Below are 72,089 nucleotides of genomic sequence, written 5' to 3'. Positions count from 1 at the left end.
AACCTGTCTATTGTGGAATGAGTCATCATTCCACATGGTAACTCCTAATGCTCTATACTCAATCATCAAAAAAGAGATAATTTTAAAAAACATCCTTATTTACTAAGCCACAAGAACAGCATAATCTAATTTTTTAAGTTTGGCTTGTTTTTTTAAATTGGTTTTTTAACAAAGAGATATTCTCAAATTCAAAGGCTAAGTCTTACTGTACTGTCTCCAGTGCTTAGGCAAGTACATGGCAGAGTCAGTACTCATAAATTCTTGACGAATCAAAGGAATTTTATTTTAACACCAATTATAGGAGCTGTATAATTGGCCCTGAAGAAGAAACAAAAAGCCATCTCAGCATTGATTGCATCTGGAAAAGAACCATAACTTCTAGCACTCCTGTCTGTTTCCATCAATGATCCGAAAATTCAATTATCTAAAAATTCAGTTTCCTCCATTTTTCAGAAATACACTGCCAGTGTGGTTGAATTAGCTTTTGCTTGGAGAGACAAACTGGTTTTCAAGTCTGAAGTTGCAACTCTGAAACTGCCTGTACTCATAGTTCAAATGATGATTACTAGCCATGAAACCTTGGGCAAGCCACTTAACTTCTAAATACCTGCTTCCTGGTAAGAATAGTGCATATCTACTTGGCTTTTTGTGAGCATCTAGTTCATACATGTAAAGCACTTGTAAAAGTGAATGTTCCCCAGCACTTCATAAGTCTTAGCTATTTTATTTTGGTGGATTATTAAAAGGAAACATTCTATTTCAAATTTTGTGTCACATAATTCCTAAGAATTTCTATGGTAATCAGAGCATAACTGATTTTCTTTTTAGTATTTTACTGGATGTCAAGAAAAAATAAGAAAGTTTACTTGGCCTATGAAGTACTGATTTAATTATCAACTCACCATTTTCTCTTGAAATCATTTTATGGCAGCCTTAAAGTGATATGATTTCTTCAGAAGTTAGTAAAGAGATTTTCTATCCAAGAGGAGTTTAGAAATCATGAGACAGAGGATGCAAGAAGCAATATAGACGCACTGGTGGCTCAGATGGTAAAGAGTCCACCTGCAGTGCAGGAGACCTGGGTTCAGGGTTCAGTCCCTGGTTGGGAAGATCTCCTGGAGGAGGGCATGGAAACCCGCTCTAGTATTCTTGCCTGAAGAATCCTCATGGACAGAGGAGCCTGGCAGTCTATAGTCTATGGGGTTGCAAAGAGTTGGACATGACTGAGCAACTTAGCACACACATAGTCTGATTAAATGTCTGGATGTCTGTTTTATTCCTCTGGAAAAACATTTTATAATTTTTGGTGTGATAATTTATTTTACTCTAATACAACAGCTTATACTTTTTAAGACAATGAAAAAAAAATTGTTGTATGATTCTAAGACCCATGTGGAAAAAAAAATTTTTTTGAGATAAAAAGACAATAAATCAGTTCATATCCAGGTCACTAGACACCAAGCAATCCTTTGCCACTATGGAAGCATATCTGAGTGGTTCTATCCTGGATTTACTGACTTGCTTATAAAATGGGAAAAACAGGACCAAGTCAGGAGCTTCCTGCCTATGTTGGTCAGGTAGCTGTGATCTTTCCATCACTCTTACAGTGATTCAGTTAAGCAAATTAATTTTTCATATATCTAAACTATTCTGAGTCCCACTACCAACAAGAAAGGTTAAAGTATCAATAAATAGTTGGGCTAAAGATGAAACAGAGCAAGAGTGAGAGCTAATTGCTTTTTCAAAATGAATAAATCTTACTTCCATCCTTTTTCCAAAGCTTAAGTGTTTGAGTGAAATACCCATGTCCTTTACAGCTGTAGACTGAAACCCATTTTCAAGTTGGAGGGATAAGGGCTGCAAGATTTTTAAATTTTTTTCATTTACTTATGGATGATAAGAGTCTGTAATGAAATCTAAAGCTTAATTAATTATTAAAAATGAAGTAGAAATAAAAGCATAATTCAGTTCAGCTCAATTGCTCAGTTGTGTCCGACTCTGCAACTCCACTGACTGCAGCATGCCAGGCCTCCCTGTCCATCACCAGCTCCCGGAGTTTACCCGAACTCATGTCCATTGAGATGGTGATGCCATCCAACCCTGTCATCCTCTGTCGTCCCCTTCTCCTCCTGCCCTCAATCTTTCCCAGCATCAGGGTCTTTCCAATGAGTTAGTTCTTCACATCACGTGGCCAAAGTATTGGAGTTTCAGTTTCAACATCAGTCCTTCCAATGAACACCCAGGACTGATCTCCTTTAGGATGGACTGGTTGGATCTCCTTGAAGTCCAAGAGACACTCAAAAGTCTTCTCCAACACCACAGTTCAAAAGCATCAATTCTTCAGTACTCAGGTTTCTTTATAGTCCAACTCTCACATCCATAGCACAAATTATAAGTAATGTAACTCATTCATTGCTCTTTCCAGATTACTGTTTTAAGTGGTACTTGGATTACTGAAACATTTTTCCTTTTTAGTGATGTAGTGAGAAAAGTACCTAGATAGCAAATCAGATCTGAATTCAAATCCTTGTTATGTCCCACCACCCATCTGGCTGAAAGCAAGCCTCTTGACCTTCCTGAGCCTTTGTTACTCCACTTATAAAATCAGATTTTTAAGAGGAAGATAGAGATCATGAGCCTAATGAAACTGTTGTCCATGTTTTACAACATCAATTAAAGAATCCAACTCAGAAAGTCTGGGCCTTGATCACAAGCAAAAGTGCCTGGCACACAGATGATGGAGTGAAATAAATGTGCATTTGAAGATTCATCAATGCTTGAATAAATAGATGAATGTACAGTAGACAATACATTCAATGGACATGAATTTGAGAAAACTCTAAGAGATAGTGGAGGACAGGGAGCCCTGGCATGCTGAAGTCCTTGGGGTCACAGAGTCAGACTCGACTGAGGGACTGACATCATAGTAGATAAAACAGTGACATTTATTCTCTAGCCTGACCAGAAAAAAAAAAGATAATAATAGTAGAAGCAGCAAAATAACCCTCCTTTTAGACCATGACTACATTATATAAGTTGTCAGTTTCTCTAATGTATAACGTGTACATTGCTCAATATATGGAAGCAATATGGCAAACTGTAAAGGTACAGGCTCTGAATCCAGTGGCAGAGCAGGAAATGCTCTGGCTCAGCCCAAGTACAGCTTTTAGATCCTGTACTTGAATCCCATCTCTGCACCTCAATGGCTAAGTGATATTAAGCAAGTCACTTAAATACTCTGTGCCTCAGTTTTGTCACATGTCAAATGGGAAAGATAACAGTATTATTTTAGTGTTCTAAGCATCAAAAGAGATAACAAAAGTATTCAGTACTCCCCAAAATAAAGACCTTTCTGGGGTAACTTTGTCATTCTTTGAAGAGCTGATGGGAAATATACCAGGATGGCAACGTTGCTATAATTATTTCCATCTACATTATCGAAACAATTGAAGTTTCTCATTCTTAGCCAAAGTTCATTTGGCTTGGTTTAAGCCAACATATTCCTAGCAACATTCCACAGTTTTAGCTTAGACCTAGCAAAATGCATGCATTTTTTAAATAGGAAGTCAGAGTCAGACAAATTATGGAAATAGTAGCAACAGGTCTGTGCATATACTGATCTCTCATAGAGGTCATATTAATGTCACTTAGTTATAATTCTGGGCATCCCCAGTGGCTCAGGGGTAAACAAATCTGCCTGCAAGGCAGGAGACACAAGAGATGCAGGTTCAATCTCTGAGTCAGGAAGGTACCCTGGAGAAAGAAATGGTAACCAACTGCACTATTTTAGCCTGGGAAATCCCATGGACAGAGGAGCCTGGCAGGCTACAGTCCATGGGGCTGCAATGAGTCAGGCACGACTAAGAACACATGCAACTAGGTGTAATCCTGAGAGCTCCTTACAAGTCTTCTCTGCCAGGTGAGTATTTTAGGTTAAAAAAAAAAAACCAAGTCTTTCCATTATTCAAGGCATTATAGCATTAAATTTCTAAAGCTCCAAGGCTATCATTTGGACCTTAATTTCTAAGATCTGAACTCGAGTTCTGGTTGAGGTACTTATTGGTTAAACAAATTTATTATGTCTCCTAAAGTCTCTCTGAGTCTTGTTTACTCACAGAGTTAATAAGATTCTCAGTTTAATATAATATCTGTGGAACAAATTACAAATAGCAAATCAAGCCAGTGCTCTCTTCCAAGGTCAGTTGATGTTATTTTTGTGTCTATTTCATTTTCAGAGGAGAGAAAAATAAATATGGCAATATTGTCATCCTGGTGTATTTTCTATCAATTTTAATTTAATTGAAAAAAATGCTGGTGGTGGTATGTATCTTTAAAAAGGATATTTTATTTTAGATTATTGGGAAAATTTAGTGGAAGGCACACAGTGAGAAAGCAAAAAATATCTGCAAAATGCAACAAAAAAATGGTTTTGGAGAAACTTTGGCAGCCCAAGAAGGAGGGAGAGTGAGGATACATAGAACCAAGAAGAGAAGATCAGAGGCAAATTTCTTTTTAATTAATTTATTTTTATTTATCTGGCTGCACGAGGTCTTAGTTGCAGCTTATGGGAACTCAGGCCCCCTCTGTTGGGAGCACAGAGTCTTAACTACTGGACCAACACAGGGCAGTCCCTCAAAAGTAAATTTCTAGAGGAAAATGTAGAGAGGGAAATTCCCTAGTATGTTATTGGCTAGAGAATTTTGAAGAAGATGAGTCCCTTATACTCAAGTTTAAGTTGTTTGATGTGCTCAAAAATATTCACCTTCTTTTATCCTCAGGACTTGGGTATTCTTGCCTGGAGAATCCCATGGAAAGAGGACCCTAGCAGGCTGCAGTCCACAGGCTGCAGAAGAGTCAGACATGACATAGGGACTAAAGAACAACAAAAGCAGTTGTTCTCAGCAGGTGTTTTGCAGTCAACAGTCAGAACCCTGCCTCTACCACTTTCCCCTGAAACCTTAGGTAAGTTTCTCAACCCTTCTAAAGTCAGTTCCCTACTTGCAAAGTGCAGTAATTGCCAACCACACAGGACAGCAGGTCGGAGAAGGCAATGGCAACCTACTCCAGTCCTCTTGCCTGGAAAATCCCATGGATGGAGGAGCCTGGTAGGCTGCAGTCCATGGGGTCGCTGGGAGTTGCCATGACTGAGCGACTTCACTTTCACTTTTCACTTTCATGCATTGGAGAAGGAAATGGCAACCCACTCTAGTATTCTTGCCTGGAGAATCCCAGGGACAGAGGAGCCTGGTGGGCCGCCGTCTATGGGGTCGCACAGAGTCAGACACGACTGAAGCAACTTAGCAGCAGCAGCAGCAGCAGCAGCAGGACTGCAGGTAGTATAACATGAGATTAAAGTCCCTCATGTGATGGATTGCACACACTTGAACTTACACAATGGTGTATAGTCTTTCCTTCAGTCTCAGTTGATTGACTTGAAATAATTTAAGAATGCAACTTGTGAATGTGATTTTTTTTTGTCAAGGAAACTCTTCCCTAGCAATAGATTGCCAACAAGTCATATGACAATGCTTGTATTTTAAACTAAATGTACTAAACATATTCATAGAAGCAGCATGCAACAGACAAGGAGCCATTTAACAGAAACACCATAGACCTGGGGTTGAAGTATTGAAATAAAACCAAAATTGAGTTGAGTTTAATGGTGTGGCCCAGATATCATAACACATTAACCTATGTACATATTCCCATGGTGGCAGGAAGCACACACAGCATTATTTCTGGGAGTCCCTAAATTCTGGCTGCTGTTTTCTCTGATATAGTCTGCCTGAAATTAACTTGTTTAAAAATATTATAGCAACAATGCAGGATACAGGATGCTTGGGGCTGGTGCACTGGGATGACCCAGAGGGATGGTATGGAGAGGGAGGTAGGAGGGGGGGCTTCAGGATTGGGAACACGTGTACACCCGTGGTGGATTCATGCAGATGTATGGCAAAACCAATACAATATTGTAAAGTAATTAGCCTCTAATTAAAATAAATAAATTTAAATTAAAAAATACTATAGCAACAAAATGCTCACTTTCAAGCAACATCTTTCCCTGGTGTGGTATATATGGTGACATGTCCTTGTGAGATTTTTCGATCCTGTGGAATACAAAGTAAGAGGAATAAAAGACTTCTGTATCTATGTCTGTTATGAGGCAGACATTTTGGAGTTCATTTATGGGAACTTAGAAAAGGAAAGATATTTGCTTGACCACTAAATTTAGACCTTCTCAGAAGTATTTCATGAAAATGTGTGCTGAAAATTGTATATGATGTAAGTGACCAAATTTCATAATGTAAAATCTCTGAAATATAAACAGACCATTAAAAAAGGAACATACCATTTATTAGGCACATGTTTCCCAGCAGAGCTGAAGTAAATATTTATCTCTAAATGCAGGAAATATTTTTCCCAGGAATGGGTGATATTCTGGATTTCATCAGTTCAACAAATGCCTGATGGTCTCTCTTGACTTCTCCGTATTGAATGTCAAGCAAATAGAGCAGGTCAACCAGATGCTCTTCAGTCCGTATGGAGAGCTTGTTGCTGTGGCTTCTCAGAAGCAAAGGGCAAAAGAAGTGGTCAACAGCAATTACCCTGAAGACCGTTCATCCCTGACCTCTATACACAGTGATGAGAGAGGCAAAGATGTCCTTTAGTAATTCAGTCTGTATCTGTTTAGTGCCTGTCTCCGGGGAACTCAGGTACAATGAACCTTTGTGTGACCCATCTCCATAAGCAGGGCATGGATCTTGGTCTCCACATTTGAGAAATATGATGTGGCACAAGAGATCATCTTTCCAGAGACAAAATCTGTAATAAAATTGAAAGTTGGGTCCAGGCTTTTTAAATGTCAAGTCACCATTCTTGTTTAACACAGTTTCTGTTAGAAATATTCAGTCTAATCATCTATTTTTCCTAGAGAGCATAAAGCAATTTAAAAGAGATCATGTATTTGAGCTAACTACAAAGAAAAAAAATGCCTTGTCAAAAAGGAAAAAGAAGTGCATAAAGTATTAATTTCCCTTTCATACTGCCAAAAGAATGAAAGAATCTCTTAGTTATAAAATCTGAACTTTCTTCTTTTATATGGATTTGACAAGCTACCAAATTCTATTGATTCTTCCTTTATTCTACATTGACTATCTTCACATATCACTTCCTATTCTTTCAAGACCTCATCCACTCTGATGACTTTAATTACAACCTATATGTGGATGACGTTCAAATCTGTACCTCTGGCTGAGATTTCTTTTGGGCCATCCAATACCTCACCTTGAATATTCCACAAGGATGTTGAACTAACATACTCAAAATTTAATGTCATCTTTTCTTGAAATTTGCATTTCTTGTCTCAGTAAATGACATCACTTCCAATTGTTCAAACCAGTAACCTGGGAATTTACCTGACTCCTTCCTCTCCTTTGCCCTCCATTTCCAAGCAGTATGTCTTGTTACTTTCACTTTCTTTTTAAAATCCATTTGCTTCACTTTATATCCATTCTTGCTTCCAAAGCCCTGATCTACCTAATCAAACTATTTGATCTCTTAGCCTCCCTTGCTGATAGCATGGGGACATAATCCTGGCCAATGAGCTGTAAGAGGATTTCATCACAGAAATTCTCTGGGATAATTCTTTGAAAAGATGACTATCGAGCTGTCTAATTATCTCAGCCCCTGGTCTACAATCTTTCCCTTCATCCTGCCTAGAATGTAGGTGCAATGTTTGAAATTATGGCAGCTTTTTTGTGACTATAAGGAGAAAAGCCACATGAAAATATAGTGAAGCCAGAAAGTAGAAGTCTTGGTCCCTGATGATAGCATGGTACTACTATGTGATTAGTAAGATTAGGATTCTCTGCTTTCAGATTTCTTAGTATTTGGGGGGGTGAAAAAAACAAACAATAACAACAACAAGCAAATGGAAAAACCCATCTCCTATCTTGTTAAGCAAATAAACCATTGTTTCTTGGTTTCTATTAATGAAGGTCTACCTCTGACATAACTCTCATATTCTGATTTTCAGATCCAGCAGCAACATCCCCTTTCTTAAAGTCTTTCTTGCAAGTCCACTGCCTTTAGTATCTTTTCCAAACTCCTAAGCAACACCTACAATGTCCTTCGGATCTAGTCCTTACCTTCAGCTTGAGCCTCATCTATCCAATCAAGTTCCAAACTCTAGCCTCAGTCAGCTACTTTCAGTTCCCCACACATATCTTTCTATCTCTCAACCAAGTCTTGGCATATACTACTCTGTCTATGCAAGCTGTTTTCATTTTATCCCATCGCAGCTTTATTTGTCTAATTCCAATAAGGTTTCCAAAACCTGCTTCAGTTCAGTTCAGTCGCTCAGTTGTGTCCTACTCTTTGCGAGCCCATGAATAGCAGCACGCCAGGCCTCCCTGTCCATCACCAACTCCCGGAGTTCACTCAGACTCATGTGCTTTGAGTCAGTGATGCCACCCAGCCATCTCATCCTCTGTTGTCCTCTTCTCCTCCTGTCCCTAATTCCTCCCAGCATCAGGGTCTTTTCCAATGAGTCAACTCTTCGCATGAGGTGGCCAAAGTACTGGAGTTTCAGCTTCAGCATCAGGCCTTCCAGTGAACACCCAAGACTGATCTCCTTTAGGATGGACTGGTTGGATCTCCGTGCAGTTCAAGGGACTCTCAAGAGTCTTCTCCAACACCACAGTTCAAAAGCATCAATTCTTCGGCGCTCAACTTTCTTCACAGTCCAACTCTCACATCCATACATGACCACTGGAAAAACCATAGCCTTGAGTAGACGGACCTTAGTCGGCAAAGTAATGTCTCTGCTTTTGAATATACTATCTAAGTTGGTCATAACTTTTCTTCCAAGGAGTAAGCGTCTTTTAATTTCATGCCTGCAATCACCATCTGCAGTGATTTTGGAGCCCCAAAAAATAAAGTCTGACATTGTTTCCACTGTTTCCCTGTCTATTTCCCATGAAGTGATGGGACTGGATATCATGATCTTCGTTTTCTGAATGTTGAGCTTTAAGCCAACTTTTTCACTCTCCTCTTTCACTTTCATCAAGAGGCTTTTTAGTTCCTCTTCACTTTCTGCCATAAGGGTGGTGTCATCTGCATATCTGAGGTTATTGATATTTCTCCCAGCAATCTTGATTCCAGCTTGTGTTTCTTCCAGTCCAGCGTTTCTCATGATGTACTCTGCATAGAAGTTAAATAAGCAGGGTGACAATATACAGCCTTGACATACTCCTTTTCCTATTTGGAACCAGTCTGTGGTTCCATGTCCAGTTCTAACTGTAGCTTCCTGACCTGCATACAGATTTCTCAAGAGGTAGGTCAGATGGTCTGGTATTCCCATCTCTTTAAGAATTTTCCACATTTTATTGTGATCCACACAGTCAAAGGCTTTGGTATAGTCAATAAAGCAGAAATAGACGTTTTTCTGGAACTCTATTGCTTTTTCCATGATCCAGCAGATGTTGGCAATTTGATCTCTGGTTCCTTTGCCTTTTCTAAAACCAGCTTGAACATCAGGAAATTCATGGTTAGGAAACATCAACTAAAGGAAACTTTTCTAATCTACCAAACTTAAGTCAAGTCCCTCTCATCTAAGTCTCCATGACAACTGGATATCTGGTGTTTGTCCCTATTAGAATGGGAAAAAAATTAAGAAATAACTTAAACTGGCAAGTATTTTTAAACTTCTCTGCCTTCCTCAAACGATAATGAATTCCCTAAGGAAAACTCTGTGCCTTATGGGCACAGATATTAAACTATAATATCTGATAAATAATTCCAGATATTATACTACAGTATCTGATAAATAATACACATTTGTTGAATCAGTAGGTGAATAAATGCATTTGTGTCACACATATCTATCATTAAAACTCAAACCCCTATCATTATGTGCCCATATAATTATCCATTCTAATTCATTCAATATTATTCAAGAAACTGCTGTGTATAATTAATCACAGAACAAAATAATGAAAATCAGAAACTTGCCTTGAGACACATTAGAACCAGAAGAAGGTATTGATCTCTAAGTAAATGGCTGGGGATACTCAGGCTCTTTAGTGTAATTAATTTTTGTAATTAAGTTTATACTCAGATTTATTTAAATAATAGAATTTAATAATTTGTAATATATTAAGTTTTTTCTTTTCTCTGGTTACTGTTTTTTCTTGACTGCTTTGACTGAAAAAGCCTCACAGAAAGACACTCTTTAGGTGCTAACATGGCAGCAGTTTTAAGATTGATGACTTACTAAATCTACCAGAACTGATTTCCAAAGTGGAAGCAGAGGCAAATTTTTCTAATTGATGTATTCTAGGCTTATAAACACTTCTTGAGAATTAAAACATTTCAAGAGTTTGGAAGGTAATTTTAACATTAGTTGTTTTTCATTTCTGTGTGATTTTTTTTTAAGTTTTAGGGAGGTATAAATTATATACCATACTATTAGCCAATTGTAAGTGAAGAATTGGAATTTTTAGTGTATTTATGTAGTTGTGCAACTGTAACTGTAATACAATTTTATAACAGAGCCATTACTTCCCAGAGTTCCATTGTGCCCATGTGAAATCAATTCCTGCTTCCACCCCCAGCCTCAGGCAACTACTCATCTGCTTTCTATCTTGAAAATCTTGCCAATCCTAGAAATTTCATGTAAAAGGAATAAAATGTAGGAATTTTTGTCTGGTTTCCTCTGCTTGCATGCTCAGTCACTAAGTCATGTCCAACCCTTTGCGACATCATCACTGTAACCCACCAGGCTCCTCTGTGGAATTTCTCAAGCATGAATACTGGAATGGGTTGCCATTCCCTTTACCAGGGATCTTCCAGACCCAAGGATAAAACCCATGTCTCCTGCATTGGCAGGCGGGCTCTTTACCACTGAGCCACCAGGGAAGCCCCTGGCTTCCTCTCCTTAAGGATCATTTGGAGAGGCACCAACATCTACGTTGTTACATGTATCAGTAGTTTGTTCCTGACATTATTGATCCATTATATGCGTGCACTACTTGATGAACAAAATCTATCCACTGCTTGATGGACATTTGTCTTGTTTCCAATTTTTGATTATTATGAATAACACTGTTATGAACATTCATGTACAAGTATTCGTGTGGACATATATTTTAATTTTTGTTGGAAATCTATCCAAGAGTTGAATTGCTGGCTTATTTTTTTTTAATATATATAATTTATTTTTTTTACTTTACATTTCTGTATTGGTTTTGGCATACATTGACATGAATCCACCACGGGTGTACATGCGTTCCCAAACATGAACCCCCCTCCCACCCCCCTCCCCACAACATCTCTCTGGGTCATCCCCGCGTACCAGCCCCAAGCGTGCCATATCCTGCATCGGACATAGACTGGCAATTCGATTCTTACATGATATTATACATGTTTCAATGTCATTCTCCCAAATCATCTCACCCTCTCCCTCTCCCACTGAGTCCAAAAGTCTGCTATATCCATCTGTGTCTTTTTTGCTGTCCTGCATACAGGGTCATCGTTGCCATCTTTCTAAATTCCATATATATGTGTTAGTATGCTGTATTGGTGTTTTTCTTTCTGGCTTACTTCACTCTGTATAATCGGCTCCAGTTTCATCCATCTCATCAGAACTGATTCGAATGTAATCTTTTTAACGGCCGAGTAATACTCCATTGTGTATATGTACCACAGCTTTCTTATCCATTCATCTGCTGATGGACATCTAGGTTGTTTCCATGTCCTGGCTATTATAAACAGTGCTGCAATGAACATTGGGGTACATGTGTCTCTTTCAATTCTGGTTTCCACGGTGTGTATGCCCAGCAGTTTATATTTAACTTTTAAAGAAACTGCCAAACTGTTTTCCAAAGTGACTGTACCATTTTACATCCCTACCAATAAAGGAGGGTTCCAGTTTATTACATCCTAGCCAACACTTAACTATCACTTGGTTTATTATTATGACTAGTCTAATCCGTGGCTAATGGTATCTTATTGGAACTTAAGGAGTAATGACATTGGGCATCTTTCCATACCTATATTAGCTATTTACTCTCTTTGTAGAAATGTCAGTTCAGTTCAGTCACTCAGTTGTGTCTGACCCTTTGCGACCCCATGGTCTGCAGCACACCAGGCTTCCCTCTCCATCACCATCTCCTAGCGTTTGCTCAAACTCATGTCCATCGAGTTGGTGATGATGTTTGTTCAGTTATTTAGCTCATGCTTTTTCATTTAGTCAGTTGCATTTTATTATTCAGGTTTTTACAAGTCTTTTATTGAATATATGGTTTGCAAATACTTTCTTCCAATCTGTGACTTGTCTATTGATTCTTAATGATGTATATGTGTGCTTAAGTCCAAATGTTTTAAATTTGAAAGTAATATAATTTATCAATTTTTTGTGGGCCATGGCTTTGGTGTAATATCTAAGAAATTTTTGCCTAACTCAAGGTCACAAGGATCTTCTTTTATGTTTTCTTCTAGAAGTTTTATAGTTTTGTCCCTTATATTGCAGTTTCTGATCCATTTTGAGTTAATTTTTGAATACAATGTGAGATATGTTCTAAGTTCTTTCTGTGTAGCAATTCAATTTTCCCTGCAGCATCATTTGTTAAAAGCTTTCCTCGCTGAATTGTCTTGGTACTTTTGCTAACAATCAGTGTGAAGATTTATTTCTGTACTCATTCATGTATGTTTTCACATACATTGCTCCATATTAAGTCTGTCTGTGGCAGCAAAGTTGCTGGATTTGGGGGACTTCCTTTTACTGATAAAACTACTGTGCTCACAATCTTATATAGAGGAAAGATGGAATTGGCATCACACATGAAGGACTCGTACATTTATTGTTCTTATACAAAACTATGACAGCTTTTCAAGAATAAATGTTTCTACATTTATTATCTGCTTTGGTCAATTTTCAGAACTATGACATAGTTTATTTTTAATAATTTTGTTTAGTTTCATGCATGTCATGTGAAAAGAATGCTCTACTCTCTTCCTGTAGCCATATCCTCCCCAAGACTAATTTTTAGGGGAAAGAATATGCTCATTGAGTCTCACCTTAGGACATCAGCCTGAAGGAGTTGCTTGAAACTATATGATAAGGTAATCTTTGGAGTATCTGAGTCCATATGGCAGCTTGAATCTACATATTTATGCTCTATTTCCTCCAGAATGTCACCAAAATAGCACTAATGGAATACAAATAATAATAATAATCTATTATGATAGATACTACAGAAGAGAAGAAGCAATAGAAAAGCGACTACAGATAACACAGAGCAGTGAATGCAAAAAGGCTCAAATTAAGGACATACTACTGAAATTTCAGTGGATAAAGTCTAAAGAAATGCTTCTAAAATGAAAACAATATTCTGTACAAAGAGTAGACAATTTGAGTGACATCAAGCTTCTTAATAGTGATACTGGAAGCTAGAAGAAAGTAGAATGATGTTTTTATATGTCATGGTGAAATTACTTCCAACCCAGAATTCTATACCCAGCCAAAATACAACATAATTTGGAGATAGAATTATTACATTTTCAGACATGCAGCATCTGAAAAGTGTATCTACAGCTTCATTCTTTTTGAGGAAAATACAACACAAGGTGAAGGATAACACCAAGGAAAAAAAATGTGGATACAGGAAAAGACGTGGTAATACAGGTTCTTAGACAGTGAAGAGAAGTCCAAAATGAAATCTCTACCTCAAGCCTAAATAACATTCAGTCCAGATGGTACAAGTAACTTGAGGCATTTCTAAGAAAAGCAGAGGAAGAAGTATTTCTAAGAAAAGTAGTGGAAACTAGTTGAACATTTTACACTTTACACAGAACTGACAAATCTCAAAGAATGAGTCGTTATTATAGGGTTGGTACATAGAAAGCCATGTGAAAGAAAACAACACCGTTATTATATATTGTGAAAACAAAATTAGTTCAGGAAACAAAATGTCATCATACTGCACTATGTGATTCAGCTATGAATAATTGTTACAATCATGATAATACATTGAATATTGAATTAAATGATAATATTAAATTATAAAGAGAAATAAATGAAACATGTGGAAGAAGATGTAGGACTAGGGATGAAAGAGAAAGAAATCTCCACTTTCCAATTAAGTCAATTTAATTAAAACTCAAAAATATCAGTATAAATTTTTTGCCTAAAAATATAGAAGAGATAAAAGAAAAAGAAATGACTATAATAATGTCCTCACAGGAGCAAGAATAAAGAATAGGGCAGGAATAGCAGGAGGCTTGTGTTTTATCTCATAAACCTATTAAAACAATTTGACTTTTTTAAAAATATGCTTTTATAAATATGAGACAAAATATTTTTAAAAAATTTATGAATGTCTGTTAGCATTTTGCTTTCTAAATATGTCATTTTGAAAGCCGTTCTATTAACTTCTATTTTTTACAAACTTCAAACAATTAAATTAACTTACAAGAGACAGTTTTAAGCAAATAAGATGCTTATATGGGAAGGGACAAAGACCAAACCAAGTCCAGAGTTGAGTTATGTCAGCTGGTCAGGAAATTCCTTCAGGAGATGAGGTTGTCATTTTGTTGTTCTCCTGTTTTAACTAGTAAAACGCTTTGGCCTTGGGATATGCTTGTTTCATATTCTTCTTTTCATTTCCCTCCAGACAGCATCTAAGCTGGATGCACAATAATTAAAATGCACAAGAACAGATGTTACACATTCTCTGTCAGGCACCAAGTAAATGTATAGTATGTCATTCCTTCCCAGTAACTGGGAATGAATATCACAAGAATGGTATCTTAGTTTCCTAGGGCTGCTGTAACAAGCTAACACAGAGTTGGTGTCTTAAAATAACACAAATTTATTATCTCACAAATATGAAGGTCAGAAGTATGAAATTGAGGCTCGCCAGGCCTGAGCTTCTTCTGAAGGCTCTAGGCGAACAGTGGTTCCTAGATTCTTTTAGTTTTTGGTAGCTCCAGCCTCTGTCCTCATGTGACCCTCTCCTTTTGTCCCTGTGTCTCCTCTGAGTGTCTCTTATAAAGACACTTATTGGATTTAAGGACCACCCAGACAATCCAGATAATTTGCTTTCCTGGTGGCTCAGACAGTAAAGAATCTGTCTGCAATGCAGGAGACCTGGGTTCCCTCCCTGGGTTGGGAAGATCCCCTGGAGAAGGAAATGGCAACCCACTCCTGGAGAATTCCATGGGCAGAGGAGCCTGGTGGGCTACAGTCTATGAGGTCGCAAAGAGTTGGACATGACTAACACAACACATGGATAATCCAGATAATTCATCTGGAGGTCCTTAGCTTAATTACATCTGCAAAGCCCCTTTTGCCAACTAAGATCACATTCACAGGTTGGGACATTGAAATGTGCACATATTTTTTATGGGATCACCATTCACCATGAAAAATGGGTAGAAGAAAGGAAAAGGAGTGAAATACCACTTGTTATTAACTTCAGTGGTATGTCATTTTGGACAAGAATAAATCTTAAGCCTACAATTTCAAATGCCTTGGGAAATGGAAGATGAAAAATTAAGGAAAATGTGGAATCACAGGACACTTTCATAAATTAGTCATTAATTCCTGTCTTTTTAGATTTATTATTGTGTGTGTGTGTGTGTGTGTGTGCGCGCGCGAGCTTGCACACACACACACGCTTGGTCTTGTTCAACTCTTTGCAGCCCTGTGGACTATAGCTTGCCAGGCTCCTCTGTCCATGGAGTTTTCCAGACAAGAATATTGGAGTAACTTGTCATGTCATCTTCCAGGAGATCTTTCTGACTCAAGGATCGAACTGCATCCCTTGTTTCTCCTGCAGTGGCAGGTGGATTCTTTACCACTAGCTCCACCTAACCTCTTCTAATTTTATACAAACTGAAAACTTGATTGATTTATTGTTTATTTCAGAATTATGTTTTAAAGAAAAGGCATAGTTGACTTGTACTTCAACTTCTGACTTAATTTTCTAAATAATGGAGAATTATTTCTTATATCTCAATATTTTTCAAGCAAGCAACAGATATTTTTCACAAGAAATACATTTAACATCATCTGATGACTTCCTTTCATTTATTCAATCCTTTCTCCCCTTTTAAAATTTCTGTCACTCATGCATTCCATATTTACTGGGCTATCAGGGAACCTGTACAAAATTTTTAAACAATAGTGACAGGCTCACAACTTTCAATGTGGTTGAAATGGGTTCACAAATGTGGTTTCATTAGTACCTTCTTTACATTATTTTTTTTCTTCATTGACAGATTTCATAGTAAATTATTCTAGATTCCATTTCTCACCCATCACACCATTTAATTTTTAACAGCACTCTGGTTTAAGCACTGTTTAGAACTCTTAAGGAGAACTAATACAGCATGTTTTTAGATGCTGAAGGTAAGTAAGCAGGAGAAATATATGGCAATAAAGTTGTGTTATTATAGTTTTCTTATGATTGTGACTTTTCAATAATGACTTTCCCAGTGGTCATAGGACTCCTTGTCACTCCTTTTCTCTCATCTTGATGAAATCTCTCTACCAAGTGATCTCTTTCATTCATAAGGTGCTATTTATAAATTATTGACTTCTAAATCCCATGGGTTATCTCAGCCTTCATCTTATGCTTTCATGCATTCATTGGGACCAATTATACACCTAGACTTTCTTGTCCTTTGGCTTCCTTGACATTTTGCTCCCTCTGTGATCTATTTGCTAACCCTCCTTTCACCTTCTGATCCCCTGAACTAAGAATCTCTTGGCATTCATACTCTTGAACTTCTTTTCTCACTCAAAATTCCACTTTTATCTATAATCTCCATTCTTTTCACTCTCCAATTGAAATCTCAAATTCTAGACTCTCTCCTGGAATCATAACCTGCATTCCAAAATGCCTGCCTTGTGATCTCCATCCTGTTATTTCCCTGACCTTTAAACTTACCCAGCCTTATTATTTTCCTTTCAGAATTATTTTTTCCATAACCAGGCTTTCTTAGTGGCAATAGTGTTTTTCTTGTCATCCAGATTAAAACTGAAAAGTGTTTTTTAAGATCACATTTCTTGGTAAATCATAGCTAAAAGTAGAGCAGTCCTCTCTAGTCTATGAAAGTCCTCTTCTTTGAATATCCATCTATTTATAATCTCCCATATTTATCAGTGAGGGGAAAAGGAAACTATAATTTCCAAGCCAGATTAGAAAGAAATCAATCTGGAGACCATAGTCTCCATGAGAAAGGACAGAACAATGTGATGACAATATATGCATTATTTTTTAAAAATTTCTCTTTGCCTCTTATTCTCACCATTCAGTGTGTTACCAAGTCAAGTGCATTCATCTTCTATAAGATCAAAAAGAATAAGAACACAGTTTGAGCTCTAAAGATGTTTATCACAATATTATAATGTCAGAAAGTTTCAATTCCCAACAATAGGGCATTGATTGACTAAATCACATTTTATATATAGGATGTGTGATGAATAATTGGAAATAATTCAAATTTTGATATGATAGTCTATTCATAAATATGGAAAGATATGCACTGGTGAGTTTTAAAAAAAAAATGTTGGAAAGAAGCAGGAATAGGGCATTTAAGGAAAAATACTAAGGACTATTGCTTTAAACGGTTACCAGTGGATCTCTGTATATAGATGTAATGAATGCATTTTCATTGTGTGCCAGGCAGTGCTTAAAAAAGAAATGAAAGAAGTGAAATAGATTTAGAATAGTCTAAATAGCTTAAAGAACACCTATTTTCAAAGAATCATAGAATTCAGAAAGTACATTAAATATCAAGTCCACACTCACTTTATATGTCTTGAGGCAATTGCAGTTGAGTGATTTTCTCTGTGTCATACATCTGGTTATGACAGATGTGAAATTTGAGGTTTCTCACGTCATTCTATTAATTCCATTTTCCTATCACAGTTAACTTGACAAATGCATCCACTTTGGACATTTTAAGCCATGTAGGAAAATGAATGCGCTTTCAAAGCTTGAGAATATTCAGCTTTATGGAATGAAAATAGCATTTTAAAGCAAGAATTTTTAGACATAATTTGTATTTGAATTTCTTTTGTACCCTTTTCAATGGGGACTATTAGGGTTCTCCAGAGAAATAGAAGCAACAGGATATATCTTTATCTATCTATGTCTTATCTGTATCTTTGTGTTTATATCTATATCTGTCTGTATATATCTGTATTGTTGTTTTAGTTGCTAAGTCCAACTCTTTGTGACCCCGTGGACTGTAGCCTGCCAAGCTCCTCTGTACGTGGAATTTCTCCAGACCATCTCCTCCTTCAGGGGATCTTCCCAACACAGGGACTGAACCCATGTCTCCTGCTTGGCAGATGGATTCTTTACCATTGAGCCACCTGGGAAGCCCGTATACATCAGTTCAGTTCGGTCACTCATCATGTCCGACTCTTTGCAACCCCATGGACTGCAGCATGCCAGGCCTCCCTGTCCATCACCAACTCCTGGAGTTTACACAAACTCATGTCCATTGAGTCAGTGATGCCATCCAACCATCTCATCCTCTGTCATCCCCTTCTCCAGCCTTCAATTTTTCCGAGCATCAAGGTCTTTTCAAATGAGTCAGTTCTTCTCATCAGGTGGCCAAAGTATTGGAGTTTTGGCTTCAGCATCAGTCCTTCCAATGAATAGTAAGGGCTGATTTCCTTTAGGATGGACTGGTTGGATCTTCTTGCCGTCCAAAGGACTCCCAAGAGTCTTCTCCAACACCACAATTCAAAAGCATCAATTCTTCAGCGCTCAGCTTTCTTTATAGTCCAACTCTCACATTCATAAATGACTACTGGAAAAACCATAGCCTTGACTAGATGGACCTTTGTTGGCAAAGTAATGTCTCTGCTTTTTAATATGCTGTCTAGGTTGGCCATAACTTTTCTTCCAAGGAGCAAGCATCTTTTCATTTCATGAATGCAGTCACCATCTGCAATGGAGCCCCACCCCAAAAAGGCTCTCACTGTTTCCCCATCTATTTGCCATGAAGTGATGGGACCAGATGCCATGATCTTTGTTTTCTGAATGTTGAGTTTTAAGCCAACTTTTTCAGTCTCCTTTTTCACTTTCATCAAGAGGCTCTTTAGTTCTTTTCTGCTTTCTGCCATAAGGGTGGTGTCATCTGCATATCTGAGGTTATTGATATTTCTCCTGACATTCTTGATTCCAGCTTGTGCTTCATCCAGTCCAGCATTTTTCATGATGTATTCTGCATATAAGTTAAATAAGCAGGGTGACAATATACAGCCTTGACATTCTCCTTTCTCTATTTGGAATCAGTCTGTTGTTACATGTCCAGTTCTAACTGTTGCTTCCTGACCTGCATACAGATTTCTCAGGAGGCAGGTCAGGTGGTCTGGTATGCCCATCTCTTTCAGAATTTTCCACAGTTTCTTGTGATCCACATAGTTAAAGGATTTGTCATAGTCAATAAAGCAGAAGTAGATGGTTTTCTGGAACTCTCTTGCTTTTTTGATGTTCCAGCGGATGTTGGCAATTTAATCTCTGGTTCCTTTGCTTTTTCTGAAACCTGCTTGAAAATCTGGAAGTTCACAGTTCACATACCATTGAAGCCTGTCTTGGAGAATTTTGAGCATTATTTTACTAGTGTGTGAGATGAGTGCAATTGTGTGGTAGTCTGAGTGTTCATTGGCATTGCTTTCCTTTGGGATTGGAATGAAAACTGACCTTTTCTAGATCTGTGGACACTGCTGAGTTTTCCAGATTTGCTGGCATATTGAGTGCAGCACTTTCACAGCATCATCTTTCAGGATTTGAAATAGCTCCACTGGAATTCCATCACCTCCACTAGCTTTGTTCATAGTGATGCTTCCTAAGGCCCACTTGACTTCACATTCCAGGATGTCTGGCTCTAGGTGAGTGATCACACCATCGTAATTATCCGGGTTGTAAAGATCTTTTTTGTACAGTTCTTCTGTGTATTCTTGCCACCTCTTCTTAGTATCTTCTGCTTCTGTTAGGTACATACCATTTCTGTCCTTTATCGAGACCATTTTTGCATGGAATGTTCCCTTGGTATCTCTAATTTTCTTGAAGAAATCTCTAGTCTTTCCCATTCTATTGTTTTCCTCTATTTCTTTGCATTGATCACTAAGGAAGGCTTTCTTGTCTCTCCTTGCTATTCTTTGGAACTCTGCATTCAAATGGGTATATCTTTCCTTTTCTCCTTTGCCTTTAGCTTCTCTTCTTTTCACAGCTATTTGTAAGGCCTCCTCAGACAAGCATTTTGCTGTTTTGCATTTCTTTTCCTTGGGGATGGTCTTGATCCCTGTCTCCTGTACAATGTCATGAACCTCCATCCATAGTTCTTCAGGCACTCTGTCTATCAGATCTAATCCCTTGAATCTATTTCTCACCTCCACTTTATAATCATAAGGGATTGATTTAGGTCATACCTGAATGGTCTAGTGGTTTTCCCTACTTTCTTCAATTTAAGTCTGAATTTGGCAATGAGGAGTTCATGATATGAGCCACAGTCTGCTCCCAGTCTTGTTTTTGCTGACTGTATAGAGCTTCTCCATCTTTGGCTGCAAAGAATATAATCAATCTGATTTCGGTATTGACCATCTGGTGATGTCCGTGTGTAGAGTCTTCTATTGTGTTGTTGGAAGAGGGCGTTTGCTATGACCAATACGTTTTCTTGGCAAAACTCTATTAGCCTTTGCCCTGCTTCATTCTGTACATTCTTCAGCGTATACCTCTGTATATGCCTATATCTATAGATATGCATATGTATACCTCAAGAAAGAGATCTATTAGATGAAACTGGCTTACATGATTGTGAAGGATGTGAAGTCTCATGATCTGCCTTTTGCAAGCTGCAGATCCGGGAAAGCTAGTGGCATCGCTTCAGGCTAAGCCCAAAGATCTCAAGAATTGAGGAAGACAGTCATATAAATACCTGTCCCAGTCCAAAGGCCCTAGAATCAGCATAATTGATGCTGTAAGTTCTAGTCCAAGTGTAGGCCAACACCCATCCCAGTTCTGGCACTCAGGCAAAGAGCAAATTCTTCCTTTCTCTGTCTTTTTGTTGTACTCAGGCACTCAAAGAATTGGATGAGAGCCCCTCTTTTGGGGAGGCCAAACTGCTTTACTCAGTCTACCAGTTCAAATGCTAAGCTCACCTGGAAACATTCTCACAGACATGCCCAGAAAATGTATAGCCAAGGGTCTGGCCCCCATGATCCAGTCGACTCCTAAAAGCAAACATCACAGAGGCCTTGGGAAAACTGCTTAACTTTTCTGAGCTGCAAAACAAGGGAATTACTATCTATTCCACAGGGCTATCTTCAGGTTTAAAGAAAATAAGCAAGTTAAGAGACCAAGGCTATCTTTGCACATAATGACTATTCAAACAATGCCAGTTCCTTTCCCTCCATTTCCTTGTATGACTTATGAAAAGATAAGTCTAGTCATACTACTAGTCTGTTGTTTTACGTTGAATTGAGTCTCCTCAGGCCCAAAAAAAAAAAAAAAAAATCCTACCCCCAAGACCTCATACTGTAGTGCCTTGAGGCACTACCAGAGGCTCTGAGAGAGCCTGGATCTGATCCTCTCTTGGTGTCTTCAGAAGATACATGCTTTGACAATGCCTTGAACTCAGATTTCTAGCCTCCAGAATTTTTGTTTAGTTGCTCAGTTGTATCTGATTCTTTGTGACCGCATGGACTGCAACCCATCAGGCTCCTATGTCCATCAGATTTCCCAGGCAAGAATACTGGAGTGGGTTGCCATTTCCTTCTTTTAATAAAATTGTCATGTTGCACACTCATGCAGTTTTATGTACTATGATTTGGCAACATCATATCATAACATATCATTGCTTAGAAGGCTATGGCATCCCACTTTAGTACTCTTGCCTGGAAAATCCTATGGACAGAGGTGCCTGGTAGGCTGCAGTCCATGGGGTCGCTAGGAGTTGGACACCTGAGCGACTTCACTTTAACTTTTCACTTTCATGCATTGGAGAAGGAATTGGCAACCCACTCCAGTGTTCTTGCCTGGAGAATCCCAGGGACAGGGGAGCCTGGTGAGCTGCCGGCTATGGGGTCGCAGAGTTGGACACAACTGAAGCGACTTAGCAGCAGCAGCAACATATCATTGACTCAGTGGTAAAGAATCTGCCTGCCAATGCAGGAGACACATGTTTGATCCCTGAGTCAGGAAGATCCCCTGGAGAAGGAAATGGCAACTCACTCCAGTATTCTTTCCTGGGAAATCCCATGGACAGAGGATCCTGGAGGGCTACAGTCCATGGGGTTACAAAAGAGTCAAACATGACTTAGCTACTAAGCAACAACAATATATCATTAGGCAATTGATGTCCCTTCCCCCTTTGGCCACATCTTTTAAACAAAGCTTTGTCCACATTTCACAGTATTTCTTTAAGACAGTGTACCAGAAGGCCAGTTACTAGGGCAAAGGCTATATATATATTTAAGATTCTTGATACTTCTTGCCTAATTGCTTTGCAGTAAGTGGTGTTCTTTCCTTTGCGGTTTAACCCCAAGACAATTCCTTGTAGCAAGAGAAGGAAATAAGCTTATGGAGAGCAGTAAGAGTATTAGTGTTCAACTGCCACCAAAAGCAGGTAATGAATATTTCCTTGTTAAAAATCTCAAAGCCATGCACAATAATTATATAATATGTAGGTAATTCACAAAATCTCTGGCTCAGTCTTTCTGGAACCCCAACATTTAAGTGCAATGTGGGCATTAAATTATCCACTCATGTACTAAGCCAAAGGTGTATCTGTTCTATTCTCTGGAGTGTTTCTACTGAACTGCACACTTGAGTGTTTAGTTCAGAGATAATTTTCAATAAACTCTTGTCACTTGAAAGTAAACAGTCTGGAAAATGTACGGCTCATTTGGAACACTGAGAAAATAAACAACCTAAGATAGGCTTCCTTCCTGTCTTTACAGCCCTTTTTGGAATGTGTGTTCCAGATATTTCCCTTTCTTCCCCAAAGAAGAAGTTTTCATTAAAAATCGAACTGTTTATTTGGCACTTTGAGGCAGCTCTTTTTTTGAGGAAACCGCCGCAATGGGTGGCTTTGGGGCCCGAGTTCGAAGAAACCAGTGCATTCTCCTGGTGCTCTTTCTTTTGCAGATTCAGAGTCTGGGTCTGGACCTCGACAGTCGTCCTACGACTGAAGTCTGTGCCACACACACCATTTCACCAGGACCCAAAGGTGAGGAAAGAAAAAAAGTGAAATTTTCCCATCTAATACGTAAGCTCTCTTACTTCCTCGCTCAGTGCCACTCTAGCTCCCACTTTCTCTACTCTCCCCGCTAGAGCTCTACTTTTCTTCTATTTTAGGAAAATCAATGTCCTGGTACTTCCCTGATGTTAAGTAAGAGAACCTGGGGAGGGAGTGGAAGCCTGGGACAGGGATGTGATAGAATTCACCTGGGACAGGGGCATATTCTACCTTCCATGAAGCTCCAGGGGAGATACACAGAGGCAACATTGACTGTCAGGATTCCTTTTGTTAATAACATCTCTATTCTTGGACTGTTTTTACTCCAACTGTTTTCTCATACTGATTCTGGTAAAGCTACTAGACAAAAGCTCAGTAAACTTTAATTCTTTCATACATTTCATAAATTAATGGATTTCTGGGTTCCAATGAAGAGGGGTCCATCAAGAATTGGAGGTGGCAGTAAGAAAAAAAAAGCCAAAAAAAGGAAAATGGCACTGTCATCTCAGCATATTGTTTTTATTTCTTCCATGTCTTTTAAACTTGTGTCCCCTATTAATCATATTTTTCTACAGTCATAAAGTGTATGGTCCATTTTGAGCGGTGTTGGATAACAGAAAAAATTACTTTAGTGAGACATGGACCAGGCTAAAAATTTCTGTTTCATTTCTTTCTAGCTACATGCTCTTTAACAAAAGGTTTAACTCTCTGAACCTAAGCTCTTTCATATTAGGGGTGGGGGAAAGTGTTATCATCCTCTCCACTCACCACTGGGGTAATGATTAAATAAAGTAATATTTGCAAAAAATATTTAATGTCTGGAACATAGTAGTTGCATAACAAACATCAGACATGTTTCCCCTTTTTCTTGTAGGCTGCCTTTTCCAAATAGCATTTATTGTAAATGTTGAAAGATCAGTAAGTTTATAATTATACTTCTATGTTCTTCAAAACCAAATAACCCCCTCCAAAAATAAATAAATAAATAAATAAAAATAAAACAAATAAAGGATTGGAGGTGGTATAAAAATAAGCATTTCTTTATTTGCAAGTGGAGACTTTAGGGCCAAGAGCCTTCAGCAGAAGGATGATAGCATATTGGAATTTTTTTTTTCAAGTAGGGCCAAGGTCCAAATGCGCTTCAAGCAACTGGTTGATTAAAAAAATGCTCCTGTTTTCTTGGTTTCAGCTCTGACCCTTTTGTTCTGGAAGTGGTCACTGCAATACAGATCAGTGCTCCTTCGTTAGTAATTCATGCTGTTTCTCCGGCTAGAGGGTGGAAGAATTGCAGCTGCTTAAAATTTTAAGTTGGAAAAAAGGTCTTAAAAAAACACACACACACACAACAGAAAAACATTGCCCTGCGCTTGTCAGTGATTTAAATGTGTATTGCTTAAAATGCATTTTTCTTAATCAGTGAATTAATTTCCTCCTAAGATTGCAATCTAAGTTTTAACCTTTGATACCATAAAATAAATGCAAGGAAGAACAATGAGACCTTGGGGCTTCCAAATAATTTCTTGGGTGAATAAATGAATAATGCGAGGGTCAATGTTTAGAAAAGAAAGTTTCAGTCAGAAACAAAGTATTTACTTAAAACCTTTACTGGACTTTTCACAGAATAGAGGAAACTTTGTATGATTCCAGGGTGTTCATGGAAAATGCTAAAAAATTAAAATTTTGCTGTCCCTTCAAAGGAAGAATCCATTTGAGAATAGAACTGTTAAGCAGTTTTCCTTACAGAGAAACTGCAACTTTCAAACTGGAGGAAGAATGGACAAAGTATTGTTAAAATAATGTCCAAAAAACAGTGTACTCCAATTCAATGACTCTAGTCATTTCAACTCAGCCAACATATATTGAATGTGCTAAGCACTATTTTATGTACAAGAGATGCACGTGTATATATATATGCTTTCCTGATGCCTCAGATTGTCAAGAATCTGCCTGCAATGCAGGAGACTTGGGTTCGATTCCTGGGTTGGGAGGATCCCTTGGAGAAGGGCATGGCAACTCACTCCAGTTGAATTCCATGGACAGAGGAGCCTGGTGGGCCACAGTCCATGGGATTGCAAATAGTCAGATACAGCTGAGCAGCTAACACTTTTACATTTTTCATATATATATATATATATACATGTCAGTGTCAGGAGCAATGAAACGGTAAATAGTTTAGGATGGAAAGCAGAGAGCAATTAATATGCGTTGAATACCAGCATAGTGTCCATATGAATCTTCCAACTCTCATTTTTTAATTTAACACAAAACTTTTCCCTTCCCATTAGCAACTCTCTTGAGATTCCAAACAGTGGAAACCCCCTTAACTCTCGTCCTGAGTGTGTGTAGAAATTATGAGATGATTACAAGTAAGAATGTGACAGAAGGAAGAAGTGAGTGCTCCCAGGGAAGAAAGACTGGGAAAGGACCCCTTAAGAACCCTGGATTCCAGAACTGAGTCTGTTATGGACTTGGTACAGTTTCTTCCCCTAGAGCCCAGGGACCTGGCATCAAATGGATTCCACGTTTCTTATTAAAGTGATTCCAAGATTCTGGAGCATACTGAATACCTACTAAGTCCCAGGCATCAGTGAAGTGAAGTCGCTCAGTCGTGTCCAACTCTTTGCAACCCCATAGACTGTAGCCTACCAGGCTCCTCTGTCCATGGGATTTTCCAGGCAAGAGTACTAGAGTGGGGTGCCATTGCCTTCTGTAGGGCATCTTCCCGACCCAGGGATTGAACCCGGGTTTACTGCATAGTAGGCAGACGCTTTACCGTCTGAGCCACCAGGGAACCCAGGCATCATGTACAATGCTAAAGGCTTCAAGCTAAGGAAAAAGCTTGTACCTACATTTCAAACTGGTGTTAGATTAAAAACTCTTGGGGTCAGGACCCACGTAACTCATTTTTTCTTTGCAAATTGCCTCTATGTGCACAACACGTATAGCATCAAGAGCCTATTCATCACTCTGCTCTGTGCCCTGTGCTAGACATTGTGGATACCCCAAAACACAAAAATGATTTTTGTTTTTCCTCAAGATATAGACTGCCATCCACCCTACCTCATCCTCTTATGAACGTGATGATGTTCCTCCCCACCCCTGAATAAGGCAGATTTATATATTTATCTCTACAAAATGATAAAAAAAAGAAAGGTTTGATGGCTAAGTAAACTTTTAAAGAACTAGATGATTGCTTTTGTTCAAAATATTTTTCCTAAAAGCAAGCTGGTCTATGTTTTTCTTCATGGCTAATCATCTCAATACCATATTTATCAGCACTGTGCTCAGAAACTTCTAAATACTCTGAGAAGCAGACAATAACAGAAATTTTCCCTAGATTCATTTAGGAGACTTGGAATTAAAGAAAAATATATAGAATGGCAAACAGGAAATTGTTAATGCTAATCTGTCATATAGTATGTTGTCTAACACAGAGACACCATTTTTTCTTGCACTATTTCACAAACTTGACTTAGTGGAAAACACTGGATTGTATCTGCTTGATCTTCATTCAGGATGGTATCACATCTGTCTCTACTTCAGTTTCTTTATTTGCAAAATGAGCTTCATGGGAGACATGTTTTAAGAATAACATCAGATAATCAGTGTGAACCTTAAACTGTATCGGTGTCATGAGTAGATACTTAACAAATCCTGGTTTTTTTCCCCCTTCTTCCTATTCAGCTAAGTCCATTGAACAGCAGTTTTGAGAATGAGTATTGCTCTAGTTATCAAAAATTATCTGTTGAAAGCCATTTTTCTTTTTCTTTCTGCACCTTAAATTTATTATTTTGTGCTGCTTAGTAGAAAAACATTCTTTTTTCCCCCAACGTTGGTGGTTTCCTTAAACAATTTATGTGAAATTCTGACCTCTAGTGGTTTTGCTTCAAAACAGCAATGACAAGAAATTTTAATAAGAAATGTTAAAAAAAGAAACGTAACACCACTAAGAAATATTTGGGTGATAAGTAAGTCCTGACTGACTCTTTTTGACCCCATGGACTGTAGCATGCCAGGCTTCCCTGTCCTTCACTATCTTGTTTAATTTTTACAGTTGTCCTGTGTGTCTGTGTTTAGTCGCTCAGTCATGTCCAACTCTTGCGACCCCATAGACTGTAGCTGCCAGGCTCCTCTGTCCATGGATTTCTCCAGGCAAGAATACTGGAGTGAGTTGCCATTTCCTTCTCCAGGGGATCTCCCCAACCCAGGAATTAAACCTGGGTCTCCTGTATTGCAGGCAGACTCTTTACTAACTGAGCTATGAGGGAAGCCCTATAATTGCCCTATGTGGTAGCAATTATTTTAAACCTAAGGATAAGGAAATACTCTCAATGAGGTCAAGTGGAGTTTCCAAGGTCTTCCACTTAGATGTTATAGTCATGCAATTTGAGCTTGACCCCTGACCTTCTGGTATGGGTCCATGGTCATTCCGTGACGTCTACTAGTTTCTATTAGAATAATGTTTGAAAATACAGCCCGCTGACCCCTTTTTGATGAGAAATGAATAGGACACTGCCTCAGAACATGGAGTTCATGCAACCTCACAGGCCAGCGTTGTACTGCCCTACATGCTCGATGTGATGACTCGCCTCTCTGATAATGAACTCCATCACTTCATTTGTCTGTTTAGAAATGATATTGAGAATGGTATTTTACCCTACTGCTTATTTTGGCTTTTAGCTTGGGAGGCTTTTCTTTCAATGACATTTGTGTGTATATGTGTCTATGTGGACTCAGAGGTCCTTTGAGATCCATCTGGCTTCTCCCAACTTCTCCCACCGCAAACTACTTGCCCACTTGTTTGCTGCAGCCTTCCTTGCTTTGTCTCTCATTCCCAACCCAGGATCTTTACACTTGATGTTCCTTTTGTCCGACCCAAACTTGCCCCAAATCTTCCCAAGGAGAGTTCCTTCTTCTCATTTTTGGTTTTAGCTCCAGTGCCATCTGCACAGTAGGGCTCTGCCTGAAGACTCCTGCACTCTCTATCATAGTTTCCAAGACATTTTATTATTTTCACAGAGTGATTGCTATTTATATACATACTCTCAGTCCTAGAATGCAAGTTTCATGAGGGCAGAGACCCTAGAAGAACTCCTGACACACAGTGATGGCTCAATAAATAATTTTGATGCAATTGTTTTGTAGTTGCTAAGTCATATTCAACTCATTTGCAACCTTTGGACTGTAGCCTGTCAGGCTCCTCTGTCCATGGGATTTCCCAGTCAAGAATATTGGAGTGGGTTGCCGTTTCCTACTCCAGAGGATCTTCCCAATCCAGGCATTGAACCTGAGCCTCTTGTGTGTCTCCTGCATTGGCAGGCAGATTCTTTACCACTGAGTCACTGGAGCTTCCCTTTTAACCCAATGAATGAAGCCAGATTTTCCAAGATCCCCTGACAGTTCCTTGTAAATACTTTCCAGGGATATTCTGCAGACACCCCCATAAGTTGTGCAATGCTTCAAAAACAACAACAACAACTGCTCTTGGAAGGCGCTGTCATTTCACTCCTTCAGTGCTTAAAGAACTTTCCCACCAGTGGCCACGGTAAGCACAGCAGTGCACAGCTCCCCTCGTGCCCCTGTGTTGGCCTGGCCTGACCACTCGCTCAATGACACTTCACTCGGTAAGGAAGGCTTCCCTTTGCTTCTGAGGACACTACAACTTTACAAGTAATGATCATCACTCCACACTTGTGGCCTGTGATGAACTCATGCAGCCAAGAAAGGCTCTCTCCTCTTCAGTTTGACTGTAATGGCAATCTCAGTCACTGTGGCAATAGTAATACCAGCGTACATTGAACAGATGCCACTGGCCAGGCGCTGCTTGAATGCTTTCCAGCCATTTTTAAGTTAAACTCTCTCAATAGACTTTGAGAGAGGAGACACAATTCTCATTTGAGAGATGAAGAAACTGAGATTCAGAACTATTAAGTCACTAACCTAAGGTCACACAGTTGGAAGGTGGTGGGTTGGAACTCAATTCAATCCCAACTGGACTCCACGCTCCAGTCATAGGGCTAAACCATCTAATCAGCTGGAGGGGTCCCAACCAGTGTTGACATCAGAGGATTTTACAGGGCAGGATGAAATAGCTATTATACTTAAGTTTTGGCTTAAAAATCCTATCCATCCCTATGGAACCCATGCGTGGGTGGACAAGAGCACTAATCTTTGAGTGCCAGACACTACGAGATCACATGGCTTTGCCAGTATGTAAACCGCTTTTTTTGGGATAATTTCTTTCTCAGCAAACCCCATACCTCTAGGATTTGGACTTCATCTGGCCAATCACTATTTTTCTGAACATGGCCCTGGATCCCAGCAATTGACACGCGAGTTATTTTTCAAGAATGTTTTCAGTTTCCAAACAGATGGCCAGTATGCCCAGCAGTATCTGGGTCACTTTCACACTCTGATTGGAAGTGTAACTACCTTTTAAAGTAACTGTACCTTTTAAAGTAATTCCAGATTACCTAATTTAACCCCCGTTATTTTCACATTTGTGAAAACTGAAGCCCAGAAACATAAAGTAACTTGTTCTAGGTCATACAGTTGCTCATTGATGGCAGAACTACCAGTCATCTTCCAGATTCCCAACCAGTAAACATTGTTCCATTTCACCATGTTATATCATTGTCCTCACGTTTTGTCATCCTCATTAGGCATGAAATGATCCTTCCCTTGGAGTTATAAATTAACATTAGAAAAGGAGGTCAGTGTATAAACATGGTACAGAATTGCTTTGGCTCAGTCACCTTGATACAGATTAAGCTGCTGAGTTCTTTCTGGTGACTTTATCAGAGAGGTTAAGCAAGTAGGTATTTTCCTAAAACCTTTATATTAATTATATTAATTCACTAGAGTCTTTCATTAAGAGTGTTAATATGTATGCTATGCATGAGGACGGACCAAAATTTTAAGTGGCTTGGCTATTTCAACTTTATATTCCAGTATGTGGGTGTTCTGAACCATTCTTTCCCCTCTCCTTTTCCCTTTGAATAGACATCAAGAAAAGAGTTCAAGGTTAGGTCAGGACGGGAAGAATAAAACTTTAGTCAATCAAAGTTTGGACAAAGATGAGTCAGTAGGTAATGACAAAAAAAAATTGTTTCATTTAATAAAGTTTTATGCATGACCTATGCCATTTTTTCCTACAACTTGCTTACATAATAATTTGGCTGTATATCAATCATTACTAGGGACTGTAGTAATAGAAACTCACATGTTGATAAAGATCATGCAATTTGAAGAGAGAATACATGGTTTTTGAATTTGACCTCTGTCACTTTCGTATCTGGAGTTCCCTGGTGGCTCAGTGGTAAAGAACCTGCCTGCCAATGCAGGACAGATTTGATTACTGGGTCAGGAAAAGCCCCTGGAGAAAGAAATGACAACCCACTCCAGTATTCTTGCCTGGGAAATCGCAGACAGAAGAGCCTGGCAGGATACAGTCCATGGGATGGCAAACAACAACAAACAACATTCATCAGCCTCGGTGTCCCTGTTTTCTAAATGGAGATAATTATATTGCCAATCTCAAATTCTTAATCTGAAAATTAAGACATGTTTAGCATAGAGCTTAGCTATCATTTTCTTTTCTTTTTTTCATGAACTTCCACAGCTTAACATTCAGAAAACTAAGATCATGGCACCTGGTCCCATCACTTCATGGCAAATAGATGGGGAAACAGTGGAAACAGTGGCAGACTTTATTTTGGGGGGCTCTAAAATTACTGCAGATGGTGACTGCAGCCATGAAATCAAAAGACGCTTACTCCTTGGAAGGAAAGTTATGACCAACCTAGACAGCATATTAAAAAGCAGAGACATTACTTTGCCAACAAAGGTCCATATAGTCAAAACTATGGTTTTTCCAGTAGTTATGTATGGATGTGAGAGTTGGACTATAAAGAAAGCTGAGTGCTGAAGAATTGATGGTTTTGAACTGTGGTGTTGGAGAAGACCCTTGTGAGTCCCTTGGACTACAAGGAGATCCAACCAGTCCATCCTAAAGGAGATCAGTCCTGGGTGTTCATTGGTGGGACTGATGCTGAAGCTGAAACTCCAAAACTTTGGCCACCTGATGCAAAGAACTGACTCATTTGAAGAGACCCTGATGCTGAGAAAGATTGAAGGCTGAAGGAGAAGGGGACAACAGAGGATGAGATGGTTGGATGGCATCACTGACTCAATGGACATGAGTTTGAGTAAACTCCAGGAGCTGGTGATGGACAGGGAGGCCTGGCATGCTGCAGTTCATGGAGTCACAAAGAGTCAGACACAACTGAGTGACTGAAATGAACCGAACCGAACCGAACCACTGCTGTTAATAGTCACCATAAGCCTCTCCCCACATCCCTAAACAAAGGCTCATAGGTGGTAACCTTGGTTCTACAGACAGAAATCTACCAGGGAAAAGGACCCACTTCTGCTGCTTGCTGCCATTTCCTGCCTATTTTAGTCTCACTGCAAAGTAAACTTTTATTTATCAGAAGTTCACAAACTTGAGTCTACCATTTCTCTTTGTTAATGTGGCTTCTTTTTCCTAACTCTCCAACTGAACCTGGGGCTTCTTATCAATTAAATAGGAATAATAGTATAAATACTCCCTAGGGATGTAGTAGGATTAAATGAAAAAAGACATAAAAAGCCGAGCCTCAGTCTTCTATCTGTAAGATGGGTTGATAATGGCATGACTGCTTCATAGGACTGTGATGAGGAGAAATGAGTTAAGCCACATAAAGCACTTAGCACTATCCCTAACACACTATCAAGGACTCTAAGTATTAGAAAATCATAGATTAGCAAAATCCAAGGGACAGTGAGAATGATATTCCTGATTTTTCTTCCTTTTTTTTGCCTTTAAGAACCATTTTCTTATAGCCACAGTCTGTGCCCTGGGCAGGCACTTCTGTTGGTCTTAGGTCATTAGCTATATATATATATATATATGATACAACTTAGATCTAACTTTTTATTTGCACTTAATGAAATTCTACTTCTGGGCACTTTCTAATTCTGTTAGAAATGGTTTTATTTGATACCTTCACATCTTTACAAGATATTCCAACTGATGACCAGTCTGTCTGGTTTTTGTACTGGTATTTGATCTGCAATATTCTATAATTTTCTGGAATTCTTTAAATTATACTTTGCAGTTTTCTCTACTCTTTTATGAAAGAGTTATAAATATATGTGGTTAAAATCTGACACTCAGAGACTCAAGTGAAGTAGCATCTGAATAATTTAATTGTTTTCAAATTTTTTATCATGGCTATTCTTGATCTAAAAACATCATGTCAAGTCTCTTGAACATACTTGTATCTGTGAAATAAATTATATCAATATGAGTTTTTAGAATTCACAAAGTTTTATCCATTATTTTGCTTTGGCTCCACTGACATGCTATAGGAATCATTATCTCTATTTAAAGAGAAGGAAACTAAAGCTTATGATCCTTTTGAAGGTCATTTATTTGACATATCACCAAGGGTGGGTGTACATATAAGACATTACAATATCAGTTGCAGTCAAAAATAATTTACATGGTGTGTTCTTGTTGACTTTAAAAGTAATCACAACCTAAAAGTTGAGAGCTATGTTTTATTGGGTGGGAATTTTTAGGACCTCAAACCAAGGAGGGAGCATTTCAAGTAATCTTGAAAGAACTGCTCTGAGGAGGTGATGGGGGCAGTCAGGTTATATAGAAGTTTTGCAATGAAGGGCAGGTAGTGTGAACATCAAAAGACTATTGTTAATTAAAGGAAAACCAGATATCTCAAGTTAAGGAATTTATCTCTTCAGAAACTATTCCTTTGATATGCATCTCAGCTACCTGGGGCCAGTGTTCTTTGTTTTCATATCTGGAGTGAAAACTCATCCTGAGGTCAGTTTTCTTAAGGAGTGGCTGTAGTCACAGTTAAGTTCAATGCAGTTGCTCAGTCGTGTCTGACTCTTTGGGACCCCATGAACTGCAGCAGGCCAGTCTTCCCTGTCCAACACCAACACCCGAAGCCTACTCAAACTCATGTCCATCGTGTCGGTGATGACATCCAACCATCATTCTCTGTCATCCCCTTCTCCTCCAGCCTTCAATCTTTCCCAGCATCAGGCTCTCTTCAAATGAGTCAGTTCTTTGCATCAGGTGGCCAAAGTATTGGAGTTTCAGCTTCAGCATCAGTTCTTCCAGTGAATATTCAGGGCTGATTTCCTTTAGGATGGACTGGTTGGATCTTCTTGCAGTCCAAGGGACTCTCATGAGTCTTCTCCTACACCACAGTTCAAAAGCATCAGTTCTTCAGCACTCAGCTTTCTTTATAGTCCAACTCTCACATCCATACATGACCACTGGAAAAACCATAGGCTTGACTAGATGGACCTTTGTTGGCAAAGTAATGTCTCTGCTTTTTAATATGCTGTCTAGGTTGGTCATAACTTTTCTTCCAAGGAGCAAGCATCTTTTAATTTCATGAATACAGTCACTATCTGCAGTGATTTTGGAGCCTCCCCATCAAAATAAAGTCTCTCACCATTTCCATTGTTTCCCCATCTATTTGCCATGAAGTGATGGGGCCAGATGCCATGATCTTAGTTTTCTGAATGTTGAGTTTTAAGCCAACTTTTCATTCTCCTCTTTCATTTACATCAAGAGGCTCTTTAGTTCTTCTTCGCTTTCTGCCATAAGGGTAGTGTCATCTGCATATCTGACGTTATTGATATTTCTCCTGGGATTCTTGATTCCAGCTTGTGCTTCATCCATACCAGTGTTTCTCATGATGTACTCTGCATATAAGTGAAATAAGCAGGGTGACAATATACAGCCTTGATGTACTCCTTTCATGATTTGGAACCAGTCTGTTGTTCCATGTCCAGTTCTAACTGTTGCTTCCTGATCTGTTTACAGATTTTTCAAGAAGAAGGTTAGGTGGTCTGGTATTCCCATTTCTTTCAGCATTTTCCACAATTTATTGTGAGCCACACAGTCAAAGGCTTGGCAAAGTCAATAAAGCAGAAGTAGATGTTTTTCTGGAACTCTTTTGCTTTTTTGATGATCCAGCGGATGTTGCCAATTTTATCTCTGGTTCTTCTGCCTTTTCTAAATCCATCTTGACCATCTGGAAATTCACAGTTCATGTATTGTGGAAGCCTGGCTTAGAGAATTTTGAGTATTGCTTTGCTAGTGAGTGAGATGAGTGCAATTGTGCAATAATTTGAACATTCTTTGGCATTGCCCTTCTTGGAGATTGGAATGAAAACTGACCTTTTCCAGTCCTGTGGACACTGCTGAGTTCTCCAGATTGTTGGCATATTGAGTGCAGCACTTTCACAGCATCATCTTTTAGGATTTAAAATAGCTCAGCTGGAATTCCATCCCTTCCACTATCTTTGATCACAGTGATGCTTCCTAAAGCCCACTTGACTTCACATTCCAGGATGTCTGGCTCTAGGTGAGTGATCACACTGTCATGGTTATCTGGGTCATGAAGATCTTTTTTGGTATAGTTCTTCTGTGTATTTTTGCTACCTCTTCTTAATATCTTCTGCTTTTGTTAGGTCCATACCATTTTGGCCCTTTATTGTGCCCATCTTTGCATGAAGTGTTCCCTTGGTATCTCTAATTTTCTTGAAGAGATCTCTAGTCTTTCCCATTCTATTGTTTTCCTCTATTTCTTTGCACTGATCACTGAGGAAGGCTTTCTTCTTCTCTCTCCTTGCTATTCTTTGGAACTCTGCATTCAGATGCTTATATCTTTCCTTTTCTCCTTTGCCTTTAGCCTCTCTTCTTTTCACAGCTATTTGTAAGGCCTCTCAGACAAGCATTTGCCTTTTTGCATTTCTTTTTCTTGGGGATGGTCTTGATCACTGCCTCCTGTACAGTGTACATAGTTCTTCGGGCACTCTATCAGATCTAATCCCTTGAATCTCTTTCTCACTTCTACTGTATAGTCATAAGGGGTTTGATTTAGGTCATACCTGAATGGTCTATTGGTTTTCCCTACTTTCTTCAATTTAAGTCTGAATTTGGCAATAAGGAGTTCATGATCTGAGCCACAGTCTGCTCCCAGTCTTGTTTTTGCTGACTATTTAGAGCTTTCCCATCTTTGGCTGCAAAGAATGTAATCAATCTGGTTTGAGTATTGGCTGAAGTCTGGTGACTGCTAAGTGGCAGGTATTCTTTCCTTCCTGAGTTCCCTCAGGGCTCACCATCAGTGGTGACTTGCAATCGCTGTTGACTGTAACATCCTTTCTTTACTGATATGGGTGGAAATGTCCCTTTTCTCATTCTGCCTGGCCTGAGATGAACAGATATCTAGAAAAAGATTTTGATATTCAGAGCTATGACAAAGTCATCTCTCTTTCATCAGACCACATGCTGAGTGACCATATGACCAGACAACCAAAAGGAAGAGGCCCATATGTCCAATAGGAAGTTGGGAGATGGAGTGAGGCAGCAAGTATGACAAGGTGCAGCAGACCAAAATGAAAGTCCCTGGAGACTGGGAGGCTTTGATATACTAAAAAGGAGGGTCTCTCAATCTATTTTCATCAGTGCTGCCCTAGCACTTGAAGAGCAAGGCTGGACAATGTGAGCAATGATCTCGGGGCAAAGCCAGTGCTAGACAATAGACAGAGACCAAACACGCTGAAAGAAAGCTCACACAGAGTGTGCAAAGGCGAGGGATATGACCTGCTTTCCTAGATGAGAGTACTCCTACGGGGACATTATACTTTCGTTAAAATGGGCCACTCTTATTAATATATATTCCCAGGCAGCTCAGTGGTAAAGAATATACCTGCCAATGCAGGAAATGCAAGAGACTCAGGTTCAGTCCCTGGATTGGGAAGATCCCCCAGAGTAGGGAATGGCAACCCATTCCAGTATTCTTGCCTGGAAAATCCTGTGGACCGAGGAACAGGTGGTCTGTAGTCCTTAGGGTTGCAAAAAAATGCCAGACATGACTGAGCACACACACACACACTTAACATATATATATATATAAACATATGTATGTATATATATACTGAGAAATAAAATATTGCCTGCCGTATCAGTAAACAAAAGATGTCATAGTCATCAGTGATAGCAGCCACTTCCGAGGGTCAACCAGAGAGCCCTGAGGGAACTCAGAAAGGAAATGAAAAATACCTTTCATCTAGCAGCCATCAGGGGGCTTCCCAGGAGGCACTAGTGGTAAAGAACCTGCCTGCCCATGCAGGAGACGAAAGAGACATGGAATCAAACTTTGGATCCGGAAGATCCCCTGGAGGAGGGCATGGCAACCCACCCCAGTATTCATGCCTGGAGAATCCCATGGACAGAGGAGACTGGCAGGCTATGGTCCATAGGGTCACAAAGAGTGAGACAGAACTGAAGTGATTTAGCATAGCAAACAGTAGCGATCAGACTGCAGCTGCTCCCTACATGAGCCCTGAGAAAACTCAGGATGTGAAAACACAGGATACTGGCCCAGATAACTGAGGTACACATCAAAGAAATTATTTCAGTGAGCCCAGACTCTTGCATCCGCCCATACATAAAAAAGTATTGAATTCCATGGTATATCTAGTTTTTTTTTTTTTTTAATTAACAGTAATCTTTTGTTCCAACTAGCTGCCCTTTGTTGCAAAACTCTTATATATCCTAGCTCCCTGCTCACTTCTCGAAGCAGTTCTCTCAAAGTTACTTGAGATACTACCTTCCTCTTGGACTTGAAGTGCTAAAAATTTCTGCTGAATAAAACATAACTCAACTTTTAGGTTGTACATATTTTTTAAGTCAACAATATCTAGATCTAGATCTATACCATCCTCTTCTGATGATCATGGGGAGCTATAATGCCATGTTGGTGTTATTCGGGTGCTTCTCAACCATACAAAAATGGCACAATTTTCTGCTCCCTCTTTCTAACTGACTAATGTTTTGACTCTCAACAAATGAGCATGTGCAAAACTAAAATGTCCAGCATTCATGGCAGCCAAGGTGTTTCTGCATCTTCCTGAAAAGTTTTTTTTACTGGGGATAGAATCTACAAAAATGCTTCCTTCCATTGCCCATCCTTCTCCATCTCTTTCTGCCTTACTTTTTGAAATTAGAAATATGAGTTGGGGTGGGAGGTTAGGATGCAATACTCTGCCCTGTCAAAAAAAAATATCACAATGTAACAAAATGATTGACTCAATTTTCTGGTCATCAGAGACCTAGTCTGAGAGAAGTGGTATCCAGTGGAGGGGGAGTTAAGTGTTATTCTACCTCCATTTAGGTAAATAAGATTGATATTTTAATAAAGTAGAAGACAGAATTATTTTCCCTATCCTAGCTCCAATGACTTCTATGTAAATATTCATATGCTTCATTATGCTTTGTTAATCTAATTTTCATTGTACTTCGGGTTTTTTTTTTTCTTCTCTCTCTCTCCTCTTTTTCTTTTAAGTTTTCACAGCTGTTCTGTAGAAGTAGTGATATTTATCAGGTCTGACCAATGAAATGATAGTTTAAACTTAAGGAGCCAATGGAAGTTTTTGAGTAGGAGAATGACGTAAATTACATCTTGTTTTTCAGGCAGATAAATCTCTTGGAAGGGGTGACAATAGATTGAAGGATGTGAGATGGTCCTGGTGGAACATAAATTAAAAAGAAAGCATGCATTAGAGCTGTTGGGAGAGGGTGAAGGGGGTGTATATTTCAAAAGAAAATTGGCAGATTATACTGAGTTCCAAACTCTCTTTGAGTTGCCTATGAACATCCAGATGTAAACGTGCAATAGGCAGTTGAAAACAGAGATCGTAAATAATTTTTAGGTATTTCCTCTCTATGGAAGCTAATCACACGGACTACAGTCTTTACTCTTAGTTATTATATTTTTGTTAACCAAGTTCGTGCACCCAACCCACAGTGCAGCCAAACAAACTGAAACGTCAGAGTTTGGAAGCAGAGAAATATTTCCTGCAGGGCCATGCAAGGAGATGAGGTTCCTCATGACCCAAAAAGCCTCGTGCTCCCAGAAGGGTTTCAGCAAAGCATTTTTGAAAGCTGGGTGAGGTGTGTTGGTGGTGGGGTCCACAGGGTACTTGACCTGCTTGTGTACCATTCTCTGATTGGCTGATGGTGAGGTAACATGGTGGTGCCACAGGGATTAATTTTATAGTCTTTAGGCTCCAGGAGGCCTGGGGACTATGTGCTCATGGTCATCAAGTAGTGAACATCTTCATTTGGTGGGGGTTTTCACATCTGCAAAAAAAGTCAGGAAATGTGCATCAGATACCATTATCTAGGTACTTCAGAGAGGAGCTAAAGCAAAGGATATAGGTAGGGGAAGGCCTGTCCTAGGAAGGCCCAGTGGGTCCTGCTCAGTAACTTTTGTTTTTTTCAGTGAGAGTCAGGAGGGAGGACTGCCTTTCTCATAGACAATTTGGATATCCATGGATTGGGCTGTTCATTTATATAACAGAGTTATTACTTACACAGAGTATCACTGTGTAATTAGTTATTACTAACAGAGTAACTTACACAAACTCTTTTTCTTTAATTTTGCTTCCGCCCCCATTATGTGCTGGAATGAACTTTAGACAAAATATTGTATGTTCCATCTATAGGGTTTGTAAACATTTCAATACCAGAAGCACAGATCTCTGAAAGCAAAAATATGTATCACTCAGGGCATGGGAAACCAGCAAACCAAGGTGTGAGCTGAGAAGGACATTGCTTCCCTTTGGCTTCTCTTCGTATTGCTCTAATTTCTTTTTCTTTTTTTCACATTTTTTTTGAGGGGGGTTCTTATTCTATTTTATTTTTTTTAATTTGAAGTATAGTTGATTTACAATGCTATGCTAATTTCAGGTTAGTTTCAAAGTGATTCAGTTATATATATATATGTACATATATCATAAATGATATATAAATATATGCATTTTTTCAGATACTTTTCCCTTATAGGTAATTACAAAATTTGTATCCCTCTAATTTTTCTAGTGGCTAGAAATTCTAGGGGCCTATCGTGATGCACTAGGTTGACCAAACGAAACTTTCATTTGAGTGTTTGTATAACATCTTACAGAAAAACCCAATGATGTTTTTTGCCAACCCAGTAATATTTCTTGAGTACTCACTGCATTCCAGTACCATGTGGCCCTTGCAGGTATCATCACTTTACTCATCTCCACAACACTCTGAGGAAGATATTTCACTCTTCTGATTTACTGATGAGGAAACTGAGGCTGAAAGAGTTGATGCGGGTTGCTAAGTTCTCACAGCCTGAGTGCCGATGCCGCATGCCCTGTTCTTCACCACTGCGTTGCGTTGTGGGTCACCACGCAGTCTAGACAGATTGGATGCACCCTCCTTGCATTTGTTTCTACTTACTTGGCTATGAGTATGTTTAAGTATTGAATGTATGTTCAGGCAGAAGAAAACCTGTCCCACAAAGCTTAATATTGTATCTGACATTAAGGATAATGTTAGTTGCTATTGTTTTCCTCCTTGTTACTCAGACATGCAGTGACTGCAAAAGACTTGAAGGTTCCAAGGAGGAAAGCTTTTTAAGGTAGGTAAGCCTGAAAACAAAGAGTAGGTGCTTTGTATTTCAAATAAGAAAGATTGTAGGAGTCTTGAGATTCTCCTTTTACTTTGCTAGGTTATACACGGGTGAGGTGAAGGAGAAAGGAAGTTTATGGGTCCCTGGAGTTGATGAAACACCTTAAAGGGACTGGTTGACATCATGGCCACGCATATTAACATTCCGGCTTGGCCCATAGTAAGCATCCAATTAAGCTAAACATTAGCCGCTATCATTATTAACGTTGATATCATTAGTAGATAAGTTCATACAATATGCATGCGTGCTCAGTTCCTTCAGTCATGTCTGACTCTTTGCCACCCTATGGACTGTAGCCCACCAGGCCACTCTGTTCATGGGACTCTCCAGGCAAGGATACTGGAATGGGTTACCCTACTCTCTTCCAGGGGATCTTCCTGACGGAGGGATCGAACTGGCATTTCCTTCTCTGCAGGAATTTGTCACCAGTCACATCCACAACTGGGTATTGTTTTTGCTTTGGCTCCATCCCTTCATTCTTTCTGGAGTTATTTCTCCACTGATCTCCAGTAGCATATTGGGCACCTAATGACCTAGGGAGTTCCTCTTTTGGTATCCTATTATTTGCCTTTTCCTACTGTTCATGGGGTTCTCAAGGCAAGAATACTGAAGTGGCTTGCCATTACCTTCTCCAGTGGACCACATCTGTCATGCCTCTCCACCATGACCTGCCCATCTTGGGTTGCCTCACAGGCATGGCTTGGTTTCATTGAATTAGACAAGTCTGTGGTCCTAGTGTGATTAGATTGACTAGTTTTCTGTGAGTATGGTTTTAGTGTGTCTGCCCTCTGATGCCCTCTTGCAACACTTACCATCTTACTTGGGTTTCTCTTACCTTGGCGTGGGGTATCTCTTCACGGCTGCTCCAGCAAAGCACAGCCACTGTTCCTTACTTTGGACGAAGGCTATCCCTTACCGCCACCGTTCCTGACCTTCAACCTGGCATAGCTCCTCTAGGCCCTCCTGCACCCACGCAGCCACCGCTCTTCTGGTTGCTCCACCCGGCTGCCAGCCCTGGCCTCAGGCATGGGTGGCTTCTCCCAGCTGCCGCCCCTGGCCTTGGGCTCAGGGTGGCTCCTCAAGGTCACCACCCCTGGCCTTGGGCGCGGGGTGTCTCCTTCTGGCCGCCACTGACCTCAGACGCCGGTTGGCCTTGGGACTGTCAACCCTGCTGAGGGTCCATGCAAGGCCACTCCTGATACGGCCAATTCCGATGTGAGAAGATGGGGGCAGTGGAAGTGAGAAATAGATTTAAGGGCCTAGATCTGATAGATAGAGTGCCTGATGAACTATGGAATGAGGTTCGTGACATTGTACAGGAGAAAGGGATCAAGACCATCCCCATGGAAAAGAAATGCAAAAAAGCAAAATGGCTGTCTGGGGAGGCCTTACAAATAGCTGTGAAAAGAAGAGAGGCGAAAAGCAAAGGAGAAAAGGAAAGATATAAGCATCTGAATGCAGAGTTCCAAAGAATAGCAAGAAGAGATAAGAAAGCCTTCTTCAGCGATCAATGCAAAGAAATAGAGGAAAACAACAGAATGGGAAAGACTAGAGATCTCTTCAAGAAAATTAGAGATACCAAGGGAACATTTCATGCAAAGATGGGCTCAGTAAAGGACAGAAATCGTTTGGACCTAACAGAAGCAGAAGATATTAAGAAGAGGTGGCAAGAATACACGGAAGAACTGTACAAAAAATATCTTCACGACCCAGATAATCATGATGATGTGATCACTAATCTAGAGCCAGACATCTTGGAATGTGAAGTCAAGTGGGCCTTAGAAAGCATCACTACAAACAAAGCTAGTGGAGGTGATGGAATTCCAGTTGAGCTGTTTCAAATCCTGAAAGATGATGCTGTGAAAGTGCTGCACTCAATGTGCCAGCAAGTTTGGAAAACTCAGCAGTGGCCACAGGACTGCAAAAGGTCAGTTTTCATTCCAATTCCAAAGAAAGGCAATACAAAAGAATGCTCAAACTACCGCACAATTGCATTCATCTCACATGCTAGTAAAATAATGCTAAAAATTCTGCAAGCCAGGCTTCAGCAATACGTGAACGGTGAACTCCCTGATGTTCAAGCTGGTTTTAGAAAAGGCAGAGGAACCAGAGATCAAATTGCCAACATCTGCTGGATCACTGAAAAAGCAAGAGAGTTCCAGAAAAACATCTATTTCTGCTTTATTGACTATGCCAAAGCCTTTGACTGTGTGGATCACAAGAAACTGTGGAAAATTCTGAGAGAGATGGGAATACCAGATCACCTAACCTGCCTCTTGAGAAATCTGTATGCAGGTCAGGAAGCAACAGTTAGAACTGGACATGGAACAACAGACTGGTTCCAAATAGGAAAAGGAGTACGTCAAGGCTGTATATTGTCACCCTGCTTATTTAACTTCTATGCAGAGTACATCATGAGAAACCCTGGACTGGAAGAAACACAAGCTGGAATCAAGATTGCTGGGAGAAATATCAATAACCTCAGATATGCAGATGACACCACCCTTATGGCAGAAAGTGAAGAGGAGCTAAAAAGCCTCTTGATGAAAGTGAAAGAGGAGAGTGAAAAAGTTGGCTTAAAGCTCAACATTCAGAAAACGAAGATCATGGCATCTGGTCCCATCACTTCATGGGAAATAGATGGGGAAACAGTAGAAACAGTGTCAGACTTTATTTTTTTGGGCTCCAAAATCACTGCAGATGGTGACTGCAGGCATGAAATTAAAAGACGCTTACTCCTTGGAAGAAAAGTTATAACCAACCTAGATAGTATATTCAAAAGCAGAGACATTACTTCACTGACTAAGGTCCGTCTAGTCAAGGCTATGGTTTTTCCTGTGGTCATGTATGGATGTGACAGTTGGACTGTGAAGAAGGCTGAGCGCTGAAGAATTGATGCGTTTGAACTGAGGTGTTGGAGAAGACTCTTGCGAGTCCCTTGGACTGCAAGGAGATCCAACCAGTCCATTCTGAAGGAGATCAACCCTGGGATTTCATTGGAAGGAATGATGCTAAAGCTGAAGCTCCAGTACTTTGGACACTTCATGCACAGAGTTGACTCATTGGAAAAGACTCTGATGCTGGGAGAGATTGTGGGCAGGAGGAGAAGGGGACGACCCAGGATGAGATGGCTGGATGGCATCACAGACTCGATGGACGTGAGTCTGAGTGAACTCCGGGAGATGGTGATGGACAGGGAGGCCTGGTGTGCTGTGATTCATGGGGTCGCAAAGAGTCAGACACAACTGAGCGAATGAACTGAACTGAACTCAGCTGAACTGAGGTGGCTCAGATGATAAAGAATCTACCTGCGATGCAGGAGATCTGGGTTCGATCCCTGGGTTGGGATGATCCCCTGACGAAGGGAATGGCTACCTATTCCAGTATTACCTTGCAATTGTTTAGTGTATTAATAGAGAAAAAGCACTTCCATTTTATTTCTTATTTGATAGGTTATCTTGTCATCAGAGGGAAGATTAGTATAGATGATTAAAAGCCAAGTCTCTTTTGTTGTTGTTGGTTAGTCACCAGGTTGTGCCTAATCCTTTATCGACCCCATCGACCATAGCCCACCAGGCTCCTCTGTCCATAGGATTTCCCAGGCAAGAATAGTGGAGTCGTTTGCTATTTCCTTCTCCAGGGGAATCTTCCCAACCCAGAGATCGAACCCATGTCTTGTACATCTCTTGTGTCTCCTGCATTTCAGACAGATTCTTTACTGCTAAGCCATCAGGGAAGGCCCTAGTCTCCTTACCCCTACATCGTTGTTAGTTGCCAACAAAATACACAGTAATTTCCCTCTTATAACTCTCGTGACACTTACAGGACCTTGCTTGGTGCCTTCTTCCTACTAAACTTTTAGTCTTAGGTCATGTTTTGTCTGAGGCAGTGTCGTATCGTTAGGATCCAGCCCGGAACTTGGGAACTGGTAGAAACTCAATAAATATGTGTTCAAGCAATGAATGAGTGAGCACACTGTGCAGTGCTGAACAGCTCTTGAGAACAAAGTGTCATGTCTGCCCCATCACAAAGAACTTACACTCTTAATTTAAATAACAATGCATTTAAAAATAATACTTCAACGCAGCAATTAGAAAGTAGTAACAAGGCCTCCCCGGCGCGGCGCACTCCCCGCCGGCCGCAGCCTGACACGCCGCGCGGCCCCCCGAGTCTCCCCGGCCGTCTCCCCGAGGCATGGCCCAGGGCCTCGCCTCACTATGGCAGCAGCAGGGCACAGCACCCTCGACTTCATGCTCGGCGCCAAAGCTGATGGTAAGACCATTCTGAAAGGCCTCCAGTCCATTTTCCAGGAGCAGGGGATGACGGAGTCAGTGCACGCCTGGCAGGACCATGGCTATTTAGCGACGTACATAAACAAAAATGGCAGCTCTGCCAATTTGAGAATTTACCCGCATGGATTGGTGTTGCTGGATCTTCAGAGCTACGACGGCGATGCACAAGGCAAAGAAGTCGATAGTCTTTTGAACAAAGTAGAAGAAAGAATGAAAGAATTGAGTCAGGACAGTACTGAGCGGGTAAAGCGATTACCACCCATAGTTCGAGGAGGGGCCATTGACAGATACTGGCCCACTGCAGATGGTCGCCTGGTTGAGTACGACATAGATAAAGTGGTGTATGATGAAGACTCGCCTTACCAGAACATTAAAATTTTACACTCAAAGCAATTTGGGAATATTCTCATCCTCAGTGGGGATGTTAATTTGGCGGAAAGTGATTTGGCGTATACCCGGGCCATCATGGGCAGTGGCAAAGAAGATTACAGTGGCAAAGATGTACTGATTCTGGGAGGTGGAGATGGGGGCATATTATGTGAAATAGTCAAACTGAAACCAAAGATGGTGACTATGGTAGAGATTGACCAAATGGTGATTGACGGATGTAAGAAATACATGCGAAAAACGTGTGGTGATGTCTTAGACAATCTTAAAGGAGACTGCTATCAGGTTCTAGAAGACTGTATTCCAGTACTGAAGAGGTACGCCAAAGAAGGGAGAGAGTTTGATTATGTGATTAATGATTTGACAGCTGTTCCAATCTCCACATCTCCGGAAGAAGATTCCACATGGGAGTTTCTCAGACTGATTCTCGACCTCTCAATGAACGTATTGAAACAGGATGGGAAATATTTTACACAGGGGAACTGTGTCAATTTGACAGAAGCCCTGTCACTCTATGAAGAACAGCTGGGGCGCCTGTATTGTCCTGTGGAATTCTCGAAGGAGATCGTCTGTGTCCCTTCGTACTTGGAATTGTGGGTATTTTACACTGTTTGGAAGAAAGCTAAACCTTGAAAATCAGTGTCCCCGAGTCATGTGTGCTGCAAATAGCCTTCCTGACCTTTCTATGCTGTACGTGAAATCGAAACAAGTCAGGCAATTGATTGTGAATTCCTTCACGTTTCCTGTTTTTAATTATTTTTTTAATTTAAAAGTCAAATGGAAAATGTATATTTTGATGAACGAGGATGATTAGACAGCACAGTGAAGGCTGCTAAATGCACTGAACCCCTAGAATGTGATTTTTGTTTTCGTTTCTGTTTTTCTGTGTGGGGTTTTTTTGTTTTGTTTTGTTTTCATTTTGGTAGACTTTGAATTTGAATTTGGTTGTTTGGAGGAGTGAACATCATTGTTTTCTTCTGGAGGGGAGTTCTTCATGGAGTTTCTTTCCCACCCAAATTGATACAGATATTAAAATTTGGTGCTTATGAGGAAAGACTTTAAAAATGAATAGCAACGCTTCAATTAAAATTACAAATGAGAAAAAAAAAAAAAAGAAAGTAGTAACAAGGAACCAGATGGTGAGTTTCCAAGGAAATAATTCCATCAATGAATTCAGAGAATTTAGAATTTAATTTGAGACAAGACTTATGGGTAGGATTTATAAAAGGAGAAAGGGGCTATGATTCCTTTATATTATTTGCGATTTATTTTTTTTAATTGCAAGAGTAATTCAAGCTTGTTGTAACATATAACATGTATAAATGTGTATAAAATAAAGATGTATAAAGAAAAAGCTAATGATCTCTCTTTTTACTATGGCTTCCTTTTCAGATCCAATTCTCTCATGTAACCATCATTAATAGCTTGATATTAACACTTTTCTCTGTATTTGTTCTGTTTATTTGTTCTTTCTTCTGAATCGGGTCATATGCATCTGACTTTCCAAGAGGCATTCTTTAGATAATAGAACATGGAGTTCACTCCTTAATTCAGGGATCTTTCATTATTTTTAGTAGTTGCATAACATTCCTCATATTTTCATTAGTCTCACGATGATAAACTTTCAGATTGTTAATGGCTTTTTGCTTTTACCACTACAGGCATATATACATATATACATTTGTTCTTATAGTTATTCCCATAAAATAGGTTTCCTATCCCTGGTGGTTCAAATGGTGAAGAATCTGCCTACAATGCAGGAGACTCAGGTTTGATCCCTGGGTCAGGAAGATCCCCTGGAGAAGGAAATGGCAACCCACTCCAGTACTCTTGCCTGGAGAATTCCATGGACAGAGGAGCCTGATGGGCTAGAGTCCATGGGGTCTCAAAGAGTCAGACGTGACTGAGCAACTAACACTTTCATTCTTCTTTCAAGGTAGAGTGTGTGGATTTTTTATTTTAATCATCATTGATAGATTATTTTCCAAAAGTGTTGTAACAATTTATGTTGCCAAAAACAATGACGGTGTTTTCTCTTTCTGGCACCTTCAGATACAATTAATCTTTAGAAATTATTACTAAATCTGATGGCAAAATATGATACAGACATTTACACAGATATATGTTTTTCTGACTAATAGTGAATCTGGACATTTTCATCCATCATTTGCTGTTAATATTTTTAGATTATCTTTTAATGTTTTAATATCATTTATTGTCTTTTTTTGGAAAGTGATTTGTGAAAACTTTTTGTATGATAAAATATTAATCTTTTTTTATGTCTTAGTGTTTGATTTTTTTCTTATCTATCATATTTTTGTGGGTAAATTTTATATGTTTATGTGGCATCTTTTATCATATAAAAACTTTAAATTTCTCATATAGTCATGTAAGTCTTTTATTTTACAACTTTTCCCTAGGAGATGAATTTCAAATAGAGAGAAAGACATGTGCCTTTCAATGGAGACACACATTGAAAGACATTTTAATGAACAATGAACAGACACATTGGGCAGGAATGGAAGGTTATACAGGTCAGTGTCAAAAAATAATGCCAGAAAGTTGCACTCTTGCCAGTCTGTGAAAGTCCAAACACTAGAGTAATTAGTTTGGACCTGACCTAGAAACACAGAGGAACTGCTGACATGTTTTGAATAGGGCAGTTTTATAATGAAAATGTGATTTTACAAAGATTAAGTTTGCATGGTGGTTTGAAAAACTGAAGTTCAGTGTCAAAGAAACCAGTATTTCAACAACTATGTATTGAACAGACACAGTGCTAGGCACTTGGAATCACCAGTGAATAAAAGACTGTGGAGACCACTTAGGGCTCAATTGCAAGGGTTAGTGTATGAGGATAGGAAGAGGTAAAATAATGGCAGTAGGAACAGAAGGAAAAACAAAGGATGGATGTGAGAAAAAATAAGCATCAAGATGGGAGATAGCAAGGAGGAACAAGGACTTCCCTGGTGGTCCAGTGGCTAAGACTCTGTGCTCCCAGTGCAGGGGACCAGGGTTCCATCCCTGGTCAGGGAACTAAATCCTGCATAACTGTGATTTATTAATAGTTTGCTAGGGCTGCAATAACAAAATACCACAAACTGGGTTGCTTGAGCAACAGAAATTTATTGTCTTATGATTCTGGAGACTGGAAGTCCAAGGACAAAGAGTTGGCAGGTTTAGTCTCTTTTAGCCAAGACCCCTTTCGTTGGCTTACAGATGGTTGTCTTCTCACTGTGTCCTTACATAGCCTTGTCAGGGATGAGCACAAGTATCCCTCATATTCCTTTGTGTGTTCAAGTTTCTCTTCTCATAAGGACACCAGTCAAATTGGATTGACTGCCCTAAAAGCCACGATTTAAGTGAACCACCTTTAAAGGCCTTATCTCCAAATCTAGTCCCATTCTAAAGTGCTAGTGTAGGGCCTGAACATATGGATTCTGGGGTTATGGTTGTTGTTCAGTCTCTAAGTCATGTCCAACTCTTTGTGATCACGTGGACTGCACCACACCAGGCTCTTCTGTCCCCTACTATCTCCCAGAGTTTGCTCAAATTCATGTCATCACTTCATGGGAAATAGATGGGGAAACAGTGGAAACAGTGGCAGACTTTATTTTGGGGGGCTCCAAAATCACTGTAGATGGTGATTGCATTCATGAAATTAAAAGACGCTTACTCCTTGGAAGGAAAGTTATGACCAACCTCCACAGCATATTCAAAAGCAGAGACATTACTTTGCCAACAAAGGTCCGTCTAGTCAAGGCTGTGGTTTTTCCAGTGGTCATGTATTGATGTGAGAGTTGGACTGGAAGAAAGCTGAGCACCGAAGAATTGATGGTTTTGAACTGTGGTGTTGGAGAAGACTCTTGAAGGTCCCTTGGACTGCAAGGATATCCAACCAGTCCATTCTGAAGGAGATCAGTCCTGGGTGTTCTTTGGAAGGACTGATGCTAAAGCTGAAACTCCAATACTTTGGCCACCTCATGAGAAGGGTTGACTCATTGGAAAAGACTCTGATGCTGGGAGGGATTGGGGGCAGGAGGAGAAGGGGACGACAGAGGATGAGATGGCTGGATGCCATCACTGACTCGATGGATGTGAGTTTGAGTAAACTCCGGGAGTTGGTGATGGACAGGGAGGCCTGGCGTGCTGCAATTCATGGGGTCGCAAAGAGTCGGACACGACTGAGCGACTGAACTGAACTGATGTCCGTTGAGTTGCTGATGCTATCTAACTGTCTCATCTTCTGCTGCCCCCTTCTTTTGCCTTCACTTTTTCCCACCATAAGGGTCTTTTCCAATGAGTTGGCTCTTCGCATCAGGTAGCCAAAGTATTAGAGCTTCAGCTTCAGCATCAGTCCTTCCAATGATTATTCAGGGGTGGTTTCCTTTAGGACTGACTGTTTTGCTCTCATTGCAGTCCAAGGGACTCAAGAGTCTTCTCCAAGACCACAATTTGAAAGTATCAGTTCTTCAGTGCTCAGACTTAATTTTGGAGAAAGGATGCAATTCAGCCCATAACAGACTACGAAACTCCTGTTCTATCCATTGCATCAAGCTTCTGGAGTAAACCTGAATCATGGTTGCATTGCTACATTCAACTTGAACAGACTTATGGTTCTTAAGACTGAGCCCCTTGAAAATTTCATCTTGATCAAAAGCTGTTACCTTTCATGTAAGATTCTCCCTGGGACAGCTTTTCTCCTTGAAGGCATGCAGTTTCCTGAACATGGTTCTTTTGTAACCATATCACTCCTCTGGACAGGTACAAGCAATATTTTATGAATGTTTTAGTATTTCTTTATTTATTTGACTGCATTCAGGTCTTTGTTGTGGCAAGCAGGATATTCAATGTGGCGCATGAATTTTCTAGTTGTGGTGTACAGGCTGTTTCTCTGTGGCATGTGGGATCTTAGTTGCCCACCAAGGATTGAACCCATATGCCTTGCATTGCAAGGCAGATTCTTAACCACTGGACCAGCAGGGAGGTTCCTGTGGACACTTTAAATGTATTAGGAAAAGTGTTGGCTGTTTACAAGAATGATCTTATTTCATGCACATTCATCATAAGGAGGTGAGCATCTTATGGGGAAGCATCTCAGAAAAATATCTTAGAGAACCTGTGTGCTACTACCATCCCTTTACTAACCATGGAGAAACATATTGTTTATTCTTCTTAAGCATGGTTAACCAAGGTCAGGATCCCCCTTATCCACAGATAGCATGCCTCCTGGTCATGAGGATGGGAAAAATAATGGTTTTTTAGAAATCATACCTGCTCATTTTTTTATGCTTTCATTAAAAAAAAATGAAGAAAATTGCCCCTTATAATCTCAAATGAAGAAAGAGTGCTGTGATAAAAAAATGTCACCATAGGTCTGTAATCTCACTACACTATCCCCCAGTGCTATCTTTGGGGGAATCAGCAAGTCATGTCTGGTTTTAAATTAAAGATAATCTTTAATTTTCTTTAATAATAATCTTTAATATCATCTTTAATCTTGTCCTTAAATATATATAAAGATAACCCTCTCTTATTGGCTCCCATTAACCAGTCGGTACCAGTTCGAGTATAAGACCATTTAGACCAGGGGTCCCCAGCCTCTGAGATCTAATTAATGCCTGATGATCTGAGGTGGAGCTGATGTATAATATTAGGAATAAATGTAATGCCTTTGAATCATCCTGAAACCAGAAGAAGGACTGTTAATGTCCCTCATCCCCACTCCCATCGTATATAACATTATTCTGGCAGTGGAAAAAGTACAAAACTTCCTGTGAATTTTCTGTAACATTTCCAAAACCAATTCTCTAATTTTTAATAATTACTTCCTTTGAGCAGAGGGTAATGACCTAGGCTCAGCTATTTCATTTCAAACTAGAATTTAATTTTAAAAGACTTTTTGCTTGTTGGGGAAAAAAAATTGTACCTAAAGAAAAATTGCTTAGCTGTGTGCTCTGCTGGAATTCTGCTGGAGAGATTACCGCAGCAAGCTGGTGGCCTGGGGCGGGGGGCTGAAACAAATCATTTTTGTAAAATTGAAATGAGTTCATTACAGTTGATAGCTTTTCATTTAATTTTTAAATGTAAAGTGGCTATTTTTAAAAGAAGGAAAGTAAGTCTAAATTGCCCTACTAATCCAATGAAATATTGCCAAGAGGATAAAAGCAGACAACTGTGAGCCATGTGGGGATCCTTTCCAAAGCTGGCTTTTATGCTTCTCTTCTGTTCTCATTAAAACAAGTCCCAAAGATCAGATGAAGCTGGGGCCCAAGCTCAAGGCAAGGGGACAAGTTGTTTACTTCATTGCAGCAGTAGCCCTCTCACCACCAGGCCGGGATCCAGGCATACAGGTCAAAAGGATAATAAACCTATTTTCACCCTCCCAGGTCTCTATCAGCAACCACCAGGGAGCAGCAGATGACTAAGTCAGTCACCTGGCTGCCTCCCATTAAGGACTCGCTTGAAAATGAATGGGAAAGCTTACAAGAAGGCAGAGAAGAGGAATAATCATGGCACTAATAATTCCTATTAGTGTGGTTTTATGATTCAGAAAAGCACATACGTGTCTGCGTTTGATCTTGCCTTTTGGTGAGCAAGACATGCATCTTTGGTCCCATTGTGCAGAATTGTTGTTTAGTCACCAAGTCATGCGCAACTCTTTTGCGAGTGCAGGGACTGTTGCCTGTCCATGAGATTTTCCAGGCAAGAATACTGGAGTGGGTTGCCATTTCCTTCTCCAGGGGATTTTCCCAACCCAGGAATCGAACCAGCATCTCCTGCATCTCTTGCATTGCTGCTGGTGCTGCTAAGTTGCTTCAGTCGTGTCCGACTCTGTGCGACCCCATAGAAGGCAGCCCACCAGGCTCTCCCGTCCCTGGGATTCTCCAGGCAAGAACATTGGAGTGGGTTGTTGTTTCCTTCTCCCTCCTGCATTGACAGATGGATTATTCACCACTGAGCCATCAAGGAAGCCTCATTGTTTCGGAATAACAATTCCCAGACCCAGAAATGTTAAAACAGAAATTTGTTCCCAATCATACACATTGTTCAGAACATTGGTTTTGAAGGCATTTTCCCTGGTTTGAATTCTGGCTTTATTACTTATGATTGATGTGACTTTGGGAAGTTATTTAACCTCTTTTTGACCTCATTTTCTCTTCTGTAAAAGGGAGATATCTATCTCAGAGGTTGTTGTGGAGCTCAAATGACAGGATGCAGGTCCAGGACTAGGAACTCTTTGATGCTTAATATTCAATAAACATTATCACTGTATTTGTAAAATGTTTTATGGCTCATAAAACATACCTGGTTCAACTATATTTATTAAGCTCCAGAGTCAAGCACTTTGCTAAGTTTTGGGGGTGGTAGAAAAATCACTCAAGACCCCAGGGATCCCACAGGTCACGGATGAGTATAAAGGATAAACCGATAAACACACAGCATGGATAAACAGACTCATAGAAGGTGGTACATTAAGGAGAATTTAGTACAGCCTGAGAGAGTCAGAGAGAGCTTCCTGAAGGAAATACTTTTCTAATTTTACCTATACTAAAACTCTGAAAAGGGTATTATTCTGGCATTCTACAAATAAGTGAAACACGGTCCAAGGTCAAGGGCTTCCAGAGGTCCCTCAGCTCATGAGTGGCAGAGCCAGATCTCACTTATAGTAAATTACCTCAAGGATACATTCCCTATGAATTAAGTCACTGAGACATTGAGCTGGTTTTGTCTTCCCTACTCTCTTTCTTACTTAAAGAGGAACAAAAACTCACTTTCTGCATCTCCCCTTTTCTCCTTGAAAAATCTGGTGCAGCGTCAAGTTCTATAAAATCCACAATCTGCTAAGACCTGCACAATCCTAGAGTGGAAGGGACAATTGTTTTTTAGTAGGGATCCAGAGGAATGGGGGGCAGGACGAGAAGGGGACGACAGAGGATGAGATGGCTGGATGGCATCACTGACTCGATGGACGTGAGTTTGAGTGAACTCCGGGAGTTGGTGATGGACAGGGAGGCCTGGAGTGCTGCAGTTCATGGGGTCGCAAAGAGTCGGACATGACTGAGTGACTGAACTGAACTGAACTGAGGGGCAGAGAGACGTATTGTTGAATCCTAGTTCTGCCACTCAAAAGTTCTATGACAATAGGGTAACAACTTAATCTCAGTGAGTCTCAATTTTTCCATCCATAAAATGGAGCAGTAATCCTTTCTATCTCCTATAATTGCTGTGATGGGCACATTAGCACAGTGCTGGCACACATTATAATTGCTCAATAAACACTGACTAATAACTTTAGCTGGAGAAATGCCATCTAGTTCATCCACATCACGTCACTGACCTGATCACACTAATCACCTGTGAATTTTTTTCTGAAAGCCTTCCCCTGCAGGAGATACTAGAGTTTCATGTGTTCAGGGTTCCAGTGCCTGACCAGTCCCACGATCTAGAAATTTAACCTGTTCCATACTTTGCTATGCTTTCATTTAAACATTCTGTTCTCGGAAAAAAAAATTAGAGAATGTCTGATTGTGTTTCTTCTGGATAAATGAATGTCTCAACATTCTCTCTCCCACACTAATCTAATCTAATCCCAGGAATTTTATTTTCGTTTTTTGAAGTCTCTTATCTACCACTTTCCACTGGAGATAACCAGGACTCCTTCCTGTCCTGAGATTGCTGTGGTGATAAGGCAGGTAGCTGGTGTTAATAATATTGTGGGTTGTGCTTTTTATTTTCAAAGCACATTCACATGCCTTCCTTGTTGATCCTAATACACTGGGAGAGTTGGGGAGGATGGTGATTATCTCCACTTGGGGAGGATGGTGATTTCTCCACTTGAAGGGTGGGGAAACTGAAGTATAAAGGAAAGAACAAAAGCCACCAGTACTGCTAAGCATCATTACATTCTGGGTCTTTTTAAATTTTTTTATTATATACTGGAGTATAGTTGATTAACAATGTTGTGTTAGTTTCAGGTGTATGCAATGTTTCAGTCTTTTCTGCATTTTTGTTGTTTAGTTGTTAAATTGTGTCTGACTCTTTTTTGGCCCCATGGGCTGTAGCCCACCAGCTTCCTCTGTCCATGGGATTTTCTAGGCAAGAGTATTGGAGTGGGTGGTCATTTCCTTCTCCAGGGGATCTTCCCAACCCAGGGATCGAACCTGCATTTCCTGAATTGGCAGACAGATTCTTTACTGTTGACTATCAGGGAAGCCCTTCTTTTACACATACTATCTTACTTAAATTTTTCAGGAGCCTTCTTTACTAGATGTTATTAGTTCCATTATAGAAGACAAAAATGAGGCTCATAAAATGAGCCTCACATATTCAACTTTCTCCAGGTACTGAATACAAGAGCTGAGAAACTCCAGATTGATCTCACACCAAAGCCAATAAGCTCAGTCATTGACTTTTGCAAATTTGCTTGACCTATCAGTGACTAACACGACATAAAGTCAGGATTCCTGGGTCACAGTTTAGGACACCTTCCACCAAACCACTCATTCAGTCCTTGTTGACTGGTGAACTGCTAGAGCTAGACCCACCTATGACTAGAATAGTCACTGCTCACACTGACCTGCTTTGCAGCTGTTCCCCACTCCCAGCGAGTTTTCTGTTCTTACCTTCTAGGTCCATGCCTATGATTTTGGGATTCTCAAGCATCTGTGATTCTCAAGTCAGAGAGCAATAAATATATGTGGGCTTTCCAGATGGACACAACTGAGCATGGACACATACACACATATTATACAATTAATGTATACTTAATATATATACATTCAGAAAACGAAGATCATGGCATCTGGTCCCATCATTTCATGGGAAATAGATGGGGAAACAGTGGAAATAGTGGCGGACTTTATTTTTTGGGCTCCAAAATCACTGCAGATGGTGATTGCAGCCATGAAATTAAAAGACGCATACTCCTTGGAAGGAAAGTTATGACCAACCTAGACAGCATATTAAAAAGCAGAGATATTACTTTGCCAACAAAGGGCCATCTAGTCAAGGCTATGGTTTTTCCAGTGGTCATGTATGGATGTGAGAGTTGGATTGTGAAGAAAGTTGAGCGCCGAAGAATTGATGCTTTTGAACTGTGGTGTTAGAGAAGACTCTTGAGAGTCCATTGGACTGCAAGGAGATCCAACCAGGCCATTCTGAAGGAGATCAGTCCTGGGTGTTCTTTGGAAGGACTGATGCTGAAGCTGAAACTCCAATACTTTGGCCACCTCATACAAAGAGTTGACTCATTAGAAAAGACCCTGATGCTGGGAGGGATTGGGGGCAGGAGGAGAAGGGGATGACAGAGGATGAGATGGCTGGATGGCATCACTGACTCGATGGATGTGAGTCTGAGTAAACTCCGGGAGTTGGTGATGGACAGGGAGGCCTGGCGTGCTGCAATTCATGGGGTCGAAAAGCATTGGACATGACTGAGTGACTGAACTGAACTGAATATATATATATTTATACATATAATACATTGATATGCATGTATATGAACATATATACATTCACATGCTTCCAGAATTTGCCAGATTCTCCAGAAGAATAAAGATTTGTCAGGCCAAGAAAACTTCTCAGGGTTTTACCAAGAAGGATATTTCTTTAAATACCAAGTTGGATGTGTGTTGGTTTGCAATTTGGGGAGTTCCTCAGTGAAATCTGAACATGTCCCCATACACGGAGGGCAAGGAGTGAAAAAGAAAGGCAGGCCACTCCAAACTGGTAGGTGGAATGTTTCATAAACAATGAAAGCTTCAAGATTAGTCTTGAGCAGCCTTAAGACAAGTAGATCTTTGCACTCACCCACCAGAGTCTTAAGGGTTTATTTACATAGATGCCTTAACTGGGCTCAGTCATATTTTCAGCCTAGGTGGTTTCAACACATTATTGTCTCAAGGCTGCTTCCTTGAAATGGCTTCAGCTATGCAAACAGGCTGGAACATACATTCCACAGACAAGGGAGAGGGTGAGGAGCTAGCTTGCTGGTCAACCAACAGTCACCTCCTCTTGATTACCTCCTCCAACAACAAGGGAAAAGTGAAAGAAAAAAGTTAATGGGAATCTCTTCTCTTTCTCTGAGTGTCTAGTTCATGTGTGCTTATTGGGCATAATCACCTTGAAACTGTAAGGCAAGCATTGAGCTGAGAGATGAATTCTAACCACGTTCAGTTTCTCCTGGGGAATCTGTGATTATGTTACTATTTGAGCTGCTCCACTCATTCATTTTTCATTTCAAAAGGAGATGATGGTGAAAAAGGAGATCCAGGAGAGGAGGGAAAGCTTGGCAAAGTGGGACGCATGGGGCCGAAAGGTAGGTGACACAACGTGACTTTGACACTTTTCTCAATACAAGATTTGGTCTGGAAGTTTAACAGCTTCCATAACACCCTCTGCTCCAAAGAGTCATGAAATATATTTCACATGTGAATTTAGTCACCACCAGAGAGTTCTCTGGCAGCTCAGAGGTTAAAGCATCTGCCTAGAATGTGGGAGACCTGGGTTCGATCCCGGGGTCAGGTAGATCCCCTGGAGAAAGAAATGGCAACCCACTCCAGTACTCTTGCCTGGAGAATCCCATGGAGGGAGGAGCCTGGTAGGCTACAGTCCATGGGGTCGCAAAAAGTTGGACACGACTGAGCAACTTCACACACCAGAGAGTTCCCATGAGATTGCTTGTCAGCAAGACTTGGACACAGTGCTCAGGCTACATCGTTAGGGCCGATGAAAGAGGAACACCCTGGGAATTCTGGAGCATAGCAGTCTCTGGGAATATCTGAGAAACCATTAGTATTAGAAACACAGCTTTGTTCATTGCTATGTCTCTTCTCAGAAGCCACAGTAAGCAACTCTGGTTTAGATTGCGAGGAGGAAGATAAGAAAGAACAGAAAGAACTGTCTGATCCATTGATTTACTCAGTTTTCCCCGAGATCTCCCAGTAAGTGGTGGGGTATTTATGGGCAAGCAAAGAAAATGAGAATAACACAAAGGATTTTTGTGCATGTTTTCATCACAAGACTTAACCTTGACAAAATACAGCTTCTGCATTATGATGTGTAAGTGTGTGTGTCCTGAACACTAGAACCGTTCCTCGCCAACTGCTGCAAGGTGGTGGCCCTGGACCACTCATTTTTATATCTTCAGTAATTTAAAGAGAAACAGACTCATAGGCTTTTGCGGCTTCAGTTTGAGAAATGCTGACTTAAACTCTTCTTAGTCTGAAAATAGGCTTCCCTGGTGTTGCCGGTAATGTAGGTAATGCTGGTGCCAATGCAGGGAATGTAAGAGACGTGAGCTGGATCCCTGGACTGGGAAGAAATATGTACAATCAACTGCAGAATTATTCTCACATATAGACACCTTTACAACTGGTAAACATTTTTTAGATGATCACAGATTAAAAACCCAAATTAATAACAATTTTGTAGGAACTCAGGAATTCCTGATTATATATGTATATATTTTAAATAAAAATATGGTGGAACAATCTTTGATGTCCCTTTGATTACTACGTTTTATGATTGTGGATTCACTCCCTTTTTAAAAAATGTCAAATTTTGTTTTAAGGTAGTGAGGAAATAGAATCCCAAAGTGAAGCTAAAACGGATCTCAGGAGGAATAGAATTTGAATAAAATACAAGAATTCTTTCACTCAGCCTCTTATCTGACCTTTAGATTAAACATCCTCTGCTCGAGTTCTTTAGAAATATTGCATCTGTAAGCATTTTAATATCATCAAACCCAGGACTGTCATACTCACTCACACTTTAATTTTAGTGCATACATTATAACGCTATTAAAATAGGTGATATAGCAAAGAATATATATTATATATCGCAGATAGAAGAATGCACTTTTAAGTATTTCCTTCAAGTAAATATCATATATTAGGCATATCATTAAAAGTAAGATAAAACCTTAAGATATAAAGATGACACATTTTGCTTTTCAGGAGTTAAGGGAGAACTGGGTGATGTAGGAGATCAAGGCAATATTGGCAAGACTGGGCCCTTTGGCAAGAAGGGTAAGCTATATTTTATCATTCTCCAGTAGCAATTTAAAGCAGATGGAACCTACCCTTGATCTATTTTGAAATGTTCTGTATCACAAAAATGACCCTTTTCCTTTCTTTTAAAATACGAGTTCTCTCTTCCAAGCTTGGCTGTTTCTTCCATATGTAAGCAATGTGTCTTTACAAAAAAGCCTTGAGCAAAATTCAATTGAAATTCAAGGACAGAGTCAAACATAAAGTTCAGTTAAACTGTACATAGAACTGTCTCCTGGGACCTACTGATTATAATCCTTTATACGATTAAAATGGGTGTCATGACCATGCAGCACACTCGGTTGTAGAAAACAATTATTCATAAAAATCAGGATAGCCAAGAACAGTATAATATTGTATTTTAATTGGAGTGGAATAATAATAACTCTATGTCTGAGATCTGTTAACAGAGTAGGAATCCGAAGTGTATATATCTACATCCTCTCGTTTTCACTCATATTTTGATCCTGCACATTCCTGCTTCATTATTATGTAAAACAGAGGTGGCCTTCTCTTTATTATCTAGGCACTCTTTTTCTTCTTTTCCTAAAGCCCCGCAATGGTAGCAGGTTCTTACTGCTTCTGATATTTAGCAATTCATACAGACATTGTACTATTGGTTTGAAGATGCAGAGTGATTACTTTTTACTTGGATGCACAATTTGCTTGAACCTACCAACTGCTCCAGTGGAGATGAATTGCATCAGAGGAGTATTTTAAGCAGATACTTGCAACGCTTGAACTCATACAATAGTAGTAGGAGGTGGCTACAAAACTATACCTTAGTACAGTATTTACTCCAGTTAAATTTATACAGTTATGATTTAATACTGAATCATTATGTTTGTTTGCATTTCTCACAGCTGGGAATGGCACCGTGTATGGTCTGTGATTTTGTATGGAAGTTTTGATAAATATTAACTTTCTATAATCAATTTGTTTATATTTTATGGTAAAAATGATAAAATAGACTACTATCTATTTAATGCATATATTTTATGTATTTGTGACATACCTTTTTCTTAATTTTTTTGGTATTTCTAGTCTACACAGTTTATCTGTGAGTTTTTTCAAATTGTTGCAAATCTCCAAAAGCTTCCCACCAATGGACCACATGTTATGTAGTTTGTGTATATTTCTACTTTATATATTTAAAAAGAGTGAGATTTTTCCAGCCCTGCTGCACTGACTTTTGATCTGTGAGGTGATACTGTCCCCACTGGAATGCATGGATTAAGAGTACTGTCTCCTTTTGCTGTTTCCCAAAGATGTCAAGGTGTCTTCTCCTGCCCTTTGCCTTTACTCAGACAATTCTCTACCCCTACACACCTCTTTGTGCATCACTGTCAGTCAAAATACCACTCATTCTTTGAAACCATGGAAAAATACACTTCTTGATAAAGCTTTTCCTGAACCCCTCCTTTCTTTTGTGCTCCCAGCCTGAGCTTGATCATCCATTAAGGTATGAACATCTTCTACCTGGATTATTTGGTCTGTCATACAGCAGAGTATTTAAGCTCTTGAGGTTTGAAATCAGAATGATTGGGTTTCAATCCTGACTCAGGGTCTTTCTTGTATATATTTGACCTTGTGTACATTTCTTAATCTATCTGTGCTTCAGTTCCCTCATGGACAAAATAAAGACAATAACAGCCTAAGAAAAAAAGAAGTCCTGTCTTCTGATCCAGCTTTTCTCCATCTTACTTCTCCTTGTATTAGTTTTTGGAGTGGATACAAGTATTTTGGGAGCTAGTTAAGAAGAACTTGAATAGGGGAAATATTTCATTTGGACTTAATGGAATATATCTCTGTAGTTTGTAGTCACTACCACATACAGTTAAGTTTCTGCTAATAATTCTGATGTAGGAATAGCTTCTAGGATTACTTCTACCACCTACTGTGCAGATGTATCCAAAGTCATGATGGAAAAGTGCAGGGGCAGAGGTCAGATCATCATAGGAATATGTCCAGGGCATCCAGCCCAAGAAATGTGTAGGTTGTGCAAAAGAAACAGGGTATGAAATGTATCGGGCAGAGTTCATCAATGGAAAAAAAATGTCAAATCTAACAGTTCATATGTGAACAAGACTTTACGGAGGTATTTTCAAGTTTGACAATATTCTTGATTTACATACACCATCAATAACAAGTTGTGAAGGTAAGAAAAATCACTTACATTATTTATAACAAAGACAAAATTCAGATTTCTGCTACAGGCTATGAGAGATTCACCTGCATGAATCTTTCTGCTAAGAATGACTAGTTGAGTCAAAAACAAACAAACATATTTGAAGGCATGAGAGGGCAACCAAATTGAATAGACTTTAGGGGCTGTGATCTGGAGAAGAAGGGGCCCACACTAAGGTAGGCTCTACATCCTGATCCATTTTCCCTCATTTACAGATTCACATGTGAGGCAGCATTAAAGGACTAAGAGACTCGAGCAGAAAGTTGCTCAGACTTAATTGGTGTTCAAAGTCTGCCAGAGATGAGTGGCCCAGGAAATGAGCCACTTTTATTTTTCATTTCAAAAATAAAAACCTCCAGTTAGAACTTAGGAAATTCTGAATAAAATAGTCAAACACATGCCCATTCGTGTGTGTGTGTGTGTTTTTTTAATCTTAGCAAACTGAAAATCAAGGAGAACGTTTAATATGCAAAGGAAGAGCATCAATGAAAACTTATTTAAAAATCATACTAGATAGTGATATTGAACACTGCTCTCTTGATAGTGGAAATGAGATAAGTATAGCCCTCATCAAGTCTAGTCAACATGATAGAAGAGGTTCTAGCCAGAGCAAAAATGCCAGAATAAGATAAGAATCACAATAGTTGGAAATGGAGAAATAGAGGGTGATTATTTCCTAATCATGTAACATACCCAGAAAATTCAAAAGAATCTACAGATAAGCTATTCGTATTGTTTTTTAAAGATAGCTTAACAAGGGGCTTCCCAGGTGGCGCAATGCTAAGAATCCGCCTGCCCATGCAGGGCTGAAGGAGATGCAAGTTTAATCCCTGGTGAAAAAGATGCCCTGGAGGAGGGCATGACAACCCACTCCAGTATCCTTGCTTGGAGAATCCCAGGGACAGAAGAGCCTGGTGGGAGTCGGACATGACTAAACAGGCGGGCCCAGAGCTTTAACTTACCAAAATCAATTTTTGTTTCTAAGTACTAGAAACAATTTTAAAAACTGAAATTAAAAAGATTCCCTTTATTATAGCAAATATCTAGAAATAAATCTAACAAAAGATGTATAAGCTCTCTACAACAAACACTACATGATTATAATAAGAGAAATTAAAGATTATCTAAGGAGATGGCAATAAAGCTACATTCATAGATTGGGAAACTCAATATTGTTAAGATGTCCCAAATTTGATCTGTAGTTTCAGTCTTCTCTCAATTAACATCCCGGAAGTAGTTCTCTTAGTATCTGATAAGCCAATTCAAAATTTATATGGAAATGAAAAGGACCATGGATACCCAAAGACTATCTTGAAAAATAAAAACAAAAGTGAAAGATTTGAATCAAATGAATGTTATAAATTAATGTTTAATAAATTTAAGCATTTATTATAAAGCTAAACAATTAAGATAATGTTGATTTAGTGCAGAGACAAATAGACCAGTGGAAAGAAATAAACAATGCAGAAACAGACCCCAAACTTGAGTTACGCAAAGGTGATATTTTTAAATGGGAAATGAGACATCTATCAATAAATATTGCTAGGTCAAGTGGATGAATATGAATGCAGCCAAACATACACATCACATTATATATGAAAAGAACAATTATAGATGCACAAAATTCATTTATTAATTAAAATGTTACATTTTTAAGTGAATTTTGTAAAGTTGCACTTGACTACTTTTAAAATTTAGTCATTTAGCTTTATTTCTTATAATGCATTCATTTTTATAAGTACTTTTCAATTCGGAATTTGGTATTTTTTTTTAAAAAGTCTCCTCAAATTGTATAAGCTTTGGATAAAATCATCATGAATCTGCCTCTGGTTATATCAGCTTCATTTAACAAATGGTTAAGGGATGGAAAGGTGTAACTAGAGTATGGGATGTTAGACTTCAAGATTTCTGAGATGCAATCATATTATATAAGGTTAAGATCTCAAGTATCTCCCTAGAGATGAGCAGAAGTGGAGGGGGAGACTAAGTTATTGCAATTAACACATCCAGAATTCAAGACCTTCATTTTTCAGTGAATTATTCTAGATGTTGAACTTTCCTAGATTTAGATATGTCAAATCTAGATGAGAATCCAACCAGGAGAGTTGAAGTTCATGACTTCGAGCCAAGTCTTAATCCTTCCATAGAATAAGACTAGATAACTCTTGAAGAGAGGGTGGTAAATAACAGAGACAGGGGATGGTCGAAAACTGTACTATGATTATCTGAGCCTCAAAATGGATGAAGTTCCAAACATTGGAGAAGCAGCAGTCTGGAATGGATAGGGTTAACCAGCCTTATCTTCTTCAGGCTGATTCCTTATTCAAACTCTTATGCTTATGCACCTAGAGCACACCTATCCCTTTATTATCTCTATGCCTTATTAACTTGTCTGTGTCATTCAACAGGCTATGAATTTCTGGAGGAAATGAATGGAAGCTATATCAGATCTATTTGTTTAAATACATATGAGTTGTATTTGGGAAATCCTGCTTTTTAATCATTGTATTCTAATGTCTACTATAAAGGAGAAACTTTCTAAATGTTTATTGCATTAAGAATGAAAAAATAAATGATATATGTCATTTCCTATGATGTGACTCTCTTTTCTACTCTTTATTTCTGTTAGCTACTACTTTCCCTTAACATCAGTTTTCAACACTGGCTAAGTTTTTTTCCTCCTCCAGAGATATGCCTTGAAAATTTATGAGCATGTCCTGGAATATTTTTGAAAATGGAGGTTCCGTGTTCTGGCTCACCTGGATTAATTTCATTTTTAATCTGTACTTTGAAATTTATTGTCCTTATTTTGTCACTGGTCCTTTAAATTTTTCACTGACTCAGATTAATCTCAACTTTCTGGGCTGACCTTAATGTTGTCACTTGAATAGAGAAGGTAGCTTTCTGGATGTCAATATTTCATTTCAGGAATAGGAAAGGATGATTCAGTATAGGTAAATTCAATCTCATAGCAAAATAGATGCTTTTATTTAAGGTCAACAATCCTTTCACAGTGAAAGTATTATGGTGTTTTGTTTGTTTAAATGCAGCCTCTGATTCTTCAACCTTAAGACAGTTAATACAGAGGTATTCTCACTTATGGGTCAAAAATTAATTTTTATATGTGGCTTTAAACCAGATTTCATTTTGGGGAAACAGACACAATGAGCTCACATCCACCATGAACTGGCTAACTACTTGGCATGCTTTCCTTTCCTGAAGCTCTGATTTAGTGCATGGAAGCAAACGTTGGTTAAATACCCTCTAAAGTCAAGCACAGACCTAATCCCATGACATTGTCTAATTTATCCTTCTTATGACTTTAGGCACCATCATTCCACTTTAAAAATGAAGAAATGGAAATTTAAAGGAATTAAGTAACTGGTCCATGTTTAGCTAGTAAGACGCAGAGTCAACATTCAAACCCTGGTTGTTCAGACTTCTGTGGTTTTTCACTTCACCATACTGTTTTGACTTTCCCATATGTTAAAAAAAAAAGGAAAGGAATTCATGTCAAAATACTGGAAAGCAGTCACCATGCTTACATCTTCTCAGAAAAAAATCCATGTATCAATTCAAGAATCTATTCTCCACATTGTTAATATCTAGTTTCTTACTCTGATCCACAGTCATCTTTGCCTTCTCTGAATACCTATCGGGCATTTCTTTTACTTCTCTCTGTTAGGGAGTAATAGTGCTCGTGTCTCATCTCCTTGGCCTCTTATGTGTGCTTTGTTTTCCTTAAAAACCTAACATTTTGGTCATGCTGCATAGCTTGTGGGATCCTACTTCCTCAACTAGGGATTGAACCAGCATCCTCAGCAGTGAAAGCACGGAGTCCCAACCACTGGACTACCAGCAAAGTTCTCCAAAAGCCTATAATTTTCTAAAGCAAATACTTTATGTATATTTTTAAAATGTTTATTATTGGACTTAGACCAGAACTAGGATCATAGCAGAACTAGAATCAGTTTTCAACTCATGTTGAATTGAAAGAGATTCACATATAAAGAAAATAAACTATTTTTAAATTAAAATATGAAGCCAAATTCATATGATCTTTCAAGTCCATATTGTTTTTGGTGATGATAAGACTTACATTACTTTCAACATTTTATAGCTCTTTTTGAAGACTTTGCTTCACTTCATTATATTGCTGGTTAAATTATTTGAAAAGTACCACAAACTGGGGAGTCAGAAGTGGTTGGGTTTTAATAGCAGTACTGCTTTTGAATTGTTAGATGTCCTGAGTCATTTATTTTGCCTTCCTGACTCTTAATTTCTTCAGTTGTTAGAATAAAGATAATGATAGCACCTAGCTGATTGGATTTCATATAACAATACCTCTAAAGTATCCAAACAATACTTGACAAACGATTGACACTCAGCAAACATATATTCCCTTTCTTCCATTAACATTGTCTCAAATCTAGTCTTATCTTTTCCAGTTTACACATAAGGGAAATGAGTTTTCAGGACACAGATCCGATGTGTCCAGATCAATCTTCCTTATCAGGATGCTTGGCATACTTTTATGCTTCTACACCTCTGCTGTACGGAGTCTACCACCTGGCTTCCACCTCCACCTGCTGAAACTCCAGCACCATCTCCTCAGGAGAGCCTTCCTCCATTCTTCCAGCTGGAGCACTATCTCTGCCAGCTCCCTCTAACATTGGACAGAGTATGTTATCTCTGTTCATGGTATCTCTTACAATATTTATCACATTCCATTGTCATAGATTTCACCATGGTCTCATTTCATCTAAGCCCAAGGTTCAGAGACATTCCACTGCATATTCAAACTTTTATCCTTTTATCTGGGGAGCTCCTGAAGGTCTGGCATCACTGTGAAGAAAAGCATCCATGTGGGCCAATTAGGAAATGCTCAGCAAATCCTTGGTGCCCTGGTCAGCATGAATTTCTGGATGATAAATGATCAACACACACAGGACTCTTAATGAAAAGTGATCAGCAAAGACAGAATAGCTAATGGACAGGCAATATGGGGAATCCTTTGAGTTTTCCCTTTTTGTTGGGAAAGGAAGGAATTAGGCAGAAACTCAATGCTGACTCCATTCCCCTTTACATTGTCCCCTCCGTTGTTTACCCAATTCCTGGCCATATCATTGTCCTACAAGAGTAAACCTCATACTCTTCTTTAGCCTGTATGACTATCATCCTGTATTTATCCCCCTGAATTTTTTCTTATTCTTTTTCCAGATCTCCATTGAAGCATAAGCTCTATTTTACTTCTATCAGGATCTTCTCTTTTGATTCCCTCAAAGTTCAGCCAAACATTTCCTCTTATAAATCAAAAGCTTTTGCTTTCAATTATTGTGTCTGATGTGGACTTCAAGAGCCTATTTTGAAGTTGAAAAAAGTCAACTTTTTTTTTCTCTCTGCTTTAACAATTCTGATTCTCAAATTTATTTTGTTGATGTCTCTAAGAAAAAGGTCGCATACAGAAAAGAGCAGAAAGGAAAATTATCAAGGTTGATATTTCAGAATAATATTTTTGACACAAGTTTATATTATCAGTATTTGCATACATCACATCGCTTCCAAAAAGCATAAACTCTTTCAAGCCAAAAGTTTAATCTTGTCTCTCTTTATATCTTTCCAAAGTACCAAGCAAATGTTTTGTCTTTCATAGAGTAAGTAAATAGTATGTATTTGTTGAATTAAATTGAAAAAGCACAATACATGTTTTTGAAAATCCAAGGGCAAAGCCACATGGAAGAATTTAGGGGCATAATATAATAAATACCCAGACACTGCATTATGCTAATCAATTGATTCAGATATGTAAAGCAACGGAACTTTAAAAATTAAAAACATGCAGAATATTGTATTAGCTGTGCCTAGAAGACCACATTATAAAAACATGTTCGTGGGATAAATGACACAAAATTAAATGTTTATACATTCAGCTGGAATTCTGTATTCCATCGAATTAAATTATGACTTGTTTGATTAGTCATACTTGTGCAGTGAACTCAAAACCAAATTATTTTTATAATATTAGTGAATATTATTTGGAGATATTACAAATGAAGTTTAAAACCTCTTTTTTCTTATTTTAGATATGTAATATATTGTCTGCCTGATATAATTACATTTCATTATGTTTTATGCATTTAATTCTACTCATTAATAGTACTATTTTATTTAGTTGTTCTTTTCATGGCTATTGTTTTTCTTCAGGTGACAAAGGGGAAAAGGGTTTGCCTGGAATACCTGGGGGAAAAGGCAAAGCAGGTATAATACGCTCATTTTTTCCTTTTTTAAATTAATTTTTATTGTAGTGTGGTTGCTTTACAATGTTGTATTAGTTTCTACTGTACAGCAAAATGAATCAGCCACGTCTTCTTTATCCATTCCTCTGTTGATAGATATTCAGGTTGCTTTTCTTTTTAATTTTTAACATCACTACAAAACTGTCTCAAAACTAAATATATTTAATAGAAGAACAATAGTCTGTTCAGTGTGATTAACCTCCTTTTCCTTGGGCCAGAGGAAAGGAAGGAAGGAAATTCTCCTCTCTCTCTAGTGATGACTTTTCAGGGCTTATGGAAGGGGTGGAAGGAAGGTGGTTCATTCCACCTCTGCCAGGCTTGCTTGAGCTAGCAAATCTAGTGCATCAGGAAGCAGCCCTCATGCCCCTAGACCAAGAGGAAAATCCACAAGGGCCTCAACAATAGGACCAGCAAAAGGTTCAGCCTTTCACCAGAGTCTCAACCAAACGCTGGCCAAGCATTTTGTCACGTGCAAACTGGCCTGATGGAGAGAGTCCTGGCAGTTACAGAACATGCATCAGCCAGTGGCCCGGAAGCCTCTCCTTGATACTGAGACGAGGACTCTTTCCAGTGCTCGATGCAGGGGAAGAAAGTAGCTCATTCCTGGTGAGCTTCAATTATTTCTATCCATAAAGGTGTGAGTGCATGCGTGCTTAGTTGCTCAGTCGTATCAGACTCTTTGTGACCCCATGGACTGTAGCCCGCCAAGCTTCTCTGTCCATGGGATTTTTCCAGCAAGAATACTGGAATGCCATTTCCTCCTCCAGGGGATCTTCCCAACCCAAGGGATCAAACCTGCATCTCTTGTATCTCCTTCATTGGCAAGTGGATTCTCTACCATTGAGCCCCCTGGGAAGCCCTTATCCATAAAGATGTAGAGAAGCCTAATTCTAAGAACTGTCTAAAATTCCTTATATTTAACTGTGAATATGGATAAATAAAGCCACAGATTTTTTTCCCCCTTTGGCTAGTAAAATTCATTTTGCTTTTCAACCATCAGAGAAAAAAGCAAATGGAAATGTTGACATGAAGCGTCCTTTAAATAGGAAAAAAGAAGCGTTTGAACTTTACATCATTTTCCTTACAGTTTTTTCTCTGCCACATTATCAGTAGATGATAGAAAAGGTAATTGAGTGAAGGGGAATTAGTGGCAGAAATTAAAATCATAGTTAATCCACAAATGGGACAACTTGCTCTTAAATTTATAAGATGAATCTAGTCACAAGATTTAAACTTAGTCCTTGAAACATTAAGCCATACTCCAAATGGATAATCAGAATTAACATTAATTTCATCATGAAAGGTTTCTCCCAACTAACAATACAGTAACACAAGAGAAAACTAGAAATATGTTTTTGAAATGCTGTAAAGATTTTATTCTGAGACTGTAGAGGTACATCCTGTGTTCAGCAAAAATGCCAAATGGTTCCCAATATGTGAACAGGGGTTTATCATATTTACTGTTCTTTTCAAAAAACTGGTTTAGAACTCTCTTTTAACTCCTTCAAATTATCATAAAAGATATATTCAGAATTCCTGTATATTGGAAACCTTGTCTTTAATAAAAGACAAAAAGCATCGCCATTCACAGAAAGACATAGCTAGACTAGAAAAAGACAGTAAATATTAGGAAGAGAGCAATTGCCTTTCTTATCCATTCTTTATGGGCATCAACCTGAAGTGACAGCTTTGTCATTTAAAAGGTACTGTTTGTGATTGTGGAAGATACCGAAAAGTTGTTGGACAACTAGACATCAGTGTGGCTCGCCTTAAGACTTCAATGAAGTTTGTTAAGAATGGTGAGTCTATTCTCGTTTGCTTTGTGCTATTTATCCATGGATCTATCTCTTTCAACATGGCAATTCTGGGATTTTCCTGGCTGTCTAGTGGTTAGGGCTCTTCCCTTCCATTGCAGGGGGCATGGTTTCTTTCTCTGGATGAGGAACCAAGATCTTGAATGTCATAAGACCTAAATAAATAAATAAATACAAATTTAAAAATAAAATAATCTCTTTCTTAAAGAAACAAAAGCAAACAAACCACTGCAATTCTAATATCCCTAGCAGAAACTAACTTAGTTTGGGCAAAGGATTATTGAGATAGTGTCACCAGTTTACAGATCTCTTAGAATCCTGATTATCCACTTAGTCTAGTATACTTCAGGTCCTGTGGACATACATATGTGCATTCCTATCGGTATGAAAGGGGATTTTAGTGAGAGAGGGGAAGGGAAAACGGGCAGAGTTTGAGTAGCTGGGCCTTAAGCAAAAAGAGACAACAAGAGCCCAACAACCAGCATCTTAGAAGATAAAATTAGTAATGAAAACAGTAGCTGCTTTGTTGATTACTTGCAATAATACTAATTTTTATGATTAGACTGAAGTTTAGAGAGATTACCTTGCCCATAGATACACACTAATGAGCAGTGGAGGAAGGATTTCAATACAAGTTTCACTGACTCCTCTACCCTCAGTACAAATCAATGAGAACATTATGCACTTCTCTAAACTGTGCATGTTAGCCATGTTAGCCATTTTCGTTTTCTCTCATATTTCCCCGGGATGGTTAGCAGTAAAACCCTTAAAGTGGGGCTTATGTGCTCTCTCGTGAGAGAGTATGAATCAGGGAGCCGTTCTAGTTGCTGTTACAACTACTTGCACTTTGTTGTTCTTTTATTTATTGGGTTGACCAAAAAGTTCATTCGAGGTTTTCCGTACAATGGTACAGAAATATTATAATCCAGTCGTATTTATTTACATTAGTAGAGGCACACAAATGCTATGTTGTGTCTGTCCTTGTCTTGTAATACTAGAGGCATAGGAAATGTTTGATATTAATTAACCCTCAGTTATAACTCTGGTTATAACCTGTACGGATGCTGCCTCTGACCTGACCTCGACCCCAGTGAATAAACCAAACTCCAGAGGTTTAACATAGTGCTATAGTTCTTAACATTTGAGTACTCATAGTTTTATTTGTAAATTTTAACTTATAGGCCCTGAGGTGTATATATACATATGTGTGTGTGTGTGTGTGTATGTGTTTGGACCACGAAGCCCAAAACATATATAGCGTATCATGATCTTGGATGATATTGACTCCCCAATTCTGTCTTAAATCTTACTCAGAAGCTCAGTCTACTTTATATACCTGAAGTGAAATATGTGTTGTTTAGTTTGCTAAGTCGTGTCCAATTCCTTGCGACCCCATGGACTACAGCACACCAGACTTCCCTGTTCTTCACTATCTCCTGGAGCTTGTGCAAATTCACATCCATGGATTCATTGATATCATCCAACCATCTGATTCTCTATGGCCTGCTTCTCCTCTTGCCTTCAATCTTTCCCACCATCAGGGTCTTTTCCAATGAGTTGGCTCTTCACATCAGGTGGTCAAAGAATTAGAGCTTCAGCTTCAGCATCAGCCTTCCAATGAATATTCAGGGTTGATTTCCTTTAGGGTTGACTGATTTGATCTCCTTGCAGTCCAGGAGTGAAGTATAGACCATCTGAATTGATGCACATCTTCACAGCCTGGGAATCCGGCCAGAAGTGGATGAAATTCTGTATTATTTCTGTATCAGTCCAAAAAGCCTTTACCACTGTCCTGCACTGTTGTAGGTACCCGGATTACAGGGTGACAAGGACTTGGTCTTGGGCCTCAGATGTTCACAAGCTTAAGAGATACACAATTAGGCTAAAACGTGTCAAGTGCTATGAAGTGAAGGGGTCAGTAGAAGCAGGGGAGAAAGCGCACCAGGACCTGTCTCTGTCCAGGGTCATTGGAAAGGCTCTTATAGGAGAAAGCATTTTGACTGAAATCTGAAGGATGGGTAGGAATTTGCCAGATAAAGCACTAAGAAGACTTTCCCAGCATGAATGGCATGGAAGGGGAAGAGAGAAGGGAGTGCTCATGGAACTGTAAGGGTAGCAAAAGCAGACACTAGGCGGGGAAAAAGTGTCTGAGATGAGCTGGGTGACAGTTCATAAAACACATCTGTGTTCAAACAGCTCTCTGCTTCACGCTGTGTGGGAAGTAAAGGAGGAAAGACAGGAGAGGGCCAATGACAGGAGTTGGTTCTCCATCAGACAGCTACAAAGGCGGACGAAACACTGCAGCAGTGCCTCCCTCATGATAGGCAAAAGAATTGTGAAATCTTGAATAAGTTAATTTAAATCTAGCAATATTGTATACTTAGCTTCTCTCTGTTTGAGACAGATAATCACGTTCTTCTTTTCCTCACCGCGAAGTCATAGCAGGGATTAGGGAAACCGAAGAGAAATTCTACTACATCGTGCAGGAGGAGAAGAACTACAGGGAATCCCTGACCCACTGCCGCACCCGGGGCGGAATGCTAGCCATGCCCAAGGACGAAGCTGCCAACACGCTGCTGGCTGACTACGTCTCCAAGAGTGGCTTCTTCCGGGTGTTCATCGGGGTGAACGACCTTGAGAGGGAAGGTCAGTATGTGTTCACAGATAACACTCCCCTGCAGAACTACAGCAACTGGAAGGAGGGTGAGCCCAGCGACCCCTATGGCCACGAAGACTGTGTGGAGATGCTGAGCTCAGGGAGATGGAATGACACCGAGTGCCATCTTACCATGTACTTTGTCTGCGAATTCATCAAGAAGAAAAAGTGACTTCCCTCTCCCTGTACATTCATCATTTCTCTCTGACTATCGCCGCTGTTATTTTTGTCCATCCTTTTCTAATTACACTAAATTCATTCTGACTCCAGGCAAGTGAGAAATGCTAGACTAAATTTTGGGATCTTCATCGCCATGCTTATCCACGATGATTTTGATCATTTTCGTAAATGGTATGTTATTGATTCAGTAGCTTACCAGGTTAGGGGTCCCAAGAGAGCACTTGAATCACTTGCTGTATAGGAGATGGTTGTCTACTTCTCAAATGGAATGCTCTCTTGACATTTGCTCTGTTGACTCTCTCCAAGGCCCTAAACTACTGTCTATATGGCCCAGTGAATGATGAACTGGACAGTGGATTGATGACGAGGCTCAAAGCCAGATATGTGAGAAGGCTTCATTTAGTGATGTCAAGGTATTATCTGTCTTTGGACCCAAGGTCCCCAGTTCTTTGACCAGTCACCCCCCATGTCCATAGCCACACTTGCAAGGTCCTCTGGTTGCACAGACATAGAAATACTTTAACCTTAGGCCTCTGTATGAGGACCTTCTAACCTAGCGACCAATTCTAGGCCATATGGAATCATGTAGTTAAAATGTATGCTTCTGATTGACAGTCTTCACTGAAGTATACGAAACAGGGGCCACCTTTCTGTACACCCACAATTTAATCCCAGGCCTCCAGATATTAACCCTCTGATCTGAGGAAAAGGGAACTCTAGAAATTGAAAAGATAAAAGAAGAAACAAACATTGTATATTAATGCACGTATGTGGAATCTAGAAAAATGGTACAGATGAATCTATTTGTAGGGCAGGAATAGAGATGCAGATGCCATGAACAGTCATGTGGAAATGGGGAAGAGGGAGTGAGGATGAACTGGGAGAGGGGGATTGATGTATTTGCCCTGCCATGTGTAAAACATATAGCTAGTGGGAAGCAGCTGTACAGCACAGGGAGCTCAACTCGGTACTCTGTGGTGACCTGGAAAGGTAGGATGGGAGAGAGGGAGGGGTTTCCAAAAGGTGGGGGATATATGTATACGTATAGCTGATGTACTTGGTGGTACAGCAGAAACTAACACAACATTGCAAAGCAACTGTACAGCCCCGCCCAAAAAAGAACCCTCCCCAAAGGGAAAAGGCTAGTTCCCAAACAATATTATTTATAATCTTGTGCTAAGATGACCTCCTTCTATTAATATGTCTCCATTTTTTCCTCATCTTAGGTTAATCCATAGCAACTTTCCTTCTCTTGGGCATGGAGAAGGAGGGAAAGAGGTTGTGAAGCCTTTAGAGAACTCTGGAAACTTCACAGTGCTACTAACATCATGTCTCTAAGGTCTTTGTCTGCCTCTAATATATCACTCATGGTG

General features: G+C 39.5%; 2 protein-coding genes across 2 annotated transcripts; both read left to right on the top strand.

Moving 5' to 3' along the window:
• The first annotated feature begins 22,648 nt into the window (after positions 1-22,648).
• On the top strand, positions 22,649-70,860 carry COLEC10 (collectin subfamily member 10). The gene is made up of 6 exons (XM_040262012.1): positions 22,649-23,250; positions 55,779-55,850; positions 57,490-57,561; positions 65,975-66,028; positions 67,770-67,865; positions 70,317-70,860. Exons 1-6 carry the CDS (start codon positions 23,103-23,105, stop codon positions 70,706-70,708), a joined length of 834 nt encoding a protein of 277 aa, XP_040117946.1. The 5' UTR covers positions 22,649-23,102; the 3' UTR covers positions 70,709-70,860.
• Positions 43,966-45,644, top strand: LOC120879009 (spermine synthase-like). Its single transcript, XM_040262011.1, has one exon. It carries the CDS (start codon positions 44,069-44,071, stop codon positions 45,161-45,163), a length of 1,095 nt encoding a protein of 364 aa, XP_040117945.1. The 5' UTR covers positions 43,966-44,068; the 3' UTR covers positions 45,164-45,644.
• Positions 70,861-72,089: the final 1,229 nt, after the last annotated feature.

The sequence above is a fragment of the Oryx dammah genome, unplaced genomic scaffold (assembly GCF_014754425.2).
Source record: "Oryx dammah isolate SB20612 unplaced genomic scaffold, SCBI_Odam_1.1 HiC_scaffold_19, whole genome shotgun sequence".
Classification (NCBI taxonomy): domain Eukaryota; kingdom Metazoa; phylum Chordata; class Mammalia; order Artiodactyla; family Bovidae; genus Oryx; species Oryx dammah.
This window is presented reverse-complemented; position numbering and strand designations above follow the sequence as displayed.

Excerpts from the sequence above, each read along its gene's own strand:
- LOC120879009 (XM_040262011.1), top strand. The coding sequence starts at position 44,069 with ATGGCAGCAGCAGGGCACAGCACCCTCGACTTCATGCTCGGCGCCAAA.
- COLEC10 (XM_040262012.1), top strand. The coding sequence starts at position 23,103 with ATGGGTGGCTTTGGGGCCCGAGTTCGAAGAAACCAGTGCATTCTCCTG. Across the intron at positions 23,251-55,778 it reads CATTTCACCAGGACCCAAAG|GAGATGATGGTGAAAAAGGA; the intron begins GTGAGGAAAGAA and ends TCATTTCAAAAG. Across the intron at positions 55,851-57,489 it reads GGGACGCATGGGGCCGAAAG|GAGTTAAGGGAGAACTGGGT; the intron begins GTAGGTGACACA and ends TTTGCTTTTCAG.